This window comes from Arachis stenosperma, chromosome 7 (assembly GCF_014773155.1).
Source record: "Arachis stenosperma cultivar V10309 chromosome 7, arast.V10309.gnm1.PFL2, whole genome shotgun sequence".
Taxonomy (NCBI): Eukaryota; Viridiplantae; Streptophyta; class Magnoliopsida; order Fabales; family Fabaceae; genus Arachis; species Arachis stenosperma.
In genome coordinates, this window is record NC_080383.1 from 37301886 (window position 1) to 37373974 (window position 72089).

Consider the following 72089-nt stretch of genomic DNA (forward strand, 5'->3'; position numbering starts at 1 on the left):
CGTCCAAGTAATAAACCTTACGTGAGTAAGGGTCGATCCCACAGAAATTGTTGGTATGAAGCAAGCTATGGTCACCTTGTAAATCTCAGTTAGGCAGATTAAATTGGTTTATAGATTTTTGAATATTAATAATAAAAAGAAAATAAAAGGGATAGAAATACTTATGTAAATTAATAGTGGGAATTTCAGATAAGTGTATGGAGATGCTGTGCTCCTCTTGAATCTCTACTTTCTCATTGCTTTCATCCAATCCTTCTTACTCCTTTCCATGGCAAGTTGTATGTAGGGCATCACCGTTGTCAATGGCTACATCCCATCCTCTCAGTGAAAAAGGTCCTATGCTCTATCACGGCACGGCTAATCATCTGTCGGTTCTCAATCAGGTTGGAATAGAATCCCTTGATTCTTTTGCGTTTGTCATCACGCCCAGCCTTCAGGAGTTTGAAGCTCGTCACAGTCACTCAATCCCAGAATCCTACTCGGAATACCATAGACAAGGTTTAGACTTTCCGGATCCTCATGAATGCCGCCATCTATCTAACTTATACCACGAAGATTCTGTTGGGGAATCTAAGAGATATGCGCCCGGCCTAAAGTAGAACGGAAGTGGTTGTCAATCACGCGCGTTCATAAGTGAGAATGATGATGAGTGTCACGGATCATCACATTCATCAAAGTTAAGTGTAACGTATATCTTGGAATAAGAATAAAAGAGAATTGAATAGAAAGTAATAGTAATTGTATTAAAACTTGAGGTACAGCAGAGCTCCACACCCTTAATCTATGGTGTGCAGAAACTCCACCGTTGAAAATACATAAGTAAAAGGTTCAGGCATGGCCGAATGGCCAGCCCCCATGTGGTCACAAGACCGAATGATCAATGACCTCTAATACAATAGTTAAATGTTCTATTTATAATAAACTAGCTCCTAGGGTTTACATGAGTAAGTAATTGTTGCATAAATCCACTTCCGGGGCCCACTTGGTGTATGCTTGGGCTGAGCTTGATCAATCCACGAGCTGAGGCTTCTCTTGGAGTTGAACTCCGAGTTATGACGTGTTTTGGGCGTTCAACTCCGGATCATGACATTTTTCTGGCCTTTTACTCCAGACAGCAGCATGAACTTGGCGTTCAACGCCAAGTTACGTCGTCAATTTCCGAATAAAATATGGACTATTATATATTGCTGGAAAGCCCTGGATGTCTACTTTCCAACGCCGTTGAGAGCGCGCCAATTGGAGTTCTGGAGCTCCAGAAAATCCATTTCGAGTGCAGGGAGGTCAGATTCCAACAGCATCAGCAGTCCTTTTGTCAGCCTTTTTTTCAGAGTTTTGCTCAAATCCCTCAATTTCAGTCAGAATTTACCTGAAATCACAGAAAAACACACAAACTCATAGTAAAGTCCAGAAATGTGAATTTAACATAAAAACTAATGAAAACATCCCTAAAAGTAGCTTAAACTTACTAAAAACTACCTAAAAACAATGCCAAAAAGCGTATAATTTATCCGCTCATCAATGACGCTATCCCGAGGAGGACACCTAAAAAGGAGCCGTAATGGCCTCATCTTCGGCAGGGTCCTCCGATATTTTTTTTAACGTTGTGCTGACCGTTTTATTTTTGTTTTTTACGCTGTGCTGACCTTTGTTCTTTAAATGACGCTATCATGAGAAGGACACTTAAAGGGGAGCCGTAATGGCCTCATCTTCGGCAAGCTACTCCGATTTTTTTTACATTGTGCTATTCGTTTTTTTTACGTTGTGCTGACCGGTTTTTTTTTAACGTTGTGCTTACCTTTGTTCTTTAAATGATGCTATCCTGAGGAGGACACCTAAACATGAGCCGTAATGGCCTCGTCTTCGACAGGATCCTCCGATTTTTTTAACGTTATGCTGACCGGTTTTTTTTTTACGTTATACTGACCTTTGTTCTTTAAATAACGCTATCTCGAGGAGGACACCTAAAGGCGAGCCGTAATGGCCTCATCTTTGGCAGGCTCCTCCGAACTTTTTTTTCTGTTTTTTTTTTCGTTGTGCTGACCATTTTTTTAACGTTGTGCTGACGCTTGTTCTTTAAATGACGCCATCCCGAGGAGGACAGCTAAGGCGGAGCCGTAATGACTTCATCTTCGGCAGGCTCCTCCGATTTTTTCTCGTTTTTTTTTACGTTGTGCTGACAGGTTTTTTTTATTTTTTTTTACGTTGTGCTGACGGGTTTTTTTCTTTTTTTTTTAACGTTGCGCTGACACTTGTTCTTTAAATGACGCTATCCCGAGGAGGTCACCTAAAAGGGAGCCGTAATGGCCTCATCTTCGGCAGGCTCCTCCGGTTTTTTTTTTTTATGTTGTGCTGACCCTTATTCTTTAAATGACACTATCCCGAGGAGGACACCTAAAGGGGAGCCGTAATGGCCTCATCTTCGGCAGGCTCCTCCGATTTTTTTTTTTTTACGTTGTGCTGACGGGTTTTTTTTTTTTTTACGTTGTCCTTACCGTTGTTCTTTAAATGACGCTATCCCGAGGAGGACATCTAAAGTGGAGCCGTAATGGCCTCATCTTCGGCAGGATCCTCCGATTTTTTTTTTTAACGTTGTGGTGACCAGTTTTTTTTTTTTATTTACGTTGTGCTTACCCTTGTTCTTTAAATGACGCTATCCCGAGGAGGACACCTAAAGGGGAGCCGTAATGGCCTCATCTACAGCAGGCTCCTCCGATTTTTTTCATTTTTTTAACGTTGTCCTGACCGATTTTTTTTAAACGTTGTGCTGACCCTTGTTCTTTAAATGACGCTATCCCGAGGAGGACACCTAAAGGGAAGCCGTAATGGCTTCATGTTCGGCAGGCTCCTCCGATTTTTTTTAACGTTGTGCTGACCTTTGTTCTTTAAATGATGCTATCCCGAGGAGGACACCTGAAGGGGAGCCGTAATGGCCTCATCTTTGGCAGGCTCCTTCGATTTTTTTTTCCAGTTTTTTTACGTAGTGCTGACACTTGTTCTTTAAATGACGGTATCCCGAGGAGGACACATAAAGGGGAGCCGTAATGGCCTCATCTTCGGCAGGCTCCTCCGATTTTTTTTTACATTGTGCTATTCATTTTTTTTTACGTTGTGCTGACCGATTTTTTTTTAACGTTGTGCTTACCGTTGTTCTTTAAATGATGCTATCCCGAGGAGGACACCTAAAAGGGAGCCGTAATGGCCTCGTCTTCGACAGGCTCCTCCGATTTTTTTTAACGTTGTGCTGACCGGTTTTTTTTTTTACGTTATACTGACCTTTGTTCTTTAAATGATGCTATCTCGAGGAGGACACCTAAAGGCGAGCCGTAATGGCCTCATCTTTGGCAGGCTCCTCCGAACTTTTTTTCTGTTTTTTTTTTCATTGTGCTGACCATTTTTTTAACGTTGTGCTGACGCTGGTTCTTTAAATGACGCCATCCCGAGGAGGACAGCTAAGGCGGAGCCGTAATGACTTCATCTTTGGCAGGCTCCTCCGATTTTTTCTCGTTTTTTTTACGTTGTGCTGATAGGTTTTTTTTATTTTTTTTTACGCTGTGCTGACCGGTTTTTTTCTTTTTTTTTTTAACGTTGCGCTGACACTTGTTCTTTAAATGACGCTATTCCGAGGAGGTCACCTAATAGGGAGCCGTAATGGCCTAATCTTCGACAGGCTCCTCCGATTTTTTTTTTTTAATGTTGTGCTGACCCTTGTTCTTTAAATGACACTATCTCGAGGAGGACACCTAAAGGGGAGCCGTAATGGCCTCATCTTCGGCAGGCTCCTCCGATTTTTTTTTACGTTGTGCTGAAGGGTTTTTTTTTTATGTTGTCCTTACCGTTGTTCTTTAAATGACGCTATCCCGAGGAGGACATCTAAAGGGGAGCCGTAATGGCCTCATCTTCGGCAGGATCCTCCGATTTTTTTTTTTACGTTGTGCTGACCAGTTTTTTTTTTTTTTTTTTTTTTTTTTTTTTTTTTTTACATTGTGCTGACTCTTGTTCTTTAAATGACGCTATCCCGAGGAGGACACCTAAAGGGGAGCCGTAATGGCCACATCTTCAGCAGGCTCCTCCGATTTTTTTCATTTTTTTAACGTTGTCCTGACCGATTTTTTTTAAACGTTGTGCTGACCCTTGTTCTTTAAATGACGCTATCCCGAGGAGGACACCTAAAGGGAAGCCGTAATGGCTTCATCTTCGGCAGGCTCCTCCGATTTTTTTTAATGTTGTGCTGACCTTTGTTCTTTAAATGATGCTATTTCGAGGAGGACACCTAAAGGGGAGCCGTAATGGCCTCATCTTTGGTAGGCTCCTCCGATTTTTTTCCAGTTTTTTTTACGTAGTACTGACACTTGTTCTTTAAATGACGGTATCCCGAGGAGGACACCTAAAGGGGAGCCGTAATGGCCTCATCTTCTGCAGGCTCCTCCGATTTTTTTTACGCTGTGCTGACCGTTTTTTTTTTAACGTTGTATTTTTTTTACGTTGTGCTGACCCTTCTTCTTTAAATGACGCTATCCCGAGGAGGACACCTAAAGGGGAGCCGTAATGGCCTCATCTTCGGCAGGCTCCTCCGATTTTTTTCAGTTTTTTTTTTACGTTGTGCTGACCGGCTCTTTTTTATTTGTGCTGACCGGTTTTTTTTCCTTTTTTTTGAACGTTGTGCTAACCCTTATTCTTTAAATGACGCTATCCCGAGGAGGACACCTAAAGGGGAGCCGTAATGGCCTCATCTACGGCAGGCTCCTCCGAATTTTTTTTCTGTTTTTTTTTAAGTTGTGCTGATTGTTTTTTTTTTTACGTTGTGCTGACCCTTGTTCTTTAAATGACGCTATCCCGAGGAGGACACCTAAAGGCGAGCCGTAATGGCCTCATCTTTGGCAGGCTCCTCCGAATTTTTTTCTATTTTTTTTATGTTGTGCTGAACGATTTTTTTTTACGTTGTGCTTACCGATTTTTTTTTAAACGTTGTGCTGACTGGTTATTTTTTTTTACGTTGTGCTGACCGGTTTTTTTATTTTTTAATGTTGTGCAGACCCTTGTTCTTTAAATGACGCTATCCCGAGGAGGACACCTTAAGGGAAGCCGTAATGGCCTCATCTTCGGCAGGCTCCTCTGATTTTTTTTTAACGTTGTGCTAACCCTTATTCTTTAAATGACGCTATCCCGACGAGGACACCTAAAGGGGAGCCGTAATGCCCTCATCTTCGGCAGGCTCCTCCGATTTTTTTTCCAGTTTTTTTTCCAGTTTTTTTTTTTACGTTGTGCTGACCCTTGTTCTTTAAATGACACTATCCCGAGGAGAACACCTAAAGGGGAGCCGTAATGGCCTCATCTTCGGCAGGCTCCTCCGTTTTTTTTTTTTACGTTGTGCGGACCGTTTTTTTTTTACGTTGTGCTGACCCTTGTTCTTTAAATGACACTATCCCGAGGAGGACACCTAAAGGGGAGCCGTAATGGCCTCATCTTTGGCAGACTCCTCCAATTTTTGTTACGTTGTGCTGACCGGTTTTTTTTTTACGTTGTGCTAACCCTTGTTCGTAAAATGACGCTATCCCGAGGAGGACACCTAAAGGGGAGCCGTAATGGCCTCATCTTCGGCAGGCTCTTCCAATTTTTTTTTACGTTGTGCTATTCTTTTTTTTTACGTTGTGCTGACCGGTTTTTTTTTTTAACGTTGTGCTTACCCTTATTCTTTAAATGACGCCATCCCGAGGAGGACACCTAAAATGGAGCCGTAATGGCCTCGTCTTCGACAGGCTCCTACAATTTTTTTTTAACGTTGTGCTGACCGGTTTTTTTTTTTTTTCTTTTTTTACGTTATGCTGACCTTTGCTCTTTAAATGACGCTATCCCGACGAGGACACCTAAAGGCGAGCCGTAATGGCCTCATCTTTGGCAGTCTCCTCTGAACTTTTTTTCTATTTTTTTTATGTTATGCTGACCATTTTTTTTAACGTTGTGCTGACCCTTGTTCTTTAAATGACGCTATCCCGAGGAGGACACCTAAGGCGGAGCAGTAATGGCCTCATCTTTGGCAGGCTCCTCTGTTTTTTTTTACGTTGTGCTGACCGTTTTTTTTTTTACGTTGTGCTGACCCTTGTTCTTTAAATGACACTATCCCGAGGAGAACACCTAAAGGGGAGCCGTAATGTCCTCATCTTCGGCAGGCTCCTCCGTTTTTTTTACGTTGTGCTGACCGTTTTTTTTTTACGTTGTGCTGACCCTTGTTCTTTAACTGACGCTATCCCTAGGAGGACACGTAAAGGGGAGCCGTAATGGCCTCATCTTCGGCAGGCTCCTCCGATTTTTTTTCCAATTTTTTTTCCAGTTTGTTTTTTTTTTTTACGTTGTGCTGACCCTTGTTCTTTAAATGACACTATCCCGAGGAGAACACCTAAAGGGGAGCCGTAATGGCCTCATCTTCGGCAGGCTCCTCCATTTTTTTTTTACGTTGTGCTGACCGTTTTTTTTTTTTTACGTTGTGCTCACCCTTGTTCTTTAAATGACGCTATCTCAAGGAGGACACCTAAAGGGGAGCCGTAATGGCCTCATCTTCGGCAGGCTCCTGCGATTTCTTTTTGTTTTTTTTGTTTTTTTAACGTTGTGCAGACTTTTTTTTTACGTTGTGCTAACCCTTGTTCTTTAAATGACGCTATCCCGAGGAGGACTCCTATAGACGAGCCGTAATGGCCCCATCTTCGGCAGGCTCCTCCGAATTTTTTTCTATTTTTTTACGTTGTGCTGACCGATTTTTTTTTAACGTTTTGCTGACCATTTTTTTTAACGTTGTGCTGACCCTTATTCTTTAAATGACGCTATCCTGAGGAAGACACCTAAAATGGAGCCGTAATGGCCTCGTCTTTGACAGGCTCCTCGGATTTTTTTTTAACGTTGTGCTGACTGGTTTTTTTTTTTTTTTTTACGTTATGCTGACCTTTGTTCTTTAAATGACGCTATCCCGAGGAGGACACCTAAAGGCGAGCCGTAATGGCCTCATCTTTGGCAGTCTCCTCCGAACTTTTTTTTCCGTTTTTTTTACGTTATACTGAGCATTTTTTTTAACGTTGTGCTGACCCTTGTTCTTTAAATGACGCTATCCCGAGGAGGACACCAAAGGCGGAGCAGTAATGGCCTTATCTTCGGCAGGCTCCTCCGTTTTTTTTTTTACGTTGTGCTGACCGTTTTTTTTTTTTACGTTGTGTTGACCCTTGTTCTTTAAATGACACTATCCCGAGGAGAACACCTAAAGGGGAGCCGTAATGTCCTCATCTTCGGCAGGCTCCTCCGTTTTTTTTTATGTTGTGCTGACCGATTTTTTTCTTAACGTTTTTCTGACTGTTTTTTTTTAACGATGTGCTGAACCTTGTTCTTTAAATGACGCTATCCCGAGGAGGACACCTAAAGGGGAGCCGTAATAGCATCATCTTCGGCATGCTCGTCTGATTTTTTTTTTCAGTTTTTTTATACGTTTGTGATGACCCTTGTTCTTTAAATGATGCTATCCCGAGGAGGACACCTAAAGCCGAGCCGTAATGGGCTCATCTTCGGCAGGCTCCTCCGAATTTTTTTTTCTATTTTTTTTAACTTTGTGCTGACCGTTTTTTTTTTAACGATGCGCTTACCTTTGTTCTTTAAATTACGCTATCCCGAGGTGGACACCTAGAGGGGAGCCGTAATGGCCTCATCTTCGGCAGGCTCCTCCGATATTTTTTCCAGTTTTTTTTCCAGTTTGTTTTTTTTTACATTGTGCTGACCCTTGTTCTTTAAATGACACTATCCCGAGGAGAACACCTAAAGGGGAGCCGTAATGGCCTCATCTTCGGCAGGCTCCTCCTTTTTTTTTTTTATGTTTTGCTGACCGTTTTTTTTACGTTGTGCTGACCCTTGTTCTTTAAATGACGCTATCTCAAGGGGGACACCTAAAGGGGAGCCGTAATGGCCTCATCTTCGGCAGGCTCCTGCGATTTCTTTTTGTTTTTTCTTGTTTTTTTAACGTTGTGCAGACCATTTTTTTTTACGTTGTGCTGACCCTTGTTCTTTAAATGACGCTATCCCGAGAAGGACACCTAAAGGGGAGCCGTAATGGCCTCATCTTCGGCAGGATCCTCCGATTTTTTTTCTATTTTTTTACGTTGTGCTGACCGATTTTTTTTAACGTTTTGCTGACCGTTTTTTTTTAACATTGTGCTGACCCTTGTTCTTTAAATGACGCTATCCCGAGGAGGACACCTAAAGGGGAGCCGTAATGGCATCATCTTCGGCAGGCTCCTCTGATTTTTTTTTCAGTTTTTTTTTTATACGTTGTGATGACCCTTGTTCTTTAAATGACGCTATCCCGAGGAGGACACCTAAAGGCGAGCCGTAATGGGCACATCTTCGGCAGGCTCCTTCGATTTTTTTTTTCTGTTTTTTTTAACTTTGTGCTGACCGTTTTTTTTTTTAACGATGTGCTTACCTTTGTTCTTTAAATTACGCTATATCGAGGAGGACACCTAAAGGGGAGCCGTAATGGCCTCATCTTCGGCAGGCTCCTCCGATTTTTTTTCATTTTTTTAACGTTTTGCTGACCGGTTTTTTTTAAACATTGTGCTAACCCTTGTTCTTTAAATGACGCTATCCCGAAGAGGACACCTAAAGGGAAGCCGTAATGGCTTCATCTTCGGCAGGCTCCTCCGATTTTTTTTTAACGTTGTGCTGACCCTTGTTCTTTAAATGACGCTATCCCGAGAAGGACACCTAAAGGGGAGCCGTAATGGCCTCATCTTCGGCAGGCTCCTCCGATTTTTTTTCCAGATTTTTTTACGTAGTGGTGACACTTGTTCTTTAAATGACGCTATCCCAAGGAGGACACCTAAAGAGGAGCTGTAATGGCCTCATCTTTGGCAGACTCCTCCAATTTTTTTTACGTTGTGCTGACTGATTTTTTTTTTTTACGTTGTGCTAACCCTTCTTCGTAAAATGACGCTAGCCCGAGGAGGACACCTAAAGGGGAGCCGTAATGGCCTCATCTTCGGCAGACTCCTCCGATTTTTTTTACGTTGTGCTATTCATTTTTTTTTACATTGTGCTGACCGGTTTTTTTTAACATTGTGCTTACCCTTATTCTTTAAATGACGCTATCCCGAGGAGGACACCTAAAATGGAGCCGTAATGGCCTCGTCTTCGACAGGCTCCTCCAATTTTTTTTTTTAACGTTGTGCTGACCGGTTTTTTTTTTACGTTGTGCTGACCCTTCTTCGTAAAATGACGCTAGCCCGAGGAGGACACCTAAAGGGGAGCCGTAATGGCCTCATCTTCGGCAGACTCCTCCGATTTTTTTTACGTTGTGCTATTCATTTTTTTTTACATTGTGCTGACCGGTTTTTTTTAACATTGTGCTGACCCTTGTTCTTTAAATGACACTATCTCGAGGAGGACACCTAAAGGGGAGCCGTAATGGCCTCATCTTCGGCAGGCTCCTCCGATTTTTTTTTACGTTGTGCTGAAGGGTTTTTTTTTTTATGTTGTCCTTACCGTTGTTCTTTAAATGACGCTATCCCGAGGAGGACATCTAAAGGGGAGCCGTAATGGCCTCATCTTCGGCAGGATCCTCCGATTTTTTTTTTACGTTGTGCTGACCAGTTTTTTTTTTTTTTTTTTTTTTTTTTACATTGTGCTTACCCTTGTTCTTTAAATGACGCTATCCCGAGGAGGACACCTAAAGGGGAGCCGTAATGGCCACATCTTCAGCAGGCTCCTCCGATTTTTTTTCATTTTTTTAACGTTGTCCTGATCGATTTTTTTTAAACGTTGTGCTGACCCTTGTTCTTTAAATGACGCTATCCCGAGGAGGACACCTAAAGGGAAGCCGTAATGGCTTCATCTTCGGCAGGCTCCTCCGATTTTTTTTAATGTTGTGCTGACCTTTGTTCTTTAAATGATGCTATTTCGAGGAGGACACCTAAAGGGGAGCCGTAATGGCCTCATCTTTGGTAGGCTCCTCCGATTTTTTTCCAGTTTTTTTTACGTAGTACTGACACTTGTTCTTTAAATGACGGTATCCCGAGGAGGACACCTAAAGGGGAGCCGTAATGGCCTCATCTTCTGCAGGCTCCTCCGATTTTTTTTACGCTGTGCTGACCGTTTTTTTTTAACGTTGTATTTTTTTTACGTTGTGCTGACCCTTCTTCTTTAAATGACGCTATCCCGAGGAGGACACCTAAAGGGGAGCCGTAATGGCCTCATCTTCGGCAGGCTCCTCCGATTTTTTTTCAGTTTTGTTTTTACGTTGTGCTGACCGGCTCTTTTTTATTTTGTGCTGACCGGTTTTTTTCCTTTTTTTTGAACGTTGTGCTAACCCTTATTCTTTAAATGACGCTATCCCGAGGAGGACACCTAAAGGGGAGCCGTAATGGCCTCATCTACGGCAGGCTCCTCCGAATTTTTTTTCTGTTTTTTTTAAGTTGTGCTGATTGTTTTTTTTTTTACGTTGTGCTGACCCTTGTTCTTTAAATGACGCTATCCCGAGGAGGACACCTAAAGGCGAGCCGTAATGGCCTCATCTTTGGCAGGCTCCTCCGAATTTTTTTCTATTTTTTTTATGTTGTGCTGAACGATTTTTTTTTACGTTGTGCTTACCGATTTTTTTTTAAACGTTGTGCTGACTGGTTATTTTTTTTTACGTTGTGCTGACCGGTTTTTTTATTTTTTAATGTTGTGCAGACCCTTGTTCTTTAAATGACGCTATCCCGAGGAGGACACCTTAAGGGAAGCCGTAATGGCCTCATCTTCGGCAGGCTCCTCTGATTTTTTTTTTAACGTTGTGCTAACCCTTATTCTTTAAATGACGCTATCCCGACGAGGACACCTAAAGGGGAGCCGTAATGCCCTCATCTTCGGCAGGCTCCTCCGATTTTTTTTCCAGTTTTTTTTCCAGTTTTTTTTTTTACGTTGTGCTGACCCTTGTTCTTTAAATGACACTATCCCGAGGAGAACACCTAAAGGGGAGCCGTAATGGCCTCATCTTCGGCAGGCTCCTCCGTTTTTTTTTTACGTTGTGCGGACCGTTTTTTTTTTACGTTGTGCTGACCCTTGTTCTTTAAATGACACTATCCCGAGGAGGACACCTAAAGGGGAGCCGTAATGGCCTCATCTTTGGCAGACTCCTCCAATTTTTGTTACGTTGTGCTGACCGGTTTTTTTTTTACGTTGTGCTAACCCTTGTTCGTAAAATGACGCTATCCCGAGGAAGACACCTAAAGGGGAGCCGTAATGGCCTCATCTTCGGCAGGCTCTTCCAATTTTTTTTTACGTTGTGCTATTCTTTTTTTTTACGTTGTGCTGACCGGTTTTTTTTTTTAACGTTGTGCTTACCCTTATTCTTTAAATGACGCCATCCCGAGGAGGACACCTAAAATGGAGCCGTAACGGCCTCGTCTTCGACAGGCTCCTACAATTTTTTTTTAACGTTGTGCTGACCGGTTTTTTTTTTTTTTTTTTTTACGTTATGCTGACCTTTGCTCTTTAAATGACGCTATCCCGACGAGGACACCTAAAGGCGAGCCGTAATGGCCTCATCTTTGGCAGTCTCCTCTGAACTTTTTTTCTATTTTTTTTATGTTATGCTGACCATTTTTTTTAACGTTGTGCTGACCCTTGTTCTTTAAATGACGCTATCCCGAGGAGGACACCTAAGGCGGAGCAGTAATGGCCTCATCTTTGGCAGGCTCCTCTGTTTTTTTTACGTTGTGCTGACCGTTTTTTTTTTTTTACGTTGTGCTGACCCTTGTTCTTTAAATGACACTATCCCGAGGAGAACACCTAAAGGGGAGCCGTAATGTCCTCATCTTCGGCAGGCTCCTCCGTTTTTTTTACGTTGTGCTGACCATTTTTTTTTTACGTTGTGCTGACCCTTGTTCTTTAACTGACGCTATCCCTAGGAGGACACGTAAAGGGGAGCCGTAATGGCCTCATCTTCGGCAGGCTCCTCCGATTTTTTTTCCAATTTTTTTTCCAGTTTGTTTTTTTTTTTTACGTTGTGCTGACCCTTGTTCTTTAAATGACACTATCCCGAGGAGAACACCTAAAGGGGAGCCGTAATGGCCTCATCTTCGGCAGGCTCCTCCATTTTTTTTTTACGTTTTGCTGACCGTTTTTTTTTTTTACGTTGTGCTCACCCTTGTTCTTTAAATGACGCTATCTCAAGGAGGACACCTAAAGGGGAGCCGTAATGGCCTCATCTTCGGCAGGCTCCTGCGATTTCTTTTTGTTTTTTCTTGTTTTTTTAACGTTGTGCAGACCATTTTTTTTTACGTTGTGCTGACCCTTGTTCTTTAAATGACGCTATCCCGAGAAGGACACCTAAAGGGGAGCCGTAATGGCCTCATCTTCGGCAGGATCCTCCGATTTTTTTTCTATTTTTTTACGTTGTGCTGACCGATTTTTTTTAACGTTTTGCTGACCGTTTTTTTTTTAACATTGTGCTGACCCTTGTTCTTTAAATGACGCTATCCCGAGGAGGACACCTAAAGGGGAGCCGTAATGGCATCATCTTCGGCAGGCTCCTCTGATTTTTTTTTCAGTTTTTTTTATACGTTGTGATGACCCTTGTTCTTTAAATGACGCTATCCCGAGGAGGACACCTAAAGGCGAGCCGTAATGGGCACATCTTCGGCAGGCTCCTTCGATTTTTTTTTTCTGTTTTTTTTAACTTTGTGCTGACCGTTTTTTTTTTAACGATGTGCTTACCTTTGTTCTTTAAATTACGCTATATCGAGGAGGACACCTAAAGGGGAGCCGTAATGGCCTCATCTTCGGCAGGCTCCTCCGATTTTTTTTCATTTTTTTAACGTTTTGCTGACCGGTTTTTTTTAAACATTGTGCTAACCCTTGTTCTTTAAATGACGCTATCCCGAAGAGGACACCTAAAGGGAAGCCGTAATGGCTTCATCTTCGGCAGGCTCCTCCGATTTTTTTTAACGTTGTGCTGACCCTTGTTCTTTAAATGACGCTATCCCGAGAAGGACACCTAAAGGGGAGCCGTAATGGCCTCATCTTCGGCAGGCTCCTCCGATTTTTTTTCCAGATTTTTTTACGTAGTGGTGACACTTGTTCTTTAAATGACGCTATCCCAAGGAGGACACCTAAAGAGGAGCTGTAATGGCCTCATCTTTGGCAGACTCCTCCAATTTTTTTTACGTTGTGCTGACTGATTTTTTTTTTTACGTTGTGCTAACCCTTCTTCGTAAAATAACGCTAGCCCGAGGAGGACACCTAAAGGGGAGCCGTAATGGCCTCATCTTCGGCAGACTCCTCCGATTTTTTTTACGTTGTGCTATTCATTTTTTTTTACATTGTGCTGACCGGTTTTTTTTAACATTGTGCTTACCCTTATTCTTTAAATGACGCTATCCCGAGGAGGACACCTAAAATGGAGCCGTAATGGCCTCGTCTTCGACAGGACCGGTTTTTTTTTTTTTTTTTTACGTTATGCTGACCTTTGTTCTTTAAATGACGCTATCCCGAGGAGGACATCTAAAGGCGAGCCGTAATGGCCTCATCTTTGGCAGTCTCCTCCGAACTTTTTTTTCTATTTTTTTACGTTATGCTGACTTTTTTTTAACGTTGTGCTGACCCTTGTTCTTTAAATGACACTATTCCAAGGAAGACACCTAAGGCGGAGCAGTAATGACCTCATTTTTGGCAGGCTCCTCCGTTTTTTTTTACGTTGTGCTGACCGTTTTTTTTTTACGTTGTGTTGACCCTTGTTCTTTAAATGACACTATCCCGAGGAGAACACCTAAAGGGGAGCCGTAATGTCCTCATCTTCGGCAGGCTCCTCCGTTTTTTTTACGTTGTGCTAACCATTTTTTTTTACGTTGTGCTGACCCTTGTTCTTTAACTGACGCTATCCCTAGGAGGACACCTAAAGGGTAGCCGTAATGGCGTCATCTTCGGCAGGCTCCTCCGATTTTTTTTCCAATTTTTTTTTCCAGTTTGTTTTTTTTTTACGTTGTGCTGACCCTTGTTCTTTAAATGACACTATCCCGAGGAGAACACCTAAAGGGGAGCCATAATGGCCTCATCTTCGGCAGGCTCCTCCATTTTTTTTACGTTGTGCTGACCGTTTTTTTTTTACATTGTGCTCACCCTTTTTCTTTAAATGACGCTATCTCAAGGAGGACACCTAAAGGGGAGCCGTAATGGCCTCATCTTCAGCAGGCTCCTGCGATTTCTTTTTGTTATTTTTTGTTTTTTTAACATTGTGCAGACTGTTTTTTTTTACGTTGTGCTAACCCTTGTTCTTAAATTACGCTATCCCGAGGAGGACTCCTAAAGACGAGCCGTAATGGCCTCATCTTCGGCAAGCTCCGCCGAATTTTTTTTCTATTTTTTTTACGTTGTGCTGACCGATTTTTTTTTAACGTTTTGCTGACCGTTTTTTTTTAACGCTGTGCTGACCCTTATTCTTTAAATGACGCTATCCCGAGGAGGACACCTAAAATGGAGCCGTAATGGCCTCGTCTTCGACAGGCTCCTCCGATTTTTTTTTAACGTTGTGCTGAACGGTTTTTTTTTTTATTTTTACGTTATGCTGACAGTTGTTCTTTAAATGACGCTATCCCGAGGATGACACCTAAAGGTGAGCCGTAATGGCCTCATCTTTGGCAGTCTCCTCCGAACTTTTTTTTTCTGTTTTTTTTTTTACGTTATACTGACCATTTTTTTTAACGTTGTGCTGACCCTTGTTCTTTAAATGACGCTATCCCGAGGAGGACACCTAAGGCGGAGCCAACGTTTTTGCTCTCCAGGGTGTGTTGTTCATGGCGCCAACGTTTGCCAAAAAGTTTGAGGCAAACGTTGGCGCAAACTTTTGCTCTTGGGGTGTTGATTTGTGATGCCAACGTTTGCCCAAAAGTTTGAGGCAAACGTTGGCTCAAGCTTTTCTCCCAAAAGTTTGCGCAAAAGTTTGAGGCAAACTTTTGGTCAAGCTTTTTGCTCCCTGGTTCATTGTCACTTATTCCAAAAGTTTGAGCTAAAGTTTGAGGCAAACTTTTGCTCAAACTTTTTGTCCTCTCTTCCTCCTAGCCATTCCTTCTTGCTTCAACCTTTCTCCAAGCTTTCTTCTCCTATCATTAATCAACCAAACACATCAAAGCTATGCTCAAAATCATGAGATATTCATTCTTTCATAATATGTGACAATTATAGCATAAAACCTCATGAAATTGCATTAATTCATCTATGGTTGATTAAATCAAAGGAAACATAAAAATCTACCCAATTGGCTTGCTCATGGCTCAAGAAAGTGCATAATTCAATTGAAAACAAAAGAAAAAGGCTAGTGAAACTGGGCTAAGATGACTTGTCATCAGAGGACACCTAAAGGGGAGCCGTAATAGCATCATCTTCGGCATGCTCCTTTGATTTTTTTTTTCAGTTTTTTTTATACGTTTGTGATGACCCTTGTTCTTTAAATGACACTATCCCGAGGAGGACACTGATGACATGTCATCATATACCCATTTTCTATGCTTTTTCATACAAGAAATTGATGATTTGTGCTTAAATATTGAATGCTTTTTGTACTTAAATGATATATTTTCTTGATATTTTAATTTTATAAATCTTGTAGGAAATAAGAAGAAAAAGAAGCAAAGAAGCACAAAAAAGGAGAAAAAAAGAGCTTTGGGGTACACTTTGAAGTTGGGGTACACTTTGGAGCCTTAGGCCACGCTTTTAAAAGCGTGGCCCATGACCAAATCAAGGAAGGAAGCAGCCAGCACGATACTGCCCTGCCCTTGCCAAGGGCAGGATCGTGATGCACATTAAGGATTGGAAGCAAAATTTTCGCTAAGTTAAAATCTGGGCGCTCACAGCATGACCATGCCTCCTTCAAATGGCTATAACTTGAGCTACAGACGTCCAATTGATGTGCTTCCAGTTGCGTTGGAAAGCTGACATTCAGAGCTTTCCAACGATATATAGCAATCCATATTTGGCGTACAATTGAGGCAGGAACGAGAGGCATCTTTAAGGGCCAAAAATAAGCAAAAATACACCAAAATGCTTCCATCAAGGCTCGAAGAGGGAGACACAAGGAAACAAAGTGGCGCTCAATTTTCTGCCCTGCCCTCTTGGAGAGCAGGGCAATGTCGTGTTTTCTTCAAGAAAATTCAAGGAAAAATTGCAACAACTTCCTCCACCAAGTTTCGAACACAAGACCTCTAGGAAGTAAAGGCTTAGGCTTGGCACACACAAGGAGAGCATCATGGCACGGTCAAGGAAGTGGTGCGCGCACAAGACACACCAAGGCAACATTGCCCTGCCCTCCACAAGGGCAGGGCAGCATCCTTGCGCACCAACAAGCATCATACGCACCAAGGAAAATTCTGCCGCGCCAAGCTCGCTCCTGGCCGCACCAAAAGCACGCACCATGCATCAATTTTCTGCCCTGCCCTCCACAAGGGCAGGGCAGCCTCCTGGGAGCATCATGGGCAAAAATCTCATTTAAATTCAATTCCTCTCCAAATTGAATCAAGGCCAAGCAAACCCATTTCTCCTCAAATCCAAAGCAAGCAAAGCCCACTCAACATGACTCAAAGGCACATGGATCAATTAGATTAGGATTTTTATTTTGTTTTAATTTCATTTTCAATTTTACTTTGTAAAGCCTATATAAAGGCATCATTTCCATCTTTGAAAGGAAGCCGGCTCCATTAGGAATAGATAGCTCTCTCCTTTAGTTTTCTTATCTGTTTTGAATCTTGAGTGAGATTGGAGGAATTCTGTTTCATTCTCATCTTAAGATCTCTTGTTTACTTTTTCTGCATAATTGAAATTCACATACTGCTTCATCTTCTCTTTTAATTCTGCAATTCATTTATCTTTTTTTCCTTCTGCAATTGTTCTTGGTTGGATCAAGGAAGGAATTGAGATCTAGACTTGTTCTCTAGTCTCTTTGATTTCCTGAGATCCTCACTTGTCTTTTTAGATTTCATATTTGAATTGAGCTTTCTTGCTGATTTACTTTTCTGCTGTTATTTCATCTGCATTTTTTCCTTTCTGTTCCTATTGCTTCCAATTTAATTTTAAGCAATTTAATCTCCCTGCAATTGTTCTACGCTTTGCTTTACTGCTCTCTTTAATTTCCAGCACCCAACCCCCCTTTACTTTTCATGCAATTTACTTTTCTTGCAATTTAAGATTAAGCTATTTTACTTTCTTGTTCTTTAAGTTTCCTGCCACTTTACTTTCTGCAATTTAAATTCCCTGCAAATTTACATTCGGTTGCTCAACTTCACACAACTCATTCAATGTTAGCTTGACTAAACTAATCACCCACTAAAATTGCTTGATCCATCAATCCCTGTGGGATCGACCTCACTCTTGTGAGTTATTACTACTTGATGCGACCCGGTACACTTGCCGGTTGGATATGTGTGTTGGAAATTCATTTTTCCACAAAAACACCATCAAGTTTTTGGCGCCGTTGCCGGGGATTGATTAGATCAACAATGATTAAGTGGGTGAGAAGTCTAGATCAAGCATTTTCTTTATTTTTGTTTTCTGTTTTAGTTTGAAACCAAGGTGTTTGAGTTATTGCCTCACTAAGAAATTCTTTCTATATGACATGAATTTCAAATTTCATTGATGTTTATAAAATACAAATGGAGTTCAACTCATTTTATTTTTACGTTATGCTGACAGTTGTTCTTTAAATGACGCTATCCCGAGGATGACACCTAAAGGTGAGCCGTAATGGCCTCATCTTTGGCAGTCTCCTCCGAACTTTTTTTTTCTGTTTTTTTTTACGTTATACTGACCATTTTTTTTAACGTTGTGCTGACCCTTGTTCTTTAAATGACGCTATCCCGAGGAGGACACCTAAGGCGGAGCCAACGTTTTTGCTCTCCAGGGTGTGTTGTTCATGGCGCCAACGTTTGCCAAAAAGTTTGAGGCAAACGTTGGCGCAAACTTTTGCTCTTGGGGTGTTGATTTGTGATGCCAACGTTTGCCCAAAAGTTTGAGGCAAACGTTGGCTCAAGCTTTTCTCCCAAAAGTTTGCGCAAAAGTTTGAGGCAAACTTTTGGTCAAGCTTTTTGCTCTCTGGTTCATTTTCACTTATTCCAAAAGTTTGAGCTAAAGTTTGAGGCAAACTTTTGCTCAAACTTTTTGTCCTCTCTTCCTCCTAGCCATTCCTTCTTGCTTCAACCTTTCTCCAAGCTTTCTTCTCCTATCATTAATCAACCAAACACATCAAAGCTATGCTCAAAATCATGAGATATTCATTCTTTCATAATATGTGACAATTATAGCATAAAACCTCATGAAATTGCATTAATTCATCTATGGTTGATTAAATTAAAGGAAACATAAAAATCTACCCAATTGGCTTGCTCATGGCTCAAGAAAGTGCATAATTCAATTGAAAACAAAAGAAAAAGGCTAGTGAAACTGGGCTAAGATGACTTGTCATCACAACACCAAACTTAAAACTTGCTTGTCCCCAAGCAAGAAATGCTCAAAGGTTCTTTCAATTAAGACGGATTGAAGAATAACTTGATAGGTCCTGTGAGTGAAGTGATTAAGTGACAGTGGGGTGAACTCTAAATCATATGCTCATGCAAGGGCTTCAGTGCTCACTAGTCCCTACATCTTGGGAGTCTTAGGTCTTAGGATTTCCATTCAAATGGTATCATGGAGATCTCTTTATATGTAATCACTTTGAAGCAGCTTATAGTTTCTTTGCTTTGGCCTTGACTCTCAGTGTCATGTCTCAAAGCGGCTCTTTAGATAAGCTTTCAATCAATACTCCTAAACCAGTTGGTTTTAAGGTATTAGGTGTTAAAGCACCCCTAAGGATTTACTTGCTCAAGCCTCTCTCCTTGACACAACTCAACCACAAGCATTTACTAGGCTAACAACTCTTTGAGTTTTGTTTCTTCTTTCCTTTTCTGCCTAGTAATTGATGCTCAGAGCCTTGGGCCATAAGGGAGTGCTTTTGCACTTGAGCCTAGCCTTGACTTCTAAGTGTTTTATTTTCAAGCATTTGGCTCGATACATAAACACCACAAGCACTTAGCAAATAAATTGCCATTGGTACTCAGAGCCTTCAGCTTTCTCATTCTTTCCCTTTTTATTTTATTCAAAATTATTATTATTATTATTTTTTGCTTCTTCTTGGATCAATAAATGTTTGAGAATCTCCACAATACTTCTTTGAACTCCATGTCCTGCCTATGAGCTCCCATGCAAGTTTTCATAAGCATGCAACCTCAATACATAATCACACCACTAGAACCACCACTTCTCCTAATCTTTTGCTTGCCTCAAAACTGTTTAATTCCTCAATCCTTCTTTACAAAGAACTATCATGTGATGCAATTTTTTTTTTGAATATTGAGTGCTGATGAGCGGATAATTTATACGCTTTTTGGCATTGTTTTTATATAGTTTTTAGTAAGTTCAAGCTACTTTTAGGGATGTTTTCATTAGTTTTTATGTTAAATTCACATTTCTGGACTTTACTATGAGTTTGTGTGTTTTTCTGTGATTTCAGGTAAATTCTGACTGAAATTGAGGGATTTGAGCAAAACTCTGAAAAAGGCTGACAAAAGGACTGCTGATGCTGTTGGATTCTGACCTCCCTGCACTCGAAATGGATTTTCTGGAGCTACAGACCTCCAAATGGCGCGCTCTCAACGGCGTTGGAAAGTAGACATCCAGGGCTTTCCAGCAATATATAATAGTCCATACTTTATTCGAAGAATGACGACGCAACTTGGCGTTGAACGCCAAGTACACGCTCCTTTCTGGAGTTAAACGCCAGAAAAACGTCATGATCCGGAGTTGAACGCCCAAAGCACATCATAACTCGAAATTCAACTCCAAGAGAAGCCTCAGCTCGTGGATAGATCAAGCTCAGCCCAAGCACACACCAAGTGGGCCCCGGAAGTGGATTTATGCATCAATTACTTACTCATGTAAACCCTAGTAGCTAGTCTAGTATATAGGACATTTATCTATTGTATTAGACATCTTTGGTCTCAGTTTTGTTTTATTCTTCATCTTAGGAGATCATTGATCACGTTTAGGGGGGCTGGCCATTCGGCCATGCCTGGACCTCTTTCACTTATGTGTTTTCAACGGTGGAGTTTCTGCACACCATAGATTAAGGGTGTGGAGCTCTGCTGTACCTCAAAGATTAATGAAGTTCTATTTTCTTTTATTCAATTCTCTATCTTATTCTTATTCCAAGATATTCATTCGTACTCAAGAACATGATGAATGATGGTGAGTTAGATAACCCTCATTGTTATTCTCACTCATGAACGCGCGTGATTGACAACCACTTACGTTCTACATGCACCACAAGCTTGAATGTGTATCTCTTAGATTCCCCAACAGAATCTTCGTGGTATAAGCTAGATAGATGGCGGCATTTGTCTGGATCCGGAAAGTCCAACCTTGTCTGTGGTGTTCCGAGTAGGATCCTGGGAATCCGGAAAGTCCAACCTTGTCTGTGGTGTTCCGAGTAGGATTCCGGTAATGAATGACTGTGACGTGCTTCAAACCTGTAACCTGCTGGGCGTCAGTGACAGACGCAAAAGAGGGATTCTATTCCAGTAGGGGAGGGAACCAACCGGTGATTGGCCGTACTGTGACAGAGTGCGTGAGCATTAGCTTTCACTGCGAGGATGGGATGTAGCTATCAACCATGGGTGATGCCTCCAGACTGGTTAGCTGTGCGAGTGACAGCCGCACAGGATATTTCCCCGTGAGGATGAAAGTAGCCACAGTTGATGGTGAACCCCTATACAAAGCTTGCCATGGAAAGGAGTAAGAAGGATTGAGTAGAAGCAGTAGGAAGGCAGGCGTCCGAGAGCTCTACAGCATCTCCATTCCGCTTATCTGAAATTCCCATCTATGAATCTACATAAGTATTTCTATCCCTTTTTAATTAACTTCTTTCTATTTTATTTAAACCCATAATCCAATTTTAATCTCCCTAACTGAGATCTGCAAGGTGACCATAGCTTGCTTCATACCAACAATCTCTGTGGATTCGACCCTTACTCACGTAAGGTTATTACTTGGACGACCCAGTACACTTGCTGGTTAGTTGAACGGAGTTGTGAAAATAAGCAGTGCCCTAAGAGTAAAAAGATACAAGACCAAAAAGTCAAATCAAATAATAGTGATCACAATTTCGTCCACCAAGTTTTTGGCGCCGTTGCCGGGGATTGTTCGAGTATGGACAACTGAAGGTTCATCTTGTTCCTCAGATTAGGTAATTTTCTTTTCAAAAATCTTTTTCAAAATTTTTCTTTTTATTTTTCGTTTTTCAAAACATTATTTTCGAAAAAAAATGTATAAAAATCCAAAAAAAATTAGAAAATCATAAAAATCAAAAATATTTTGTGTTTCTTGTTTGAGTCTTGAGTCAAATTTTAAATTTGGTGTCAATTGCATGCTTTAAAAATTTTTCTTGCATTTTTTCGAAAATCCCATGCATTCATAGTGTTCTTCATGATCTTCAAGTTGTTCTTGATAAGTCCTCTTGTTTGATCTTGATGATTTCTTGTTTTGTGTTGTTTCTTGTTTTTCATGTGCATTTTTGCATTCATATTTTCCAAGCATTAAAGATTTCTAAGTTTGGTGTCTTGCATGTTTTCTTTGCATCAAAGATTTTTCAAAATTATGTTCTTGATGTTCATCATGATATTCAAAGTGTTCTTGGTGTTCATCTTGACATTCATAGCATTCTTGCATGCATTCATGGTTTTGATCTAAAAAAAAATTTCATGCATTAAGTATTTTTGTTGTTTTTCTCTTTCATCTTTAAAAATCAAAAATAAAAAAAAAATATCTTTTCCTTATTTCCCTCCAAAATTTCGAAATTTTGGGTTGACTTGGTCAAAAATTTTTTAAAATTAGTTGTTTCTTACAAGTCAAGTCAAAATTTCAAAATTTTAAAAATCTTATCTTTTCAAAATCTTTTTCAAAATCATATCTTTTTCAAAATTTTTATTTATTTTCGAAAATTTCAAAAATATTTTTCAAATTATTTTCAAAATCTTTTTCTTATCTTTATAAGTAATTTTTGAAAACTCACTAATAATTAATGTGATTGGTTCAAAAATTTGAAGTTTGTTACTTTCTTGTTAAGAAAGGTTCAATCTTTAAGTTCTAGAATCTTATCTTGTAGTTTCTTGTTAGTGAAGAAATTAATTTCAAATTATTTTTAAATTAAATCTTTTTATCTTTTATTTGATCTTTTTCAAAAATTTTTATCTTTTTCAAAATTTGATTTCAAAATATCTTATCTAACTTACTATCTTCTTATCTTTTTCAAATTTAATTTCAAATCTTTTTCAATCAACTAACTAACTTCTTGTTTGTTTCTTACCTTTTTCAAAACTACCTAACTACTTCTCTCTCTTCTATTTTTCGAAAATATCTCTCTCTTTTTCAAAAATTCTTTTTAATTAATTGTTTCATGTTTTAATTTTAATTACATTTTATTTTCGAAAATCACTAACCCCTTTTCAAAAATTATTTTCGAATTTTCTTTTCTCTTTTCTTCTTCTTTTTAATTATTTAATTACTAACACTTCTCTTCACCTCTCTTCATCCATAAAACCGAATCCCTTCTTCATTCTTCTACCACCTTCCTTTTTCTACTAACATAAAGGAATCTCTATACTGTGACATAGAGGATTCCTTTTTCTTTTCTTGTTTTCTTCTCTTTCATATGAGCAGGAACAGGGATAAAGGCACTCTTGTTGAAATTGATCCAGAACCTAAAAGGACTCTGAAGAGAAAATTAAAAGAAGCTAAATTACAACAATCCAGAAACAACCTTTCAGAAACATTAGCACAAGAGGTGATGGCCGAAAATAATAATAATGCAAGGAGAATGCTTGGTGACTTCACTAAGCCAACGTCCAAATTTGATGGAAGAAGCATCTCCATTCCTGCCATTGGAGCCAATAACTTTGAGCTTAAGCCTCAACTAGTTGCTTTAATGCAACAAAACTGCAAGTTTTATGGACTTCCATCTGAAGATCCCTATCAGTTTTTAACTGAATTCTTGCAGATCTGTGAGACTGTAAAGACGAATGGAGTTGATCCTGAAATCTACAGACTCTTGCTTTTCCCTTTTGCTGTAAGAGACAGAGCTAGAGTATGGTTGGATTCACAACCCAAGGATAGCCTGGACTCATGGGATAAGCTTGTCACTGCATTTTTAGATAAGTTCTTTCCTCCTCAAAAGCTGAGCAAGTTGAGAGTGGATGTTCAAACCTTCAAACAAAAAGATGGTGAATCCCTCTATGAAGCTTGGGAAAGATACAAGCAGCTGACCAAAAGATGTCCATCTGACATGTTTTCAGAATGGACCATATTAGATATATTCTATTATGGTCTCTCTGAATTTTCAAAAATGTCATTGGATCATTCTGCAGGTGGATCTATTCACCTGAAGAAAACGCCTGAAGAGGCTCAAGAACTCATTGACATGGTTGCAAACAACCAGTTCATGTACACCTCTGAGAGGAATTCCGTGAATAATGGGGTCCCTCAGAAGAAAGGAGTTCTTGAAATTGATGCTCTGAATGCCATATTGGCTCAGAACAAAGTGTTGACTCAACAGGTCAACATGATCTCTCAAAATCTGAATGGATTGCAACATGCATCCAACAGTATTAGAGAGGCGGCTTCTGAAGAAGCTTATGATCCTGAAAACCCTGCCATGGCAGAGGTTAATTACTTAGGTGAACCTTATGGAAACACCTATAACTCATCATGGAGAAATCATCCAAATTTCTACTGGAAGGATCAACAAAAACCTCAACAAGGTTTTAACAATGGTGGACGCAATAGGCTGAACAATAGTAAGCCATATCCATCATCTTCTCAGCAACAGACAGAGAACTCTGAACAAAATAATTCTAATTTAGCCAATATAGTCTCTGATCTGTCAAAGGCCACTTTCAATTTCATGAATGAAACCAGATCCTCCATTAGAAATTTGGAGGCACAAGTGGGCCAGCTGAGCAAGAAAGTTATTGAAACTCCTCCCAGTATTCTCCCAAGCGATACAGAAGAAAATCCAAAAGGAGAGTGCAAGGCCATTGATTTAATCAAAGTGACCGAATGCACTAGGGAGGAGGAGGACGAAAATCCTAAGGAGGAAGACCTCCTGGGACGTCCTTCAAGCAAGAAGGAGTTTCCTATTAAGGATCCAGAGGAATCTGAGGCTCATCTAGAGACCATAGAGATCCCATTAAATCTCCTTTTGCCATTCATGAGCTCTGAAGAATATTCATCCTCTGAAGAGGATGAAGATGTGATTGGAGAGCAAGCTGCTCTATATTTAGGAGCTATCATGAAGCTGAATGCCAAACTGTTTGGTAATGAGACTTGGGAAAGTGAACCTCCCTTGCTCATTAGTGAACTAGATACCTGGATTCAGAAGACTCTACCTCAAAAGAAACAAGATCCTGGCAAGTTCTTAATACCCTGCACCATTGGCACCATGAGCTTTGAAAAAGCTCTATGTGATCTGGGGTCAGGGATAAATCTTATGCCACTCTCTGTAATGGAGAAGATGGGGATCATTGAGGTACAAACTGCCTTGTTCTCATTACAATTGGCAGATAAGTCCATAAGACAAGCTTATGGATTAGTAGAGGACGTGCTAGTAAAGGTTGAAGGCCTTTACATCCCTACTGATTTCATAATCCTAGACACTAGGAAGGAAGATGATGAATGCATCATCCTAGGAAGACCTTTCCTAGCCACAGCAGGAGCTGTAATAGATGTCAACAGAGGTGAGTTAGTCCTTCAATTGAATGGGGACTACCTTGTGTTTAAGGCACATGGCCATCCCTCTGTGACAAAAGAGAGTAAGCATGAAGAGCTTCTCTCAGTTCAAGGTCAAGAAGAGCCTCCACAGTCAAACTCTAAGTTTGGTGTTGTGAGGCCACAACCAAACTCTAAGTTTGGTGTTCAAACCCCATATCCAAACTCTAAGTTTGGTGTTGGGAATACCACACTTAAATTGACATGATCACCTTGTGGTTCCATGAGAACCACTGTCAAGCTATTGACATTAAAGAAGCGCTTGTTGGGAGGCAACCCAATTTTATTTATCTAATTTTATTTTATTTTGTTTCTTTGTTATTTTTGTGTTTTATTAGGTACATGATCATGAGGAGTCACGAAAAAATCAAAAAAATTAAAAATAGAGTCAAAAACAGAAGAAAAAAATTTTTCACCCTGGAGGACGCACGGGCTGGCGTTCAACGCCTAGAAGGTGCATCTGGCCGGCGTTCAACGCCAGAACAGAGCACCATTCTGGCGCTGAACGCCCAAAACAAGCAACAACCTGGCGTTTAACGCCAGGATGCGCACACAGAGGATAATCTGGCGCTGAACGCCAGAAACAAGCATGAAACTGGCGTTCAACGCCAGAAACATGCATAACATGGGCGTTTAACGCCCAGAACATGCACCAATGGGCGTTTGAACGCCAGAATGATGCATGAAGGCATGTTACATGCCTATTTAGTGCAGGGATGGAATTCCTTGCCACCTCAGGATCTGTGAACCCCACAGGATCACCTCAGGATCTGTGAACCTCACAGGATCCCCACCTACCTCGCCCTATCTCTCTATATTCATGGTCATCCCTTCTGTTTTTCATTCACCACCCACATTTATCCATTCTTCCCCCATACACCCCACCTACCTTTATAATTCAAACTTCTCCTTCCCACCCAATCCCACCCATATAGCCGAATCCATCTCCCCTCACTCACCTCCATTCTCTTCTTCTTCTTCTTCTCTTCTTTCTTTTCTTGCTCGAGGGCGAGCAATATTTTAAGTTTGGTGTGGTAAAAGCATAGCTTTTTTTGCTTTTCCATTACCATTAATGGCACCTAAAGCTAGAGAAACCTCAAAGGGAAGACAAAAAGCTTCCACCTCTGAGTCATGGGAGATGGAAAAATTAAAAATATAAGCCGTCATAGCTCAGTGGTAGAACATGTGGCTGCAAATCAAGAGATCCCTGAGATACCTCAGGGGATAAGTTATCCTCCACACAAATATTGGAAGCAACTAAGGGTGGAACATCATGAGCACTCCAGAAATAAGAGAAGAGCAAAAAAGCAACAAAGGCAAGGAAGAGACATAAAGGAGCTCAAAGAGCACCATTGGACCTTCAAAAAGGCGCCACCTTCACTCAGGTGGATTCATTCCTTGTTCTTATTTCTTTCTGTTTTTCGGTTTTTAATTATTGTGTTTATCTATGTTTTGTGTCTTTATTTCATGATCATTAGTATGTAACCATGCCTTAAAGCTATGAATAAAATCCATTAGTCCTTCACCTCTCTTAAAAGAAAAATGTTTTAATTCAAAAGAACAAGAAGTACATAATTTTCGAAATTATTATTGAATTTAGTTTAATTATACTGATGTGGTGACAATGCTTTTGTTTTCTGAATGAATGAATGAACAGTGCATATGTCTTTGGATATTGTTGTTTATGAGTGTTAAGATTGTTGGCTCTTGAAAGAATGATGAACAAAGAGAAATGTTATTGATGATCTGAAAAATCATGAAATTGATTCTTGAAGCAAGAAAAAGCAGTGAAAAAAAAAAAAGAGAAAAAAAAAAGTGGCGAAAAAAAAAAAAAAGAAGGAGCAGTAGAAAAAGCCAATAGCCCTTAAAACCAAAAGGCAAGGGTAAAAAGGATCCAAGGCTTTGAGCATCAATGGATAGGAGGGCCCAAGGAAATAAAATCCAGGCCTAAGCGGCTAAATCAAGCTGTCCCTAACCATGTGCTTGTGTCATGAAGGTCCAAGTGAAAAGCTTGAGACTGAGTGGTTAAAGTCGTGATCCAAAGCAAAAGAGTGTGCTTAAGAGCTCTGGACACCTCTAATTGGGGACTCTAGCAAAGCTGAGTCACAATCTGAAAAGGTTCACCCAGTTATGTGTCTGTGGCATTTATGTATCCGGTGGTAATACTGGAAAACAAAGTGCTTAGGGCCACAGCCAAGACTCATAAGTAGCTGTGTTCAAGAATCAACATGCTTAAACTAGGAAAGTCAATAACACTATCTAAAATTCTAAGTTCCTAAAGATGCCAATCACTCTGAACTTCAAAGGAAAAAGTGAGATGCCAAAACTGTTCAGAAGCAAAAAGCTACAAGTCCCGCTCATGTAATTAAATTAATATTCATTGATATTTTGGACTCTATAGTATATTCTCTTCTTTTTATCCTATTTGATTTTCAGTTGCTTGGGGACAAGCAACAATTTAAGTTTGGTGTTGTGATGAGCGGATAATTTATACGCTTTTTGGCATTGTTTTTATATAGTTTTTAGTAAGTTCAAGCTACTTTTAGGGATGTTTTCATTAGTTTTTATGTTAAATTCACATTTCTGGACTTTACTATGAGTTTGTGTGTTTTTCTGTGATTTCAGGTAAATTCTGACTGAAATTGAGGGATTTGAGCAAAACTCTGAAAAAGGCTGACAAAAGGACTGCTGATGCTGTTGGATTCTGACCTCCCTGCACTCGAAATGGATTTTCTGGAGCTACAGACCTCCAAATGGCGCGCTCTCAACGGCGTTGGAAAGTAGACATCCAGGGCTTTCCAGCAATATATAATAGTCCATACTTTATTCGAAGAATGACGACGCAACTTGGCGTTGAACGCCAAGTACACGCTCCTTTCTGGAGTTAAACGCCAGAAAAACGTCATGATCCGGAGTTGAACGCCCAAAGCACATCATAACTCGAAATTCAACTCCAAGAGAAGCCTCAGCTCGTGGATAGATCAAGCTCAGCCCAAGCACACACCAAGTGGGCCCCGGAAGTGGATTTATGCATCAATTACTTACTCATGTAAACCCTAGTAGCTAGTCTAGTATATATAGGACATTTATCTATTGTATTAGACATCTTTGGTCTCAGTTTTGTTTTATTCTTCATCTTAGGAGATCATTGATCACGTTTAGGGGGGCTGGCCATTCGGCCATGCCTGGACCTCTTTCACTTATGTGTTTTCAACGGTGGAGTTTCTGCACACCATAGATTAAGGGTGTGGAGCTCTGCTGTACCTCAAAGATTAATGAAGTTCTATTTTCTTTTATTCAATTCTCTATCTTATTCTTATTCCAAGATATTCATTCGTACTCAAGAACATGATGAATGATGGTGAGTTAGATAACCCTCATTGTTATTCTCACTCATGAACGCGCGTGATTGACAACCACTTACGTTCTACATGCACCACAAGCTTGAATGTGTATCTCTTAGATTCCCCAACAGAATCTTCGTGGTATAAGCTAGATAGATGGCGGCATTTGTCTGGATCCGGAAAGTCCAACCTTGTCTGTGGTGTTCCGAGTAGGATCCTGGGAATCCGGAAAGTCCAACCTTGTCTGTGGTGTTCCGAGTAGGATTCCGGTAATGAATGACTGTGACGTGCTTCAAACCTGTAACCTGCTGGGCGTCAGTGACAGACGCAAAAGAGGGATTCTATTCCAGTAGGGGAGGGAACCAACCGGTGATTGGCCGTACTGTGACAGAGTGTGTGAGCATTAGCTTTCACTGCGAGGATGGGATGTAGCTATCAACCATGGGTGATGCCTCCAGACTGGTTAGCTGTGCGAGTGACAGCCGCACAGGATATTTCCCCGTGAGGATGAAAGTAGCCACAGTTGATGGTGAACCCCTATACAAAGCTTGCCATGGAAAGGAGTAAGAAGGATTGAGTAGAAGCAGTAGGAAGGCAGGCGTCCGAGAGCTCTACAGCATCTCCATTTCGCTTATCTGAAATTCCCATCTATGAATCTACATAAGTATTTCTATCCCTTTTTAATTAACTTCTTTCTATTTTATTTAAACCCATAATCCAATTTTAATCTCCCTAACTGAGATCTGCAAGGTGACCATAGCTTGCTTCATACCAACAATCTCTGTGGATTCGACCCTTACTCACGTAAGGTTATTACTTGGACGACCCAGTACACTTGCTGGTTAGTTGAACGGAGTTGTGAAAATAAGCAGTGCCCTAAGAGTAAAAAGATACAAGACCAAAAAGTCAAATCAAATAATAGTGATCACAATTTCGTCCACCAAGTGCAAACAAGTTTTGAAGAGAAAAATGTTGTGAATGATCAAGCATCTTGCTTATTGAATTGCAGAAAAACTATACTAGACAAAAGGATAGATAAGGGTGTGGTATTACTTTCAATCATAGCAGTGTTTGATGTAAAACAATCACTTAACAATACAACCTTTTGGAATTCACTTGCTTTCCTTCTTCTCGTCATCATCATTGCTGGCCTTCCCATTCATCTTTCATCTCTTTGGTTGATGATGCTTAATCTCTCCAAAAGTTTATATGGTATTCTGCAATGATATTGAAAGATGCTTGTTCCCCAAGCACTTAGAAACAATGGTTAGTCTGCATGATTTATTTGTGGGCCTTTGAACTTACTTTGGTGTGGGAACACCAAACTTAGTACCTTGCCAATGGTTCTCATGCATCAAATTAACCATGTGTGAAACTCTTTTTCTTTTTTTTTTCAAAAGCAATAAAACTGAAAACTAGGAAACAGCAAAATAGTTAACTAGTTCATCCAATATGCTTGAAGCCAGCATTATGCAGAAAGTGGGAATGTGTTTTATGATGGGATTTTGGTGGAACACCAAACTTAGAATCCTTCATTGTCCTTTATATTGTTTTGGTGTGCAACACCAAACTTAGCTTCTTGCAATATAGATAAAACTAATTTACCTTTTTATTGAAATAGATATGAAAAGATGGTTACCTCCGGTTGGGTTGCCTCCCAACAAGCGCTCTTTTATTGTCACTAGCTTGACATCCTCTGTGCTTGCTCAGCTCAGATTCTGAGCTTCCTTCTCCTTGTCCCATTGTCCTCCTAAGTGAGGCTTTGCTTTGTGATATTCATCCTGGACGAGTGATTCTTTTCCTTTAGCCCTCTTCTCACTCATTTCTGTGAGGTTCTTAGCTAATTGTTCTATTTGCCTCTCAATTCTCCCGAGTGAGACCTCATGGTTCTTGCTTATCATCTCTTGATGTTTCATTATTCTCTCTACTAAGATTTCCAGATTAGTGATCCTCTGAGAGTCTTGTGAGATTGGTTGGTTGTTAGGTGTTGGGGGTTGGAAGGGTGGGTAATGTGGTGGTATGCAGTGATTGTTGTTTGTATGGAGGTTTTTTTTGTAGGTTTGGCAAATTGGGGTTGTTGTAATTGAAGTCCCATTGTTCCTGATGTTGAGATTCCCTCATTCTTAGATAAAAATGTGGCTTCCATGGTGGAAATTGTGCATTCACTGTAGTAGAATGGAGAAAATTAATTTGTCTAGCTATTGACTCCAAATGTTGCTGAGTTTGCTGGTGTAGCTGTTTGTTTTGATTCATGACTGCCTTCATTCCTTCAAGATTCATTACATCCTTTTCTGAAAGTGTATTCTGTGGTGTCTCAATTGAGTGTTGGTTATTGGCTCTCTTGTCATTGAACTCGGCAGCTCCTTGACTAGTTGTTGTTGCTTTGAGCAGGTCATCTGAGAAGTAATCCACCGCTCTTCTTGTTTCTGGGGTTAATCCTTCATAGAACGCTTGGAAACCCACTTTGTCAGTTGCTTTCTTGTATCTTTCCCATGCCATGAAGAGTGATTCTTCTTCTCTTTGTGTGCATGGATGTTCTCCCTCTTTCAACTTGATAGTCTGTTGGGATGAGAAGAATTTGGCCAGAAATTTGGTAACCAAATCGTCCCAACTAGTAATACTTCCCTGGGGAAAGGTTTCGAACCATTGTGCAGCTTCATCTCTTAGTGATAAGGGAAATAACAAGAGCTTACAGGTGTCATGATTTACACCATCGGGGTTGACAGCACCACAAGTCCTCAGAAAAATGGATATATGCTGTTCAGGATCTTCCAATGGGTTTTCGCCGTAGGAACAATTTTTCTTGATTAATGTGATGAGTTACGGTTTCATGTCGTGGTGTTCTTCTTTCTCAGAGACTCCTTCTTCAATGATAACCTTCCTTCTGGTTTTTCTTTTTTTCTGTGACATACAAATCAACACAAGGAACACACAATGATACTCTTGAAAAATTGAGTGTAGTCAGTTGAGACAAAACTTCAAACAGTTAGTGGGTTAGTCAAAAATTAAAGAAAAAGTGCTTGATCTAGATCTCCACTTCACTTAATCATTGTCAATCTAATCAATCCCCGGCAACGGCGCCAAAAACTTGATGTGCGGAAAACAATCCGACACAAAACTCACCGGCAAGTGCACCGGGTCACATCAAGTAATAATAACTCACGGGAGTGAGGTCGATCCCACAGGGATTGAAGGATTGAGCAATTTTAGTTTAGTGGTTGATTTAGTCAAGCGAATCAAGATTTGGTTGAGTGATTTGTGATTTGCAGAATTTAAATTGCATGGAAAGTAAAGGGAATGGGGAAATTGCATGAAATTAAAGAGAACTGAAATTTAAAGTGCTGAATCTTAAAGTGCAAGAAATTAAATGGCAGAAACTTAGAACGCAAGAAATATAAATTGCAGAATCTTAAATTGCAAGAAATGTAAATGGCTTGAATTATAAAGGGAACTGGGAATGGGATTTGCAGAAATTAAACAAGGAAAAGTAAATTGCAACAAACAGAGAAATAGAAGATGACTTGGATTGAATCGGATCTTAAAACAGAAATGTAAATGAAATTGAAAAGCATTAAACAGGGAATGTAAAATTTGAATTCAGATCTCAGGACCCGGGAGACTAGATAACCAAGTCTAGATCTCAATGTCTTCCTAGATCCAACAAAAACAATTGCAAAGGAAATGAGGAATTGTAAATTGCAAAGAAAGTAGAAGAAGAAGCAATTAACAGAAACGGAAATTCAATTATGCAGTAAAATGAAACAGAGAGATCTTAGGATGAGATTGAAACAGAATTCCTTCAATTCTCCAACCCAAGATCCAAGACAATGGTAATTGAAATTGAAAGCAAGGAAACTGAGAGGAAGGGAATTCAATTCTCCTTCCCCGAGACTTAGAAATTAAAATTCACTCCACACCGAAAGCTCTCCGAAAACTCTCAAAGAAAACTAAAGGGAAAGCTCTCCGAAAAACTTAAATCCTATGCTATTTATACACTTTCTTCAAATGGTCTTCAAGCCTTGAATTGGGCCTTTGCTCTTGATGGAATTGGGTTGAAAAAGGCCTTGGTTGATTGCTCTTGGAGTTGGAGAAAGAACCAATGTGAATCGGGTTGCAAATTATAAAAGCTTGAGTAAAAGTTTGAGTAAAAGTTTGAGGCAAACTTTTACTCAAACTTTTTATACCAGCTGCCCTCATTTGCTGCTACCAACATTTGGGCCAAAGTTTGGAGTCAAACTTTTGCTCAAACGTTGGCTCCCCCTTGCATGCTCATGGCGCCAACGTTTGCCAAAAAGTTTGAGGCAAACGTTGGCGCAAACTTTTGCTCTCCAGGGTGCGTTGTTCATGGCGCCAACGTTTGCCAAAAAGTTTGAGGCAAACGTTGGCGCAAACTTTTGCTCTTGGGGTGTTGATTTGTGATGCCAACGTTTGCCCAAAAGTTTGAGGCAAACGTTGGCTCAAGCTTTTCTCCCAAAAGTTTGCGCAAAAGTTTGAGGCAAACTTTTGGTCAAGCTTTTTGCTCCCTGGTTCATTTTCACTTATTCCAAAAGTTTGAGCTAAAGTTTGAGGCAAACTTTTGCTCAAACTTTTTGTCCTCTCTTCCTCCTAGCCATTCCTTCTTGCTTCAACCTTTCTCCAAGCTTTCTTCTCCTATCATTAATCAACCAAACACATCAAAGCTATGCTCAAAATCATGAGATATTCATTCTTTCATAATATGTGACAATTATAGCATAAAACCTCATGAAATTGCATTAATTCATCTATGGTTGATTAAATCAAAGGAAACATAAAAATCTACCCAATTGGCTTGCTCATGGCTCAAGAAAGTGCATAATTCAATTGAAAACAAAAGAAAAAGGCTAGTGAAACTGGGCTAAGATGACTTGTCATCAGAGGACACCTAAAGGGGAGCCGTAATAGCATCATCTTCGGCATGCTCCTTTGATTTTTTTTTTCAGTTTTTTTTATACGTTTGTGATGACCCTTGTTCTTTAAATGACACTATCCCGAGGAGGACACTGATGACATGTCATCATATACCCATTTTCTATGCTTTTTCATACAAGAAATTGATGATTTGTGCTTAAATATTGAATGCTTTTTGTACTTAAATGATATATTTTCTTGATATTTTAATTTTATAAATCTTGTAGGAAATAAGAAGAAAAAGAAGCAAAGAAGCACAAAAAAGGAGAAAAAAAGAGCTTTGGGGTACACTTTGAAGTTGGGGTACACTTTGGAGCCTTAGGCCACGCTTTTAAAAGCGTGGCCCATGACCAAATCAAGGAAGGAAGCAGCCAGCACGATACTGCCCTGCCCTTGCCAAGGGCAGGATCGTGATGCACATTAAGGATTGGAAGCAAAATTTTCGCTAAGTTAAAATCTGGGCGCTCACAGCATGACCATGCCTCCTTCAAATGGCTATAACTTGAGCTACAGACGTCCAATTGATGTGCTTCCAGTTGCGTTGGAAAGCTGACATTCAGAGCTTTCCAACGATATATAGCAATCCATATTTGGCGTACAATTGAGGCAGGAACGAGAGGCATCTTTAAGGGCCAAAAATAAGCAAAAATACACCAAAATGCTTCCATCAAGGCTCGAAGAGGGAGACACAAGGAAACAAAGTGGCGCTCAATTTTCTGCCCTGCCCTCTTGGAGAGCAGGGCAATGTCGTGTTTTCTTCAAGAAAATTCAAGGAAAAATTGCAACAACTTCCTCCACCAAGTTTCGAACACAAGACCTCTAGGAAGTAAAGGCTTAGGCTTGGCACACACAAGGAGAGCATCATGGCACGGTCAAGGAAGTGGTGCGCGCACAAGACACACCAAGGCAACATTGCCCTGTCCTCCACAAGGGCAGGGCAGCATCCTTGCGCACCAACAAGCATCATACGCACCAAGGAAAATTCTGCCGCGCCAAGCTCGCTCCTGGCCGCACCAAAAGCACGCACCATGCATCAATTTTCTGCCCTGCCCTCCACAAGGGCAGGGCAGCCTCCTGGGAGCATCATGGGCAAAAATCTCATTTAAATTCAATTCCTCTCCAAATTGAATCAAGGCCAAGCAAACCCATTTCTCCTCAAATCCAAAGCAAGCAAAGCCCACTCAACATGACTCAAAGGCACATGGATCAATTAGATTAGGATTTTTATTTTGTTTTAATTTCATTTTCAATTTTACTTTGTAAAGCCTATATAAAGGCATCATTTCCATCTTTGAAAGGAAGCCGGCTCCATTAGGAATAGATAGCTCTCTCCTTTAGTTTTCTTATCTGTTTTGAATCTTGAGTGAGATTGGAGGAATTCTGTTTCATTCTCATCTTAAGATCTCTTGTTTACTTTTTCTGCATAATTGAAATTCACATACTGCTTCATCTTCTCTTTTAATTCTGCAATTCATTTATCTTTTTTTCCTTCTGCAATTGTTCTTGGTTGGATCAAGGAAGGAATTGAGATCTAGACTTGTTCTCTAGTCTCTTTGATTTCCTGAGATCCTCACTTGTCTTTTTAGATTTCATATTTGAATTGAGCTTTCTTGCTGATTTACTTTTCTGCTGTTATTCATCTGCATTTTTCCTTTCTGTTCCTATTGCTTCCAATTTGATTTTAAGCAATTTAATCTCCCTGCAATTGTTCTACGCTTTGCTTTACTGCTCTCTTTAATTTCCAGCACCCAACCCCCCTTTACTTTTCACGCAATTTACTTTTCTTGCAATTTAAGATTAAGCTATTTTACTTTCTTGTTCTTTAAGTTTCCTGCCACTTTACTTTCTGCAATTTAAATTCCCTGCAAATTTACATTCGGTTGCTCAACTTCACACAACTCATTCAATGTTAGCTTGACTAAACTAATCACCCACTAAAATTGCTTGATCCATCAATCCCTGTGGGATCGACCTCACTCTTGTGAGTTATTACTACTTGATGCGACCCGGTACACTTGCCGGTTGGATATGTGTGTTGGAAATTCATTTTTCCACAAAAACACCATCAGACACCTAAAGGCGAGCCGTAATGGGCTCATCTTCGGCAGGCTCCTCCGAATTTTTTTTTCTGTTTTTTTTTTAACATTGTGCTGATCGGTTTTTTTTTAACGATGCGCTTACCTTTGTTCTTTAAATTACGTTATCCCGAGGAGGACACCTAAAGGGGAGCCGTAATGGCCTCATCTTCGGCAGGCTCCTCCGATTTTTTTTCATTTTTTTAACGTTTTACTGACCGTTTTTTTAAACATTGTGCTAACCCTTGTTCTCTAAAAGACGCTATCTCGAGGAGGACACCTAAAGGGAAGCCGTAATGGCTTCATCTTCGGCAGGCTCCTACAATTTTTTTTTTAACGTTGTGCTGACCCTTGTTCTTTAAATGACGCTATCCCAAGAAGGACACCTAAAGGGGAGCCGTAATGGCCTCATCTTCGGCAGGCTCCTCCGATTTTTTTTTCCAGTTTTTTTTTTACGTAGTGGTGACACTTGTTCTTTAATTGACGCTATCCCGAGGAGGACACCTAAAGGGGAGCCGTAATGGCCTCATCTTTGGCAGACTCCTACAATTTTTTTTACGTTGTGCTAACCGGTTTTTTTTTTTACATTGTGCTAACCCTTGTTCTTAAAATGACGCTATCCCGAGGAGGACACCTAAAGGGTAACCGTAATGGCCTCATTTTCGGCAGGCTCCTCCGATTTTTTTTTACGTTGTGCTTTTCGTTTTTTTTTTACGTTGTGCTGACCGGTTTTTTTTTTAACGTTGTGCTTACCCTTGTTCTTTAAATGACGCTATCCCGAGGAGGACAGCTAAGAGGGAGCCGTAATGGCTTCGTCTTCGATAGGCTCCTCCGATTTTTTTTTAACGTTGAGCTGAATGTTTTTTTTTTTTACGTTATGCTGACCTTTGTTCTTTAAATGACGCTATCCCGAGGAGGACACCTAAAGGCGAGCCGTAATGGCCTCATCTTTGGCAGGCTCCTCCGAACTTTTTTTTCTGTTTTTTTTACGTTTTGCTGACCATTTTTTTTTAACGTTCTGCTGACCCTTGTTCTTTATATGACGCTATCCCGAGGAGGACACCTAAGGCGGAGCCGTAATGGCCTCAGCTTCGGCAGGCTCCTCCGATTTTTTTTCCAGTTTTTTTTTACGTAGTGGTGACACTTGTTCTTTAAATGACGCTATCCCGAGGAGGACACCAAAAGGTGAGCCGTAATGGCCTCATCTTTGGCAGACTCCTCCAATTTTTTTACATTGTGAGGACCGGTTTTTTTTTTATGTTGTGCTAACCCTTGTTGGTAAAATGACGCTATCCCGAGGAGGACACCTAAAGGGGAGCCGTAATGGCCTCATCTTCGGCAGGCTCCTCCGTTTTTTTTTTTACGTTGTGCTATTCGTTTTTTTTACGTTGTGCTGACCGGTTTTTTTTTAACGTTGTGCTTACCCTTGTTCTTTAAATGACGCTATCCCGAGGAGGACACCTAAAATGGAGCCGTAATGGCCTCGTCTTCGACAGGCTCCTCCGAATTTTTTTTAACGTTGTGCTGACCCATTTTTTTTTTTTTACGTTATGCTGACCTTTGTTCTTTAAATGACGCTATCCCGAGGAGGACACCTGAAGGCGAGCCGTAATGGCCTCATCTTTGGCAGGCTCCTCCGAACTTTTTTTTCTGTTTTTTTTTCGTTATGCTGACCATTTTTTATAACGTTGTGCTGACCCTTGTTCTTTAAATGACGCTATCCCGAGGAGGACACCTAAGGCGGAGCAGTAATGGCCTCATATTCGGCAGGCTCCTCCGTTTTTTTTTTTCGTTGTGCTGACCGTTTTTTTTTTACGTTGTGCTGACCCTTGTTCTTTAAATGACACTATCCCGAGGAGAACACCTAAAGGGGAGCCGTAATGTCCTCATCTTCGGCAGGCTCTTCCGTTTTTTTTTACGTTGTGCTGACCGTTTTTTTTTTACGTTGTGCTAACCCTTGTTCTTTAACTGACGCTATCCCTAGGAGGACACCTAAAGGGGAGCCGTAATGGCCTCATCTTCGGCAGGCTCCTCCGATTTTTTTTCCAGTTTGTTTTTTTTTTTACGTTGTGCTGACCCTTGTTCTTTAAATGACACTATCCCGAGGAGAACACCTAAAGGGGAGCCGTAATGGCCTCATCTTCGGCAGGCTCCTCCGTTTTTTTTACGTTGTGCTGACCGTTTTTTTTTTACGTTGTGCTCACCCTTGTACTTTAAATGACGCTATCTCAAGGAGGAAACCTAAAGGGGAGCCGTAATGGCCTCATCTTCAGCAGGCTCCTGCAATTTCTTTTTGTTTTTTTAACGTTGTGCAGACTATTTTTTTTTACGTGGTGCTGACCCTTGTTCTTTAAATGACGCTATCCCGAAGAGGACTCCTAAAGACGAGCCGTAATGGCCTCATCTTCGGTAGGCTCCTCCGAATTTTTTTTCTATTTTTTTTACGTTGTGCTGACCGATTTTTTTTTAACGTCTTGCTGACCATTTTTTTTAACGTTGTGCTGACCCTTGTTCTTTAAATGACGCTATCCCGAGGAGGACACCTAAAGGGAAGCCGTAATAGCATCATCTTCGGCAGGCTCCTCTGATTTTTTTGTCAATTTTTTTATACGTTTGTGATGACCCTTGTTTTTTAAATGACGCTATCCCGAGGAGGACACCTAAAGGCGAGCCGTAATGGGCTCATCTTCGGTAGGCTCCTCCGAATTTTTTTTCTGTTTTTTTTTTTAACTTTGTGCTGACCGGTTTTTTTTTTAACGATGTGCTTACCTTTGTTCTTTAAATTACGCTATCCCGAGGAGGACACCTAAAGGGGAGCCGTAATGGCCTCATCTTCGGCAGGCTCCTCCGAATTTTTTTTCATTTTTTTAACGTTTTACTGACCGATTTTTTTTAAACATTGTGCTAACCCTTGTTCTTTAAATGACGCTATCTTGAGGAGGACACATAAAGGGAAGCCGTAATGGCTTCATCTTCGGCAGGCTCCTCCAATTTTTTTTTTAACGTTGTGCTGACCCTTGTTCTTTAAATGACGCTATCCCGAGAAGGACACCTAAAGGGGAGCCGTAAAGGCCTCATCTTTGCCAGGCTCCTCTGATTTTTTTCCAGTTTTTTTTATGTAGTGGTGACACTTGTTCTTTAATTGAGGCTATCCCGAGGAGGACACCTAAAGGGGAGCTGTAATGGCCTCATCTTTGGCAGACTCCTCCAATTTTTTTTACGTTGTGCTGACCGGTTTTTTTTTTTACGTTGTGCTAACCCTTGTTTTTAAAATGACGCTATCCCGAGGAGGACACCTAAAGGGTAGCCGTAATGGCCTCATCTTCGGCAGGCTCCTCCGATTTTTTTTACGTTGTGCTATTCCTTTTTTTTTACGTTGTGCTGACCGATTTTTTTTTAACGTTGTGCTTACCCTTGTTCTATAAATGACGCTATCCCGAGAAGGACACCTAAAGGGGAGCCGTAATGGCCTCGTCTTCGACAGGCTCCTCCGATTTTTTTTTTTGACGTTTAGCTGACCGGTTTTTTTTCTTTTTTTTTTACGTTATGCTGACCTTTATTCTTTAAATGACGCTATCCCGAGGAGGACACCTAAAGGCGAGCCGTAATGGCCTCATCTTTGGCAGGATCCTCCGAACTTTTTTTTCTGTTTTTTTTTACGTTGTGCTGATGAGCGGATAATTTGTACGCTTTTTGGCATTATTTTTAGTATGTTTTTAGTATCTTTTAGTTAGTTTTTATTATATTTTTATTAGTTTTTAGTTAAAATTCACTTTTCTGGACTTTACTATGAGTTTGTGTGTTTTTCTGTGATTTCAGATATTTTCTGGCTGAAATTGAGGGATCTGAGCAAAAATCTGATCCAGAGACTCAAAAGGACTGCAGATGCTGTTGGATTCTGACCTCCTTGCACTCGAAGTGGATTTTCTGGAGCTACAGAAGCTTAATTGGCGCGCTCTCAACGGCGTTGGAAAGTAGACATCCTGGGCTTTCCAGCAATATATGATAGTCCATACTTTGCCCAAGATTTGATGGCCCAAACCGGCGTTCAAAGTCACCCTCAGGAATTCCAGCGTTAAACGCCGGAACTGGCACCAAAATGGGAGTTAAACGCCCAAACTGGCATAAAAGCTGGCGTTTAACTCCAAGAGGAGTCTCTACACGAAAATGCTTCATTTGCTCAGCCCAAGCACACACCAAGTGGGCCCGGAAGTAGATTTTTATGTCATTTACTCATCTTTGTACACCTTAGGCTACTAGTTTTCTATAAGTAGGACCTTTTACTATTGTATTTGACATCTTGGTAGCTATCTTTGAGTTTTATGCTATCTTAGATCATTGGGAGGCTGGCCTCATGGCCATGCCTAGACCCTGTTCTTATGTATTTTCAACGGTGGAGTTTCTACACACCATAGATTAAGGTGTGGAGCTCTGCTGTACCTCGAGTATTAATGCAATTACTATTGTTCTTCTATTCAATTCCGCTTGTTCTTTGTCCAAGATATCACTTGTTCTTCAACTTGATGAATGTGATGATCCGTGACACTCATCATCATTCTCACTCATGAACAAGGTGACTGACAACCACCCTTGTTCTACAAGCATATGAGGCTTAGTGAATATCTCTTGGATTCCTGATAACACGATGCATGGTTGATCGCCTGACAACCGAGTGCTCGCCTGACAAACGAGCCAGCCATTCTGTGAGATCAGAGTCTTCGTGGTATAGGCGAGAACTGATGGCGGCATTCAAGAGAATCCGGAAGGTCTAACCTTGTCTGTGGTATTCTGAGTAGGATTCAATGATTGAATGACTGTGACGTGCTTCAAACTCCTAGCAGGCGGGGCGTTAGTGACAGACGCAAAAGGATCGATGGATTTTATTCCGGCCTGACCGAGAACCGACAGCTGATTAGCCATATGCTGTGACAGAGCATAGGAACATTTTCACTGAGAGGATGGGAGGTAGCCACTGACAACGGTGAAACCCTTGCATAAGCTTGCCATGGAAAGGAGTAAGAAGGATTGGATGAAGACAGTAGGAAAGCAGAGAGACGGAAGGGAAGGCACCTTCATTCGCTTATCTGAAGCTCTCATCAATGATATACATAAGTATCTCTATCTTTATCTTTATGCTTTATTCGTTTATCACTATACCCATTTGAGTCTGCCAGACTGAGATTTACAAGGTGACCATAGCTTGCTTCATACCAACAATCTCCGTGGGATCGACCCTTACTCACGTAAGGTATTACTTGGACGACCCAGTGCACTTGCTGGTTAGTTGTGCGAAGTTGTAGTGATCACGACTTCGTGCACCATGTGCTGACCTTTTTTTTAACGTTGTGCTGACCCTTGTTCTTTATATGACGCTATCCCGAGGAGGACACCTAAGACGGAGCCGTAATGGCCTCATCTTCGGCAGGTCCTCCGATTTTTTTCTAATTTTTTTTAACGTTGCGCTGACCCTTTTTCTTTAAATGACGCTATCCCGAGGAGGCCACCTAAAAGGGAGCCGTAATGGCCTCATCTTCGGCAGGCACCTCCGGTTTTTTTTTTTTTTTTTTTACGTTGCGCTGACCCTTGTTCTTTAAATGACACTATCCCGAGGAGGACACCTAAAGGGGAGCTGTAATGGCCTTATCTTCGGCAGGTTCCTCCGATTTTTTTTTTACGTTGTGCTGACCGATTTTTTTTTTACGTTGTCCTTACCCTTGTTCTTTAAATGACGCTATCCCGAGGAGGACACCTAAAGGGGAGCCGTAATGGCCTCATCTTCGGCAGGATCCTCCGATTTTTTTTTACGTTGTGCTGACCAGTTTTTTTTTTTTTTTTTTTTTTACATTGTGCTTACCCTTGTTCTTTAAATGACGCTATCCCGAGGAGGACACCTAATGGGGAGCCGTAATGGCCTCATCTTCAGCAAGCTCCTCCGATTTTTTTTTCATTTTTTAACGTTGTCTTGACCGGTTTTTTTTAAACGTTGTGCTGACTCTTTTTCTTTAAATGACGCTATCCCGAGGAGGACACCTAAAGGGAAGCCGTAATGGCTTCATCTTCGGCAGGATCCTCCGATTTTTTTTTAACGTTGTGCTGACCTTTGTTCTTTAAATGATGCTATCCCGAGGAGGACACCTAAAGGGGAGCCGTAATGGCCTCATCTTCGGCAGGCTCCTCAGGTTCTTTTTTCCAGTTTTTTTACGTAGTGCTGACACATGTTCTTTAAATGACGGTATCCCGGGGAGGACACCTAAAGGGGAGCTGTAATGGCCTCATCTTCGGCAGGCTCCTCCGATTTTTTTTTTACGCTGTGCTGACCGTTTTTTTTTAACGTTGTGTTTTTTTACGTTGTGCTGACCCTTGTTCTATAAATGACGCTATCCCGAGGAGGACACCTAAAGGGGAGCCGTAATGGCCTCATCTTCGGTAGGCTCCTCCGATATTTTTTCTAGTTTTTTTATTTTTTTTTATTTTTTTTAACGTTGTGCTGACTGGTTTTTATTTTTTACGTTGTGCTGACCCTTGTTCTTTAAATGACGCTATCCCGAGGAGGACACCTAAAATGGAGCCGTAATGGCGTCGTCTTCGACAGGCTCCTCCGATTTTTTTTAACGTTGTGTTGACCCGTTTTTTTTTTTTTTTTACGTTATGCTGACCTTTGTTCTTTAAATGACGCTATCCCGAGGAGGACACCTAAATGCGAGCCGTAATGGCCTCATCTTTGGCAGGCTCCTCCGAACTTTTTTTTCTGTTTTTTTTACGTTATGCTGACCATTTTTTTTAACGTTGTGCTGAGCCTTGTTCTTTAAATGACGCTATCCCGAGGAGGACACCTAAGGCGGAGCAGTAATGGCCTCATCTTCGGCAGGCTCCTCCGTTTTTTTTTTACGTTGTGCTGACCATTTTTTTTTTTACGTTGTGCTGACCCTTGTTCTTTAAATGCCACTATCCTGAGGAGAACACCTAAAGGGGAGCCGTAATGGCCTCATCTTCGGCAGGCTCCTCCGTTTTTTTTTTACGTTGTGCTGACCATTTTTTTTTACGTTGTGCTGACCGGTTTTTATTAAATGTTGTGCTGACCCTTGTTCTTTAAATGACGCTATCCCGAGGAGGACACCTAAAGGGAAGCCGTAATGGCTTCATCTTCGGCAGGCTCCTCCGATTTTTTTTTAATGTTGTGCTGACCTTTGTTCTTTAAATGATGCTATCCCGAGGAGGACACCTAAAGGGGAGCCGTAATGGCCTCATCTTCGGCAGGCTCCTCAGATTTTTTTTTCCAGTTTTTTTTACATAGTGCTGACACTTGTTCTTTAAATGACGGTATCCCGAGGAGGACACCTAAAGGGGAGCCGTAATGGCCTCATCTTCGGCAGGCTCCTCCGATTTTTTTTACGCTGTGCTGACCGTTTTTTTTAACGTTGTGTTTTTTTTACGTTGTGCTGACCCTTGTTCTATAAATGATGCTATCCCGAGGAGGACATCTAAACGGGAGCCGTAATGGCCTCATCTTCGGTAGGCTCCTCCGATATTTTTTCTAGTTTTTTTTATTTTTTTTTTTTTTTAACGTTGTGCTGACCGGTTTTTTTTTATTTTTTTTAACGTTGTGCTGACCGGTTTTTTTTTTTTTTTTTTTTTTACGTTGTGCTGACCCTTGTTCTTTAAATGACGCTATCCCGAGGAGGACACCTAAAGACGAGCCGTAATGGCCTCATCTTCGACAGGCTCCAAATTTTTTTCTATTTTTTTTACGTTGTGCTGACTGGTTTTTTTTAACGTTTTGCAGATCGATTTTTTTTAACGTTGTGCTGACCCTTGTTCTTTAAATGATGCTATCCCGAGGAGGACAGCTAAAAGGGAGCCGTAATGGCCTCATCTTCGGCAGGCTCCTCCGATTTTTTTTCCAGTTTTTTTACGTTCTGCTGACCCTTGTTCTTTAAATGATGCTATCCAGAGGAGGACACCTAAAGGCGAGCCGTAATGGCCTCATCTTCGGTAGGCTCCTCCGAATTATTTTTTCTATTTTTTTACGTTGTGCTGACCCTTGTTCTTTAAATGACGCTATCCCGAGGAGGACACCTAAAGGGGAGCCGTAATGGGCTTATCTTCGGCAGGCTCCTCCAATTTTCTCCATTTTTTTTACGTTGTGCTGATCGGTTTTTTTTTTACGTTGTGCTAACCTGTTTTTTTCCTTTTTGTTAACATTGTGCTGACCCTTGTTCTCTAAATGACGCTATCCCGAGGAGGACATCTAAGGGGGAGCCGTAATGGCCTAATCTTCGGTAGGCTCCTCCGATTTTTTTTCAATTTTTTTAACGTTTATGCTGACCATTTTTTTTTTTACGTTGTGCTGACCCTTGTTTAAAAAATGACGATATCACGAAGAGGACACCTAAAGGGGAGCCGTAATGGCCTCATCTTCAGAAGGCTCCTCCGATTTTTTTTTACGTTGTGCTGACCGGTTTTTATTTTTTTTAACGTTGTGCTGACCATTTTTTTTAACGTTGTGCTGACGCTTCTTCTTTAAATGATGCTATCCCAAAGAAGACACCTAAAGGGAAGCCGTAATGGCCTCATCTTCGGCAGGCTCCTCCGATTTTTTTTAACGTTGTGCTGACCCTTATTCTTTAAATGATGCTATCCCGAGGAGGACAGCTAAAGGGGAGCCGTAATAGCCTCATCTTCGGCAAGCTCCTCCGATTTTTTTTCCAGTTTTTTTTTTTACGTTGCGCTGACCCTTGTTCTTTAAATGACGCGATTCCGAGGAGGACACCTAAAGGGGAGCCGTAATGGCCTCATCTTTGGCAGGCTCCTCTGATTTTATTTTACGTTGTGCTGACCGGTTTTTTTAACATTGTGCTAACCGGATTTTTTTTTACGTTATGCTGACCCTTGTTCTTTAAATGACGCTATCCCGAGGAGGACACCTAAAGGCAAGCCGTAATGGCCTCATCTTCGGCAAGCTCCTCCGAATTTTTTTTTATTTTTTTTTACGTTGTGCCTACCGGTTTTTTTTATGTTGTTCAGACAGGTTTTTTTCCTTTTTTACATTGTGCTGACCGTTTTTTTTAACGTTGTGCTAACCGATTTTTTTTCCTTTTTTTACGTTGTGCTGACCGATTTTTTTACGTTGTGCTGAACGGTTTTTTTCCTTTTTTTACGTTTTTTTTACGTTGTGCTGACCGGTTTATGTTCCTTTTTTTAAGTTGTGCTGACCGGTTTTTTTTACTTTGTGCTGACCAGTTTTTTTCGTTGTGCTGACCGGTTTTTTTCCCTTTTTTTTACGTTGTGCTTACCGTTTTTTTTACATTGTGCTGACCGGTTTTTTTTTACGTTGTGCTGACCGGTTCACCCCACCCTTTTTTTTATGTTGTGCAGTTGTGCTGACCTGTTTTTGTTCCCTTTTTTAACGTTGTACTGACCATTTTTTTTCTGTTGTATTGACCGGTTTTTTTCCCTTTTTTTTACGTTGTGCTGACCGGTTTTTGTTCCCTTTTTTTACGTTGTGCTAACCTTTTTTTACGTTGTGCTGACCGGTTTTTGTTCCTTTTTTTACATTGTGGTGACCATTTTTTTTAACGTTGTGCTAACTTGTTTTTTCCCCCTTTTTTTACGTTGTGCTGACTATTTTTTTTCGTTGTGCTGACCAGTGTTTTTCCCTTTTTTTTACGTTGTGCTGACCGGTTTTTTTTTCTGTTGTGCTGACCGGTTTTTTTTCTGTTGTGCTGACCGGTTTTTTCCCTTTTTTTACGTTGTGCTGACCGGTTTTTGTTCCTTTTTTATCGTTGTGCTCACCGGTTTTTTTTTTACGTTGTGCTGTCCGGTTCCCCCCACCCTTTTTTTTACGTTGTGCAGTTGTGCTGACCTTTTTTTTCCTTTTTTAACGTTGTGCTGACCGTTTTTTTTCGTTGTGCTGACCGATTTTTTTCCCTTTTTTTACGTTGTGCTGCCATTTTTTTCCCTTTTTCTTATGTTGTGCTGACCTTTTTTTTACGTTGTGCATACCGGTTTTTGTTCCTTTTTTTACGTTGTGCTGACCTTTTTTTTAACGTTGTGCTGACCTGTTTTTTCCCCCTTTTTTACGTTGTGCTGACCGTTTTTTTTTTCGTTCTGATGACCGTTTTTTTTTTTTTTTTTTTTTTTTTTGTTTTTTTAACGTTGTGCTGACCTCTTTTTTCCCTTTTTTTTCCGTTGTGCTAACCATTTTTTTTACGTTGTGCTGACCGGTTCCGCACACCCTTTTTTTACGTTGTTCTGACATGTTTTTTTCCCTTTTTTAACGTTGTGTTGAACTTTTTTTTCGTTGTGCTGATCGGCTTTTTCCCTTTTTTTACGTTGTGCTTACCGGTTTTTTTTGTTTTTTTGTTTTTTTTTACGTTGTGCTGACCGCTTCCCCCACCCTTTTTTTTACGTTGTGCTGACCGCTTCCCCCACCCTTTTTTTACGTTGTGCAGTTTTGCTGACTTGTTTTTTCCCTTTTTTTAAGTTGTGTTGACCATTTTTTTTTGCTGACCATTTTTTTTTCGTTGTGCTGACCAATTTTTTTCCCTTTTTTTACGTTGTGCTGACCGTTTTTTTACGTTGTGCTAACCTGTTTTTTTCCCTTTTCTTACGTTGTGCTGACTGTTTTTTTTTACGTTGTGCTGACCGGTTCCTCCCACCCCTTTTTTTTACGTTGTGCAGTTGTGCTGACATATTTTTTTCCCTTTTTTTTATGTTATGCTGACCGTTTTTTTTTTCTTTTTTTCTTTTTTTTACATTGTTTTGACCGGTTTTTTCCCTTTTTTTACGTTGTGCTGACCATTTTTTTTAACGTTGTGCTGACACTTGTTCTTTAAATGACGCTATCCCGAGGAGGACACCTAAAGGGACGCCGTATTGGCCTCATCTTCGGCAGGCTCTGATGATTAGATTTTTGATGGTATAGAATTTCACAAATGAAATCTCGTTGAAGTATAGTCTCTAAACCAACAATAATCCTCTCATGCAAAAATTTGTTTGTCACAAGTACAAACCCCTAAAATCTGTAAACCGAAGTATTTAAACCTCAGGTCGTTCTCCCTAGGATTTACAATAAAGTGTCTCGTTATTGGTTGTGAGTTATTTTTGGGTTTTTGAAATTATAGACAAGAATTATAAATGGCAAAGGAAATAAACTAACAACTAACAAAGCTCTTAGCAAGATATGAGAACTAGAAGTCCTATCCTAGTTATCCTTCTCAATTGTGATGAGAATTGTGTATTGCTCCAACTTAGTTAACCTCTTACCATGGAGGAAAGTCAAGTGGATGAATCAATTTGATTCCTCAAGTCCTAATCAACTCCTAAAGGAAAGACTAGCTTTAGAGGCATTCAAATCAATTAGCAACTTCTAATTATCAACAAACAAAAGAATTGGATAACTCAAGAGTCACTAATTACTCTACCTAGGCCAAGAGGAACAAAACCTACACTAAAATCCAACCAAGCATTTCATCAAACACTTGGAAGGCACAAAAGAAAAGCAAAGCAAATTGACAACATGAATAGAATCTAACAACATTCAAATGTAAAGAATTAACAACAACAATTAAAAGAAACACATTTATTATGAATTACCTTTATTGAATTGAAAGAGAGTAGAAGGAACAATACTAGATCTATAACAAAATACAAGAACGACATAAAAGAGATTACAACAAAAGAATGGAAGAAGAATGAATGTAACTACAAGGAATTGAGATGTAGAAGTAGAAAAAAGCAAAGATTAAAATCTAGATCTAAGAACTAAACCTAATCCTAATCCTAATTCTAGAGAGAAGAGAGAGCTTCTCTCTCTAGAAACTAACTCTAACTACTAAACTAAACTAATGGTTAAAAAGTTAGTTGATTCCTCTTCAATCCTTGGCTTAAATAGCATCAGAAATGAGTTGGATTGGGCCTACAAGGCTTCTAAAATCGCTGGCCACGTTTTGCTTTAAGTGGACCAGGTGGCAGCAACGGCGCGTGCACGTACTATGCGCGTGCGCGCCACCATACGTGTAGCAACTATGGCAAATCTTATATCATTTCGAAGCCCCGGATGTTGGCTTTCTAACCCAACTAGAACCGCATCATTTGGACCTCTGTAGCTCAAGTTATGGTCGATTAAGTGCGAAGAGGTCGGCTTGACAGCTTTCCGGTTCTTTCATTTCTCCATGAGTTCTCCATTTCTACATGCTTTTCCTTCATTCCCTTGGTCCAATCTTTGCCTCCTAAACCTTAAGTCACTTAACAAACATATCAAGGCATCTAATAGAATCAAGGAGAATTAGATTTAGCTATTTTAAGTCCTAAAAAGCATGTTTTCACTCTTAAGCACAATTAAAGGAGAAGTTATAAAACCATGCTATTTCAATGGATAAATGTGGGTAAAAGGTCATAAAATCCCTTAAATCAAGCACAAGATAAACCTTACAAATGGGGTTTATCAGGCTCCTCCGATTTTTTTTAACATTGTGCTGACCCTTGTTCTTTAAATGATGCTATCCCGAGGAGGACACCTAAAGGGGAGCTGTAATGGCCTCATCTTCAGCAGGCTCCTCCAATTTTTTTCCCACTTTTTTTCCAGTATTTTTTTTTACCTTGTGCTGACTCATGTTCTTTAAATCATGCAATCCCGAGGAGGACACCTAAAGGCAAGCCGTAATGGCCTCATCTTCGACAGGCTCCTCCGAATTTTTTTTGTATTTTTTTACGTTGTGCTGACCGATTTTTTTTTAACGTTGTGCTGACCGGTTTTTTTTACGTTGTTCTGACCGGTTTTTTTCCTTTTTTTACGTTGTGCTGATCATTTTTTTTAACGTTGTGCTGACTGATTTTTTTCCCTTTTTTTACGTTGTGCTGACCGTTTTTTTTTAACGTTGTGCTGAACGGTTTTTTTCCTTTTTTACGTTTTTTTTACGTTCTGCTGACTGGTTTTTGTTCCTTTTTTTACGTTGTGCTGACCGGTTTTTTTTTTTACTTTGTGCTGACTGGTTTTTTTTCGTTGTGCTGACCGGTTTTTCCCCTTTTTTTGACGTTGTGCTGACCGTTTTTTTTACGTTGTGCTGACCAGTTTTTTTTTTACGTTGTGCTGACCGGTTCCCCTACCCTTTTTTTTACGTTGAGCAGTTGTGCTGACCTATTTTTTTCCCTTTTTTAATGTTGTACTGAACATTTTTTTCCGTTGTGCTGACCGGTTTTTTTTCCCTTTTTTTATGTTGGGCTGACCAGTTTTTTCCCTTTTTTTTACGTTGTGCTAACCTTTTTTTTTACATTGTGCTTACCGGTTTTTGTTCCTTTTTTTACATTGTGGTGACCGTTTTTTTTTAACGTTGGGCTGACCTATTTTTTCCCCCATTTTTTACGTTGTGCTGACTGTTTTTTTTCGTTGTGCTGACCAGTGTTTTTCCCTTTTTTTTACGTTGTGCTAACCGGTTTTTTTTCCATTGTGCTGACCAGATTTTTCCCTTTTTTTACGTTGTGCTGACCGGTTTTTTTTACGTTGTACTGACCGGTTCCCCCACCCTTTTTTTTACGTTGTGCAGTTTTGCTGACCTGCTTTTTCCCTTTTTTTACGTTGTGCTAACCGTTTTTTTTCCTTGTGTTAACCGGTTTTTTATCTTTTTTTTACGTTGTGTTGACGTTTTTTTTACGTTGTGCTGACCAATTTTTTTCCCCTTTTTTTACGTTGTGCTGACTGTTTTTTTTACGTTGTACTGACCGGTTCCCGCACCCCTTTTTTTACGTTGTGCAGTTGTGCTGACCTATTTTTTTCCTTTTTTTACGTTGTGCTGACCATTTTTTCTTTTTTTTCTTTTTTTTATGTTGTTTTGATCGGTTTTTTTTCCCTTTTTTTACGTTGTGCTGACCGTTTTTTTTTTAACGTTGTGCTGACACTTGTTCTTTACATGACGCTATCCCGAGGAGGACACATAAAGGGAAGCCGTAATGGCCTCATCTTCGGCAGGCTCCTCCGATTTTTTTTCCAAATTTTTTTCCAGTAATTTTTTTACGTTGTGCTGACCCTTGTTCTTTAAATGACGCTATCCAGAGGAGGACACCTAAAGGGGAGCCGTAATGGCCTCATCTTCGGCAGGCTCCTCTGATTTTTTTACGTTGTGTTGATCATTTTTTTCTTAACGTTGTGCTGACTGTTTTTTTTTTAACGTTGTGCTGACCCTTGTTCTTTAAATGACGCTATCCTGAGGAGGACACCTAAAGGGAAGTCGTAATGGCCTCATCTTCGGCAGGCTCCTCCAATTTTTTTTAACGTTGTGCTGACCCTTGTTCTTTAAATGACGCTATCCCGAGGAGGATACCTAAAGAGGAGCCGTAATGGACACATCTTCGGCAGGCTCCTCCAATTTTTTTTTCCAATTTTTTTCCAGTTTTTTATTTTTTTATTTTTTATTTTTTTTTTACGTTGTGCTGACCCTTATTCTTTAAATGACGTTATCCCGAAGAGGACAGCTAAAGGGGAGCCGTAATGGCCTCATCTTCGGCAGGCTCCTCCGATTTTTTTTTACATTGTGCTGACCGGTTTTTTTTTTTAACGTTGTGCTGACCGGATTTTTTTTTACGTTATGCTGACCATTGTTCTTTAAATGACGCTATCCCGAGGAGGACACCTATAGGTGAGCCGTAATGGCCTCATCTTCGGCAGGCTCCTCCGAATTTTTTTCTGTTTTTTTTTCGTTGTGCTGACCGGTTTTTTTTAACGTTTTGCTGACCGTTTTTTTTTACATTGTTCTGACCGGTTTTTTTCCCTTTTTTACGTTGTGCTGACCGTTTTATTTAACGTTGTGCTGACCGGTTTTTCCTCTTTTTTTACGTTCTACTGACCAGTTTTTTTTACGTTGTGCTGACCGGTTTTTTTTCTTTTTTTACGTTTTTTTTACGTTGTGGTGACCGGTTTTTGTTCCTTTTTTTACGTTGTGCTGACTGATGGTGTTTTTGTGGAAAAAAAGATTTCCAAACACATAGATCTAACCGGCAAGTGTACCGAGTCGCATCAAGTAGTAATAACTCACTTAGAGTGAGGTCGATCCCACAAGGATTGATGGATCAAGCAACTTTAGTGGGTGATTAGTTTAGTCAAGCTAACATTGAGTGAATTATATGAAAAGTGACCAATAGAATGTAAATTGCATGGAATTTAGAATTGCAGAATGTAAATGGGCAGAAGACTTAAAGAGCAAGAAAGTAAAATAGCTGAAACTTAAATTGCAAGAAAAGTAAATTGCATGAAAAGTAAAGGGGCTGGGTGCTGGAAATTAAAGAAAACAATAATTCAAGCAACTAGAAATCTAAATTGCAGGAAGAATAAAAGGATTTTGGGAGTTGGGATTCAAGAAATCAAACAAGGAAGTGTAAATAGCAATCAAACAAAGAAGAAAATGATGCAACAGACTCAAACAGATTTGGAAACTCACTTGAAAAATCAAAACAGAGAGCAGCTTGGCTCAATTGCAAAATATAAATGAGAGGTTGAAGATCTCAGGAGCTCAATGAGACTAGAAAACAAGTCTAGATCTCAATCCCTTCTGATGAGCGGATAATTTATACGCTTTTTGGCATTGTTTTTAGTATGTTTTTAGTATGATTTAGTTAGTTTTTAGTATATTTCTATTAGTTTTTAGTTAAAATTCACTTTTCTGGAATTTACTATGAGTTTGTGTGTTTTTCTGTGATTTCAGGTATTTTCTGGCTGAAATTGAGGGATCTGAGCAAAAATCTGATTTAGAGGCTGAAAAGGACTGCAGATGCTGTTGGATTCTGACCTCCCTGCACTCGAAGTGGATTTTCTGGAGCTACAGAAGCCCAATTGCCGCGCTCTCAACAGCGTTGGAAAGTAGACATCCTGGGCTTTCCAGCAATGTATAATAGTCTATACTTTGCCCGAGATTTGATGGCCCAAACCGGCGTTGCAAATCAGCCTCAGATTTTCCAGCGTTTAACGCTGGAACTGGCATAAAAATTGGAGTTAAACGCCCAAACTGGCATGAAAGCTGGCGTTTAACTCCAGAAAAGGTCTCTACACATGAAAGCTTCAATGCTCAGCCCAAGCACACACTAAGTGGACCCAGAAGTGGATTTTTACGTCATTTACTCATTTCTGTATACCCTAGGTTACTAGTTCACTATTAATAGGATCTTTTGACATTGTATCTGTACCTCATGACACTTTACACGTTTCTTTGTGTACCTTCCACGGCATGAGTCTCTAAACCCCATGGTTGGGGGTGAGGAGCTCTGCTGTGTCTTGATGGATTAATGCAATTACTACTGTTTGTTATTCAATCATGCTTGCTTCCATTCTAAGATATCACTTGTTCTTTACCCGGATGAATGTGATGATCCGTGACACTCATCATATTCTCAACTATGAACGCGTGCCTGACAACCACCTCCGTTCTACCTTAGATTGAGTAGATATCTCTTGGATTCCTTAATCAGAATCTTCGTGGTATAAGCTAGAATTGATGGCGGCATTCAAGAGAATCCGGAAGGTCTAAACCTTGTCTGTGGTATTCTGAGTAGGATTCAATGATTGAATGACTGTGACGAGCTTCAAACTCGCGATTGTGGGGCGTTAGTGACAGACGCAAAAGAATCACTGGATTCTATTCCGACATGATCGAGAACCGACAGCTGGATAGCCGTGCCGTGACAGGGTGCGTTGAACATGTCCACTGAGAGGATGGGAGGTAGCCATTGACAAGGGTGAAACCCTACATACAGCTTGCCATGGAAGGAGCCTTGCGTGTTTGAAGAAGAAGACAGTAGGAAAGCAGAGGTTCAGAAGACTGAGCATCTCCAAAACCTCAACCTATTCTCCATTACTGCATAACAAGTACTTATTTCATGTTCTTTTGTTTTTCACAATCAATCCTGATAATTTCTGATATCCTGACTAAGATTTACAAGATAACCATAGCTTGCTTCAAGCCGACAATCTCCGTGGGATCGACCCTTACTCACGTAAGGTATTACTTGGACGACCCAGTGCACTTGCTGGTTAGTTGTGCGAGGTTGCAAAAGTGTGATTGCAATTTCGTGCACCAAGTTTTTGGCGCCGTTGCCGGGGATTGTTCGAGTTTGGACAACTGACGGCTTATCTTGTTGCTTAGATTAGGACTGTTTTATTTTTGTTGGTTTAGAGTCTTTTAGTTGAGTCTAGTTTCATATTTTATGTTTGGTGTCAATTGCATGCTTTTGTTTTTCTTTTAATTTTCGATTTTGCATGTCTTCAGTCCCCTTTTGATCCGTAAAAATTCTAAGTTTAGTGCCCTCTTTGTGTTTTTCCCTTAAAATTTTCGAAAATTAGTGTTTGATTTCCTAAAAATTTTAAGTTTGGTGTCATTTTGTTGTTTTTCTCTTTCCTCTTTTCAAAAATCAAATCTTCTTCATAAAAATTTTTCAATCATATCTTTCTAATTGCTAACCTCAAAATCTTTTTAACTAACTAATTGATTCAGTTCTCAATTTGCTTTGATCTTATTTTCTTTTAATTTTCGAATTTTTATTTTATTTTACTTTTATTTTATTTTACTTTTATTTTTTTCGGTTAATTCAAAAAAAAAACAAATAAAATTTATCTATTTGCAATCTATATCATTTCCCTTTATCCATTATGGACCTAAGTGGGATTGATCAGTCTAGAAGGACTATGGGGTCATATGCTAACCCCATTACAGCTGCATATGGGAGTAGCATCTGTACACCTCCCATCAAAGCAAGCAGCTTTGAGCTAAACCCTCAACTCATTATCATAGTGCAGCAAAATTGCCAGTATTCCGGTCTTCCTCAGGAAGAGCCTACTGAGTTTCTGGCACAATTCCTACAAATTGCTGACACAGTACGTGATAAAGAGGTGGATCAGGATGTCTATAGACTATTACTGTTTCCATTTGCTGTAAAAGATCAAGCTAAGAGGTGGTTGAATAACCAACCTACAGCAAGCATAAAGACATGGAAACAGTTATCAGACAAATTCCTGAATCACTTTTACCCTCCAAAAAGGATGACACAGCTAAGGCTGGACATCCAAGGCTTTAAACAAGAGGATAATGAATCCCTTTATAATGCCTGGGAGAGGTATAGAGGTATGCTAAGAAAATGCCCCTCTGAAATATTTTCAGAGTGGGTACAGTTAGACATCTTCTACTATGGGCTTACAGAAAAAGCTCAGATGTCTCTAGACCACTCAGCTGGTGGATCTATACACATGAGGAAGACAATTGAAGAGGCTCAAGAGCTTATAGACACTGTTGCTAGAAACCAATATTTATACTCTAGCAATGAGTTCTCTCCAAAAGAGGAAGTCATGGCAGTAGTCACTGATCCTAATCCTCAAGAACAGATGATTGAGCTTAATCAACAATTGCTCCTGATGACAGAACAGTTAGCAGAATTTAAAGAGATGCTCCATGAAACTAAAATTGCTAACAAGAACATAGAATCACAGTTGAATCAGACAAAACAGCAGCTATCTAAACAAATAACAGAAGAATGCCAAGCAGTTCAATTGAGGAGTGGGAAGACATTGAATAACACTGCTCAAAGTAGCAAAAAGTCAATGAAGGAACAATGGATAGAGGATAGCCAAACCACTATCCAAAATCCCTCTGAGGACAGTAAGAGCCCAGAGAGGAATACTATTGGCGTTCAAACGCCAGAAAAGGGGGGAAAGCTGGCGTTAAACGCCCATTCCCTACCCAGTTCTGGCGTTCAAACGCCAGAAAAGGGGGAAAAGTTGGCGTTAAACGCCCAATGGGTAGCCAAGTCTGGCGTTCAAACGCCACAAAGGGGTCAGACACTTGTAAGTGCTGATAACAACCCCCTTAAGCAGGCTTCTCCAACCACTTCTGTAGGAAATAAACCTGCAGCAACTAAGGTTGAAGAATATAAGCAATTTGCCCGCTTTGCAGACTATCTAAGGACTCTTGAAATAAAGATTCCGTTTGCAGAGGCACTTGAGCAAATACCTTCTTATGCTAAGTTCATGAAAGAGATCTTAAGTCATAAGAAGGATTGGAGAGAACCTGAAAAAGTGTTTCTCACTGAAGAATGCAGTGCAGTCATTCTGAAAAGCTTACCAGAAAAGCTTCAAGATCCAGGAAGCTTCATGATACCATGCACATTAGAGGGTACTTGTACCAAGAAAGCTCTATGTGATCTTGGGGCAAGTATCAACCTAATACCTGCATCCACTATCAGAAAGCTCGGCTTGACTGAAGAGGTCAAACCAACCCGGATATGTCTTCAACTTGCTGATGGCTCCATTAAATACCCATCAGGCATAATTGAGGACATGATTGTCAAGGTTGGGCCATTTGCCTTTCCCACTGACTTTGTAGTGCTGGAAATGGAGGAGCACAAGAGTGCAACTCTCATTCTAGGAAGACCTTTCCTAGCAACTGGACGAACCCTCATTGACGTCCAAAAAGGGGAATTAACCCTGAGAGTCAATGAGGATGAGTTCAAGTTGAATGTTGTCAAAGCTATGCAACATCCAGACACATCAAATGACTGCATGAGCGCTGATATTATTGACTCTTTGGTGGAGGAGGTCAATATGACTGAAAGTCTTGAATCAGAGCTAGATGACATCTTTAAAGATGTTCAGCCTGATCTAGAGGAACTAAAAGAAATAAAAGAAATTCTGAAAATTCCTCAGGGAGAAGATAAGCCTCTTAAACCAGAGCTCAAGCCACTACCACCATCCCTGAAGTATGCATTTCTGGGAGAAGGTGACACTTTTCCAATGATTATAAGCTCTGCTTTAAATCCACAGGAAGAGGAAGCACTAATTCAAGTGCTAAGGACACACAAGACAGCTCTTGGGTGGTCCATAAGTGATCTTAAGGGCATTAGCCCAGCAAGATGCATGCACAAGATCCTATTGGAGGATGATGCTAAGCCAGTGGTTCAACCACAAAGGCGGCTAAATCCAGCCATGAAGGAGGTGGTGCAGAAAGAGGTCACTAAGTTACTAGAGGCTGGGATTATTTATCCTATTTCTGATAGCCCCTGGGTGAGCCCTGTCCATGTTGTCCCTAAGAAGGGAGGCATGACAGTGGTTCATAATGAAAAGAATGAACTGGTTCCTACAAGAACAGTTACAGGGTGGCGCATGTGTATTGATTACAGAAGGCTCAATACAGTCACCAGAAAGGATCATTTTCCTTTACCATTCATAGACCAGATGCTAGAGAGACTAGCAGGTCATGAATACTATTGCTTTTTGGACGGCTACTCAGGTTACAACCAAATTGCAGTAGATCCTCAGGACCAAGAGAAAACAACATTTACATGCCCTTCTGGAGTATTTGCCTACAGAAGGATGCCTTTTGGTCTGTGCAATGCACCTGCAACCTTTCAGAGGTGCATGCTCTCTATCTTCTTAGATATGGTAGAGAAATTTCTGGAAGTCTTCATGGATGACTTTTCAGTGTTTGGAGACTCATTCAGCTCCTGCCTTAACCATCTAGCACTTGTTCTGAAAAGATGCCAAGAGACCAACCTAGTTTTAAACTGGGAAAAATGTCACTTTATGGTGACTGAAGGAATTGTCCTTGGGCATAAAATTTCAAACAAGGGAATAGAGGTGGATCAAGCTAAAGTTGAAGTAATTGAAAAATTACCACCACCCACCAATGTTAAGGCAATCAGAAGCTTTCTGGGGCATGCAGGATTCTACAGAAGGTTTATAAAGGATTTTTCAAAAATTGCCAAACCTCTGAGTAATCTGCTAGCTGCTGACACTCTATTTATTTTTGATAATGAGTGTCTGCAGGCGTTTGAAACTCTGAAAGCTAAGCTGGTCACAGCACTAGTCATCTCTGCACCAGACTGGACATTACTATTTGAACTAATGTGTGATGCTAGTGACCATGCCATTGGTGCAGTACTGGGACAAAGGCATGGTAAGCTTCTGCACGTCATTTATTATTGCAGCCATATTCTAAATGATGCACAGAAGAACTACACAACCACAGAAAAGGAATTACTTGCAGTGGTTTATGCCATTGACAAGTTCAGATCTTATTTAGTAGGATCAAAAGTGATTGTGTACACTGACCATGCTGCTCTTAAATATCTACTCACAAAGCAGGATTCAAAACACAGGCTCATAAGATGGGTGTTGCTTCTGCAAGAGTTTGATATAGAAATAAGAGACAGAAAAGGCACAGAGAATCAAGTGGCTGATCACCTGTCCCGGATAGAACCAGTAGAAGGAGCATCTCTCCCTCCTACTGAGATCTCTGAAGCCTTTCCGGATGAGCAATTGTTTGCTATTCAGGAAGCTCCGTGGCTTGCAGACAGTGCAAACTATAAGACTCAAGGTTCTCCTTCTGTAACCATGGAGAGGAAGCATGAAGAGCTTCTCTCAAAACAGAGTCAAACAGAGCCCCCACAGTCAAACTCTAAGTTTGGTGTTGGGAGGCCACCACCAACTTCTAAGTTTGGTGTTGAACCCCCACATTCAAACTCTAAGTTTGGTGTTGGGAGGTTCCAACATTGCTCTGAACGTCTGTGAGGCTCCATGAGAGCCCACTGTCAAGCTACTGACATTAAAGAAGCGCTTGTTGGGAGGCAACCCAATGTTATATTTATTATTCTCCTTTGTTATTTTATGTTTTCTATAGGTTGATGATCATGGGAAGTCACAAATTCAATTGAAAAAGCAGAAACAGAATGAAAAACAGCTCACCCTGGAGGAAAACCTTGCTGGCGTTTAAACGCCAGTAAGGGAAGCAAATGGGCGTTTAACGCCCAGTCTGGCACCATTCTGGGCGTTTAACGCCAGAAAGGGGCACCAGACTGGCGTTAAACGCCAGTAATGGGCACCAAGCTGGCGTTAAACGCCAGAAATGGGCACCAGCCCGGCGTTTAACGCCAGGATGGTAGTAGGAGCATTCTTGCTCGCCACTTGGTGCAGGGATGAATTATCCTTGACACCTCAGGATCTGTGGACCCCACAGGATCCCCACCTACCCCACCACTCTCTCTCTTCTTTCTTCTTTTGCTCGAGGACGAGCAAACCTTCTAAGTTTGGTGTGGTAAAAGCGTTGCTTTTTGTTTCTCCATAACCATTTTTGGCACCTAAGGCCGGAGAAACCTCTAGAAAGAGGAAAGGGAAGGCAAAAGCTTCCACCTCAGAGCCATGGGAGATGGAGAGATTCATCTCAAGGGATGCACTTTCCTCCACAAAACTATTGGGAGCAAATCAACACCTCCCTAGGAGAATTGAGTTCCAACATGGGACAACTAAGGGTGGAGCACCAAGAACATTTCATCCTCCTCCATGAAATTAAAGAAGATCATAGAATCATGAGAGAGGAGCAACAAAGGCAAGGAAGAGACATTGAGGAGCTCAAGCACTCCATAAGATCTTCAAGAGGAAGAACAAGCCGCCATCACTAAGGTGGACCCGTTCTTTAATCTCCTTGTTCTTTATTTTCTATTTTTCGAATTTCTATGCTTATGTTTATCTATGTTTGTGTCTTATGATCATTAGTGTCTATGCCTTAAAGCTATGAATGTCCTATGAATCCATCACCTCTCTTAAATGAAAAATGCTTTAATCACAAAAGAACAAGAAGTACAGGATTTCGAATTCATCTCTGAAACTAGTTGAATTAGTTTGATGTGGTGACAATACTTTTTGTTTTCTGAATGAATGCTTGAACAGTGCATATGTCTTTTGAATTTGTTGTTTTAAGAATGTTAAAATTGTTGGCTCTTGAAAGAATGATGGAAAAGGAGAACTGTTATTGAGGATCTGAAAAATCATAAAAATGACTCTTTAAGCAAGAAAAAGCAGTGCATTCAAAAAAAAAATTTTCGAAAAAAAAAGAGAAAGAAATAAAGTTGTGAACCAAGGCAAAAAGAGTGTGCTTAAGAACCCTGGACACCTCTAATTGGGGACTCTAGCAAAGCTGGGTCACAATCTGAAAAGGTTCACCCAATTATGTGTCTGTGGCATGTATGTATCCGGTGGTAATACTGGAAGACAGAGTGCTTTGGGCCACAGCCAAGACTCATACACTAGCTATGTTCAAGAATCATTATACTTAACTAGGAGAATCAATAACACTATCTGAGTTCTGAGTTCCTAAAGATGCCAATCATTCTAAACTTCAAAGGATAAAGTGAGATGCCAAAACTGTTCGGAAGCAAAAAGCTACTGGTCCCGCTCATCTAATTGGAACTATGTTTCTTTGATATTTTGGAGTCTATAGTATATTCTCTTCTTTTTATTCTATTTTGATTTTCAGTTGCTTGGGGACAAGCAACAATTTAAGTTTGGTGTTGTGATGAGCGGATAATTTATACGCTTTTTGGCATTGTTTTTAGTATGTTTTTAGTATGATTTAGTTAGTTTTTAGTATATTTCTATTAGTTTTTAGTTAAAATTCACTTTTCTGGACTTTACTATGAGTTTGTGTGTTTTTCTGTGATTTCAGGTATTTTCTGGCTGAAATTGAGGGATCTGAGCAAAAATCTGATTTAGAGGCTGAAAAGGACTGCAGATGCTGTTGGATTCTGACCTCCCTGCACTCGAAGTGGATTTCCTGGAGCTACGGAAGCCCAATTGGCGCGCTCTTAACGGCGTTGGAAAGTAGACATCCTGGGCTTTCCAGCAATGTATAATAGTCTATACTTTGCCCGAGATTTGATGGCCCAAACCGGCGTTGCAAATCAGCCTCAGATTTTCCAGCGTTTAACGCTGGAACTGGCATAAAAATTGGAGTTAAACGCCCAAACTGGCGTGAAAGCTGGCGTTTAACTCCAGAAAAGGTCTCTACACATGAAAGCTTCAATGCTCAGCCCAAGCACACACTAAGTGGACCCAGAAGTGGATTTTTACGTCATTTACTCATTTCTGTATATCCTAGGTTACTAGTTCACTATTAATAGGATCTTTTGACATTGTATCTGTACCTCATGACACTTTACACGTTTCTTTGTGTACCTTCCACGGCATGAGTCTCTAAACCCCATGGTTGGGGGTGAGGAGCTCTGCTGTGTCTTGATGGATTAATGCAATTACTACTGTTTCTTATTCAATCATGCTTGCTTCCATTCTAAGATATCACTTGTTCTTAACCCGGATGAATGTGATGATCCGTGACACTCATCATATTCTCAACTATGAACGCGTGCCTGACAACCACCTCCGTTCTACCTTAGATTGAGTAGATATCTCTTGGATTCCTTAATCAGAATCTTCGTGGTATAAGCTAGAATTGATGGCGGCATTCAAGAGAATCCGGAAGGTCTAAACCTTGTCTGTGGTATTCTGAGTAGGATTCAATGATTGAATGACTGTGACGAGCTTCAAACTCGCGATTGTGGGGCGTTAGTGACAGACGCAAAAGAATCACTGGATTCTATTCCGACATGATCGAGAACCGACAACTGGATAGCCGTGCCGTGACAGGGTGCGTTGAACATGTCCACTGAGAGGATGGGAGGTAGCCATTGACAACGGTGAAACCCTACATACAGCTTGCCATGGAAGGAGCCTTGCGTGTTTGAAGAAGAAGACAGTAGGAAAGCAGAGGTTCAGAAGACTGAGCATCTCCAAAACCTCAACCTATTCTCCATTACTGCATAACAAGTACTTATTTCATGTTCTTTTGTTTTTCACAATCAATCCTGATAATTTCTGATATCCTGACTAAGATTTACAAGATAACCATAGCTTGCTTCCAGCCACAATCTCCGTGGGATCGACCCTTACTCACGTAAGGTATTACTTGGACGACCCAGTGCACTTGCTGGTTAGTTGTGCGAGGTTGCAAAAGTGTGATTGCAATTTCGTGCACCACCTTCCTTGATCCAACAGCAAATAGATTGAAGAAGAAATAAAGATGAAAGCAGTAAAGGGAGCTTTGATTCAAATCACAATTCGCTGAAATTTTGTAGACAAGCAAACAGAGAGAATTCTCAAGGTGAGATTGAAACAGAATTTCTTCAATTCTCAACCCAAGATTCGAAACAAAAATGAAAACTAAAAGAGAGAGCTTTCTAATCTAATGCTCCCTAGTGGAGCTCGCCTCCTAATGCTCTCTATTAGAGCCCACCTCCTTTGCTAAATGAAAATGATGCCTTATATAGGCTTTTTACAAGAAATGAAAATGAAATTGAAAACAAATTACATTTCAAAATGAAAAATCCTAATCTAATTGATCTTTGTGCCTATGAGTGTTGTCAATTGGGCTTTGCTTGCTTTGGAGTGGAATTGGGTTGAAGATGGATCTGGATGGCCTTGGTCTTGAGAAGAAATCCGCTTACAATTTGGACCTTGGGCCTTTAAGTTTGAGTTAAAGTTTGAGGCAAACTTTAACTCAAACGTTGGCATGATGGAAATTATGCAGAACGGTGCTCTTTCTGTCACTCACGTTTGAGTTCAAGTTTGGGGTCAAACTTGAACTCAAATGTGCTCCTTCCAAGAACACTTTGGTGCCAACGTTTGCGCTTAAGTTTGTGGCAAACTTGGGCGCAAACGTTGGCCTCCCCTAGTGTATATGTTGCACCAACGTTTGCCTCCAAGTTTGAGGCAAACTTGGACGCAAACTTGGCCTCCCCTGGTGTAGTAATTGTGCTAACGTTTGCCTCCAAGTTTGAGACAAACTTGGACGCAAACTTGGCCTCCCCTGGTGTATATGTATCACCAACGTTTGCCTCCAAGTTTGAGGCAAACTTGGGCGCAAACGTTGGCTTCCTCCAGGGTTAGTTTTTGATGCACCAATTGCATGCTTTAATAATGCCAATACATTCATTCATTCTTTTACTTGGCCTTGGCATTAATTAAATAATTCATGCATGCAAGCTTTATTAATTAATAATGCCGTGTTCAATCATAATTGGCATTTGATTAATTAACATTTCATGCATCATTTCATGCATGCCTTCATTGCTTAATTAATTACTAATGCCAATGCTTTCATTTAATGAATATGGCATAATACTAACGTGAATAAGCCAAAAGTAGTATGCATTCATTTTCATTGGCATTAGTAAGTAAGTTTCATGCATGTATAAGCATTAATAATCATATGCATGCATGCTTTAGCTATTGATTTATGATAATGCATGCATAAACATTAATGCATGATAATAAGGCCCAGGCTTCATGGTCATGGGCCACGCTTTTAAAAGCGTGGCCTACGGTTCCAAAGCGTGCTCAAACTTCAAACTGTGCCCAAAATTCCTCTTTTCTTCTATTTAGCTTATTTTGTGCTCTTTTGCTTCTTTTTCTTCTTATTTCCTATAAAATTTATAAAATCAAAAGATCAAGAAAATATATAATTTAAGCATAAAAGAATGCAATATTTAAGCACTAATTATCAATTACTTGTATGAAAAAGCATAGGAAAACATGACATGGTGACATGTCATCACAACACCAAACTTAAACATTGCTTGTCCCCAAGCAAGAAAAGAATCATGCAATAAAGATTGACAATCCAAGGTATGAAGAATAGCAACTCAATGTTCATGGTTAGCTAGTTTTCTATGCATGCTACAATCACAAAAGAAATGTAGATGATTGATGCTTCTATCTAGCTCAATTTATGAAATCTTTTTCTTATAATTCTTCCTTGAAACAAGCTTTTGATGATTTTTTTTAGCTTCTCCTTTTGGGTGCTTTGCCCGATGAGTTGATAACAAAGCTATGATTCTAAATGCTTTGTTTTCAAGTATTACCACTTGATACATAAGCACCACAAGCATTTGAATTAGAGGACTTCATTAAGCTCATTTTTTTCTTTTCTTGACTCTCTAATTATTGATGCTCAGAACCTTGAGCTTTGAGGGAGTGCTTTTGCACTTGAGCCTAGCCTTGATTTCTAAGTGTTTTGTTTTCAAGCATTTGGCCTGATACATAAACACCACAAGTACTTAACAATGGAATTGTCATTGGTACTCAGAGCCTTCAGCTTTCTCATTCTTTCCCTTTTTCTTTTCTTGCCCTTTTTTGCTTTTTTCAAGGTTTTCATGATTTCAAAAGATTTCACAAAATGTACTAGATGAAAACTTCAATTAAATAAAATCTAATACAATTGAGCAACAATTAACCAGATTAGCCTTCCAATACTTGTATGCACATGCTAAATTCTTCTTTAATGACACTGTTTGTTTATGATCATGATACTTTTTTGCTTTTGAATTTACAAAACTCAAGTTGGTAGTCATAATGTCACAGCAACATGTTGCAAATCAAAAATTAGGCTATGCTTATTCATACCACACATGCATACAGAGAATATAAAGACAATCATGCAATTTGAAGTGCTGGAAATAAATGAGAGGAAAAGGAACTTTACAACCTTGTAGTCAATCTTCTCTATTGTTATTTTCCTCACATTCTTCTCCTTTTCCTTTGCCAGACTCAGAATACTTGCTCATCCTCAAGCAACAATTAGAACAATGGCTATGGGGCTAAGATGGATCATGAATGTCTTACACAATGAAATGTTAGTAGTACATGTGTTTTAAGCAAGTAAAATTAAGGATATGAAGGCACAGAGAAACAGATACATTATGGTTGCAAAAATAAGAGGGTGTGCATGATACCTTGCATAGAAGATAAGTGGCACACCAAACTTAATGTGACACTTTCACTTGGAATTGATGCAAGTATCTTGTAAGGATTATAACCAAATTTTTCTGTTGCATAGCAACACCAAACTTAGAATGCAACCATATGTCAATTTATTTAAATTAAAACTAAGCAAATGAAACTGTTATTTGTTAAGTACAATCACCATGCCAAGAATCTGTCATGAATAAGGATCTCTTGGTGATGTACTAACAAAGACGGTTAATAAGCAAACTAGAGGAAAGCATTAAAAAAAACAGAAAAATAACTAAAGCAAGTAGAATGAAAAAGTGTTAAATCAAAAGAGAAGAAAAAAATGCAGAGGCATTGTGATTATGCAAACAAGTGGTGCTGCTGGATGACTTGCATAGAAAATTAAGTGGCACACCAAACTTAGATTCTTAGTGTGACACTTCCATGTAAAATTGATGCAATCATCCATGAAGATGGAAAACAGCTTGTTGCAGGGCAACACCAAACTTAGAATGTAACCATATGCCAATTTATTAAATTTAAACAAAGCACAGAAAGAAAACAAAGCAGAGAAGAAATGTTACCTACGGTTGGGTTACCTCCCAACAAGTGCTCTTTTAGTGTCATTAGCTTGACATGTTGTTCCTCACTTTCTTCCTCTTCTTCCAATTGGTTAAGAGGAATGACCTCAAAGGGGGAGAAGTTTCAGCTGTTGTCCCCTTTCTTGGTCTCCTCTCAGCAAGCTTCCTTTTGTACATGGCTTGATTAAGCTTGCTTGCTAGTGATCCAGGGGTTGGATTGTGATGTTATGGAAAATGATCCAACACAAAACTCACCGGCAAGTGTACCAGGTCGCATCAAGTAATAATAACTCACGGGAGTGAGGTCGATCCCACAGGGATTGAAGGATTGAGCAATTTTAGTTTAGTGGTTGATTTAGTCAAGCGAACAAGTGTTGATTTGAGTGAATTGTGATTGACAGAATCTAAATTGCATGAATTGAAAATAGAGAGGGATGAATTATAGTAAATTAAAGAGAACGGAAAGTAAAAGTGCTAAATCTTAAAGAACAAGTAAAGTAAATGACAGAATCTTAAAGTGCAAGAAATGTAAATTACAGAAGCTTAGAGTGCAAGAAATGTAAATTGCTTGAATGTAAAATAGGTCAGGAAACTGGGATTGCAGAAATTAAACAAGGAAAAGTAAATTACAACCAACAAAAGAGTAAAAGAGGAATTGAATTGGAACAGATCTCAAACAAGAAATTAAGATTGCTTGAAAAAAAAGCATTCAGCAAAAGAACAGAATGAGATTGCAGATCTCAGGGGTTAAGAGACTAGAAAACCAAGTCTAGATCTCATTGCCTTCCTTGATCCAAATTCAGAAAACAATTATAGAGAATTTAAAATCAAACAGCAGAAGAACTAAATTCAAATCTCAATTTTTCAAATAGTGCAGTAAATCAAAACAGAGAGAGATCTCAAGGTGAGATTGAGACAGAATTTCCTCAATTCTCAACACCCAAGACTCAAGCTAAGTGTGCAGAAAAGAAAACAAGAAACTCCAGAGGAAGAGAATTCAATTCTCCTTCCCAACTCTCCCGAAAACTCCAAGTCTCAAGAACAACAATGAAAAAATAAAATTGAGCTCTCCACTGAAATCTAGTAAAACAAATCTCTAAAAAGAAAGCTCCCTAAAAACTTAAATCCTAAGCTATTTATACACTTTCTTCAAATGATCACCAAGCCTTGAATTGGGCTTTTGGCCTTGATGGAATTGGGTTGAAGATAGCCTCTGTTAATTTCTCTTGGTGTTGAGAAGAAATCCGTTTGCAACTTGGACCTTGGGTTATTTACGTTTGAGTCAACGTTTGAGGCAAACGTTGACTCAAACATCCTCGTGGTAACCTTCTGCAGAATGACCGTTTTGCTGTCATCCACGTTTGAGTTCACGTTTGAGGTCAAACGTGAGCTTAAATGTGGCTCCTCCTAGGTAAGTTTTTAGCCAACGTTGACCTCACGTTTGAGGTAAACGTTGGCTCAAATGTTGAACCTCCAATGCAGCAAACAGGGGTGCTCTTCCAAGGTCTTTAGGCGCCAACGTTTGACCTCACGTTTGAGGCAAATGTTGGCGCAAACGTTGCCTTCCCTTGAGTGGTGTTCAGGCGCCAGCGTTTGACCTCACGTTTGAGGCAAACGTTGGCGCAAACATTGGCCCTTAATAATCATGCATGCATTTCTTAATCAATGCCAATGCATTGCGTTTATTATCACTTATCATAATTGATTAAATGCTTGCATACTTTCATTGGCCGTGGCATTTATTTAATGAATAAGCCAATGATATTAGTTAAGCCAACGTAGCATGCATTCATTTAATTCATTCTTAGTTAAATGCATGCCTTCATAATAATGCATGGCATAAATTTTCAATGCATGCATAAGCATTAATTAGTAATGCCATTAGCGTTCAATGGTCATGGGCCACGCTTTTTACGTCCTTAGGCCACGCTTTCCTTGTTTCTTTCTTTTCTTCACCTACAAGTAATAAAAACAACCAATCAAAGTATGACAAAATTCACAAAGCTTAAAATTCATTTAAAAACCAATTAATTTTAGCTTAAACCTCATGATTTTGTGTCAATTAAAGGGTGGTTGATTGATTCAAAGAAACCATGCATTTCTACCCAAATGGCTTACTTGTAACTCAAGAAAGTGCATAAAACCAAATGAAAACAAAGAAAAAGAATAGTAAAACTAGGCTAAGATGTCATGGCATCACAACACCAAACTTAAATCTTGCTTGTCCCCAAGCAAGTGCTAAATTATTAAGAAGATAGAGTGAAATAGAAGGGGATGTTCATGTCAGCAAGGTATTATTGGTAGCTCATGAGGCTTTATGAAGTTATGCAACAACTCCCTTCTTATTGACCTTTAGGCATGGAAAGTCTCTTTCAAGCATTAACTAACACATTGCTATGACCTCTCATTATTTACTTGTCCTTGGTAGTTACTTTTCTTCATTTTCTTTTCTGTAAGCTTTAGTTTAGTGTCATGTGTCCAGCAAATTCTTTTTCTTTTGCTTTATTTATGCTTGACACATTATTCACTATAGACACTTGACTTACATTTCTCTTAGAACATTGATGCCCAGCACCTCTTTGGGTCACTAAATGTCCTGTAACTAGGTTGGTTTTGATAGTGGACTTTCAGTTGATAATCCCGGGTTAGTTAACCCAAGTTACCAAGTGTTAAAGCACTCCATAGAACTTAATCATCCAAGAAGATCCTAGTACAAAGACACCACAGGCAAGTGTTCTAAGGTTCAAGCTATTGGTGTCTAGCTTTATTCCTTCCTTCTTTTGTTCTTGCTGCCACTTTTGGCTTTTCTTTTCTCTTTTTATTTTTCTTTTTAACCAAGGACTTTTATTTGCTTGAGATTCATAGACAGTGGGCTACTTTCTACTTAGAAAGAGAACAATCTATCATTATAAGTGAGCTACTACACAATCAAACACACATACCACCACTTACTATTATTGTACTTCCAGCTAACAAAGAACTATCTCACTTCATGTTTCAAACATTTCTTTTATTGAATTGAAAAGGCACAGGGGACAAAGCATGCATTCAGTTAAGTGAAAGTAAATACACACAAGCACACTTAGGCTAGCCTACTTATTGCAACAACTAATTCCGCTTGCAAATAAATGAACACTTTAGCAAGACATACAAGAATTCCCAATTTAAAGTACTTCCTCAATCAATAAGGGTTAAGTGCAGACACAACCTTTTGGGTTGCAGCTTTTCATTCTGCCTCCTGCTGTATCCCTTTTGAGTCATAATGCAAATCGTCTTCAAATGTTGGCTAATTTCCTGCATAATTCTCAAAAGTTGCTTGCTTCTCAAGCCCTTAAGTGAATGGTTAGTATGCATGAATTGAGTGTGTCTTTTGGATTTATTTTGGTATGGGAATACCAAACTTAATTCCATGCCACTGCCTATGATGCAACAAGTTAACCAATTATGAATTCCTTTTATCTTTGCTAAAGGCAATAAAAACTAGAGAAACTAAAAAGTAAACAATTGGTTAATTGGTTTATCTGATTGCTCAGAGCTAGCAGCTATGTATGTAGAAGGTGAGAATGTACTTTTAAATGAGATTTAAGTGGAACACCAAACTTAGAATCCTTCATTCTCCCTTAATTTATTTTGGTGTGCAACACCAAACTTAGCTCTTTGCAATATAGATAAGTCTAATTAACCTTTTTATTAAAATAGCTATGAAAAGAAAACTACCTCATGTTGGGTTGCCTCCCAACAAGCGCTCTTTTAATGTCACTAGCTTGACATCCTTCATTCTTTGATCATGGAGGTTGAAAATCATAGTGCCTCAGCTTTTCTCCTCTTACTGTGAACTTCCTTCCGGTCTCCTCTTTGATAATCTCTAGGTGTTCAAGTGAAAGGACCTGGTTCACAGTATAGTATTCAGACACTTGTGGAGACACCTTCATTGGTTGGGTGTTTAACACTACTTTATCCCCTGGTGAAAAGCCTTCGGTAGGGATTTTCTTGTTTCTCCACCCTCTTGGCCTCTTCTTCTTTTCTTTCTCAAGAGATACTCCCTGCCTTGGTGGTTCTTTATCTGGGATGTTGAATCTCTCATCTAGGGGTTTTGGATTTAGTTCCTCCTTGATTTCTTTAGTTTGTTGCACCATCTCTACTGCTTTCAAGCATGGATGTAGAAGTCTTGGAGTTAACTCATTGACTACCTCCTTCAAACTTTGATTTTTGGCCTCATCCTTCATAAAATCTTCTTCTTGAATGGGCTCATGAAAGGTTTTAAAAACATGGAATGCTAGATGCTCATCATGCACTCTCAGCAACAATTCCCCTTTTTCAACATCTATCAATGCTATGCCCGTAGCTAGGAAAGGCCTCCCCAGGATGATGGGAGTGTTAGGGTCCTCTTCTATATATGAGATAACAAAGTCAGTAGGGAGAAAGAATTTTCCCACTTTTACCAACACATTCTCCACAACTCCTAGTGCTTGCTTAGTGGATTTGTCAGCTATTTGGAGAACTATTCGTGTGGACTTCAGCTCAGAAATTTGAAGTTTCCTCATTAGAGACAAAGGCATCAAGTTTATGCTTGCATCCAGGTCACAGAATGACTTCTCAATTGTTATGTTTCCTATGGTGCAAAGTATGTAAAAATGCCCAGGATCATCTTTCTTCTATGGCAACTCTCTTTGGAGGATAGAACTACATTCCTTTGTCATCTCAACAATCTGTCCTTCCTTCAGGGATCTTTTCTTTGTTAGCACTTCTTTCATAAATTTGGCATATAATGGCATCTGTTCAAGTGCTTCTAAGATCGGAATATTGATGCTGAGTGTCTTGAATATGTCCAGGAATTTTGAGTATTGCTTATCCTCATTCTCTTTTTTGAACCTCTGAGGGTATGGAAGGTTGGGGACATATGGCCTTATCCCTTCCTTCTTCTCTTGTAGTTGTGATTCAAGGATGTTCTTGTCTCCCTTTGAGATTTTTGCATTCTTGGTCTTTCTATCCTCTTCACTTTTCTCTTCTGTCTCTTCTTGTGGAACTTCTCTGTTGTGTTCTTCTTGATTGATGGCTTCCTTCTCCCTAGTCTCGTCACTTTCCACTATGATTGCTTTGCACTCCTCCCACTTTGTAACTTTTCCTTTGTCCCTTGGGTGTTCTTCAGTGACATTGGGGAAGGTATTTGCTCTCTTCTCACCCATTTCTGAAATTTGCTTAGCCATTTGCCCCATGTGTCTCTTAAGATTTCTGATTGAGGCCTCTTGGTTTTTGCTTGCCATCTCTTGATCTTTTCTTGCTGCTTCTTGATTTTTCATGAGCTTCTCCATCATCATTTCCAGACTAGAGATTCTTTGAGAGTATGGATTTGGTTGTGGTTGTGTAAAGTGAGATGGTTGTTGCTGGAAATTGTTTGAACTATTTGCGAGGGTATTTTGTGGGTAGAATGTGGATGTGGTCAAGTTATTCTGGTGGTTTTATGAGTTGTTATGGGGTTGGTGATATGTGTTTTGTGAACTTTTGAATTGGTTAGTATTATTGGATGAATGGTTGTGGTTGTTTATGTTGCTGAGGCTACCAGAGTTGAAGTCCCTTTGTCCTTGATTCTGATGTCACCCCACCTTGAATTAGAATGAGTCTTCCAGGGTGTCTTGTGTGCATCACCATGAAAATTATGTTGAAATGAACTTGAAGTGTTATTCATACATTGCACCTGCTCAGGGCTTTGTTGCTCATATTTGAATGTCCCAAAACTTTCTTCAGATTGATTCCACTCATGTGAGGTTTGAGATTGGCGTTGTGTGTTTACTGCAGTACCTTGCAGTCCATCAATTTTCTTGGCCATCATTTCCATTTGTTGCCGAAGCTGTTGATGCATCTGTTTGTTTTGTGCCAAGAGAAAGTCAACACATTCAAGCTCCAGCACACCCCTTCTCTGGGCTGGTTGGCGTTGTCTTTGATGAGCAAAGAAATATTGATTATTTGCCACCATCTCTATGAGGTTTTGGGCTTCCTTTGCTGTCTTCATTAGCTGCAGAGAGCCTCCAGCTGAATGATCTAATGCTTCTTGAACTTTCTGGGTCAACCCTTCATAGAAGTTTTGGAGTCTATCCCACTCACTAAACATTTATGGGGGACATTTCCTGATTAAGGCCTTGTATCTCTCCCAGGCATTATATAGTGACTCTCCATCCACTTAAATGAATGTTTGCACCTCTGTTTTCAGCTTGATGACCCTCTGAGGTGGGCAGAACTTGGCTAGGAATTTGCTCACCAATTCATCCCAATTGTTTATGCTTTCTTTGGGAAAGGTTTCCAGCCATTGAGTAGCATTTCCCCTCAAAGAAAATGGGAATAGAAGTAATTTGTAAATGTCAGGATGAACCCCATTTGTCTTGACTGTTTCACAAATCCTTAAGAAAATAGACAAATGTTGGTTGGGGTCTTCAAGAGGGCCACCTCCATAAGCACAATTGTTCTGCACCAAGGTGATTAGTTGAGGCTTCAACTCAAAGTCATTTGCCTGAACATTTGGGGTGAGGATGCTGCTCCCATAATGTCTGGGATTGGGAATAGTGTAAGAGGCCAACACCCTTCTTGCAGGCTAGGTATTGTTGCTCACTCCCTCTTCACGCACCTCAGCCTCCTTGACTTGCAAAAATCACAAACAAACCAAATGAAACATGAACATTCTAGTGCTAAAATGTGGTTAGAGGGTTAGGTGACACAATGTGTCAAACAGTTAATGTGCTTAGTAAAAATAAAGAAAAACAAAGAAAAAGTGCTTAATCTAGACGACCACCTTACTTAATCATTGTCAATCTATTTCAATCCCCGACAACGGCGCCAAAAACTTGATGTTATGGAAAACGATCCAACACAAAATTCACCGGCAAGTATACTGGGTTACATCAAGTAATAATAACTCACGGGAGTGAGGTCGATCCCATAGGGATTGAAGGATTAAGCAAATTTAATTTAGTGGTTGATTTAGTCAAGCGAACAAGTGTTGATTTGAGTGAATTGAGATTGACAAAATCTAAATTGCATGAATTGAAAAGGGAGAGGGATGAATTACAGTAAATTAAAGAGAACGGAAAGTAAAAGTGCTAAATCTTAAAGAACAAGTAAAGTAAATGACAGAAACTTAAAGTGCAAGAAATGTAAATTACAGAAGCTTAGAGTGCAAGAAATGTAAATTGCTTGAATCTAAAATGGGTCAGGGAACTGCGATTGCAGAAATTAAACAAGGAAAAGTAAATTGCAACCAACAAAAGAGTAAAAGAGGAATTGAATTGGAACAGATCTCAAACAAGAAATTAAGATTGCTTGAAAAAAAAGCATTCAGCAAAAGAACAGAATGAGATTGCAGATCTCAGGGGTCAAGAGACTAGAAAACCAAGTCTAGATCTCACTGCCTTTCTTGATCCAAATTCAGAAAACAATTATAGAGAATTTAAAATCAAACAGTAGAAGAACTAAATTCAAATCTCAATTTCTCAAATAGTGTAGTAAATCAAAACAGAGAGAGATCTCAAGGTGAGATTGAGACAGAATTTCCTCAATTCTCAACACCCAAGACTCAAGCTAAGTGTGCAGAAAAGAAAATAAGAAACTCCAGAGGAAGAGAATTTAGTTCTACTTCCCAACTCTCCCGAAATCTCCAAGTCTCAAGAACAACAATGAAAAAATAAAATTGAGCTCTCCACTGAAATCCAGTAAAAAAAATCTCTAAAAAGAAAGCTTCCAAAAAACTTAAATCCTAAGCTATTTATACACTTTCTTCAAATGATCACCAAGCCTTGAATTGGGCCTTTGGCCTTGATGGAATTGGGTTGAAGATAGCCTCTGTTAATTGCTCTTGGTGTTGAGAAGAAATCCGTTTGCAACTTGGACCTTGGGTTATTTATGTTTGAGTCAACGTTTGAGGCAAACGTTGACTCAAACGTCCTCCTGGTAACCTTCTACAGAATGACCATTTTGCTATCATCCACGTTTGAGTTCACATTTGACCAAACGTGGCTCCTCCCAGGTAAGTTTTTGGCCAACGTTTGACCTCACGTTTGAGGCAAACGTTGGCTCAAACGTTGAACCTCCAATGCAGTAAACAGGGGTGCTCTTCCAAGGTCTTTAGGCGCCAACATTTGACCTCACATTTGAGGCAAACATTGGCGCAAACGTTGCCTTCCCTTGAGCGGTGTTCAGGCACCAGCGTATGACCTCACATTTGAGGCAAACATTGGCGCAAACGTTGGCCCTTAATAATCATGCATGCATTTCTTAATTAATGCCAATGCATTGCGTTTATTATCACTTAGCATAATTGATTAAATGCTTGCATACTTTCATTGGCCGTGGCATTTATTTAATGAATAAGCCAATGATATTAGTTAAGCCAACATAGCATGCATTCATTTAATTCATTCTTAGTTAAATGCATGCCTTCATGATAATGCATGGCATAAATTTTCAATGCATGCATAAGCATTAATTAGTAATGCCATTAGCGTTCAATGGTCATGGGCCACGCTTTTTACGTCCTTAGGCCACGCTTTCCTTGTTTCTTTCTTTTCTTCACCTACAAGTAATGAAAACAACCAATCAAAGTATGACAAAATTCACAAAGCTTAAAATTCATTTAAAAACCAATTAATTTTAGCTTAAACCTCATGATTTTGTGTCAATTAAAGGGTGGTTGATTGATTCAAAGAAACCATGCATTTCTACCCAAATGGCTTACTTG

The 72089-nt window shown here is 40.0% G+C and overlaps 1 non-coding gene across 1 annotated transcript; it reads right to left on the reverse strand.

Moving 5' to 3' along the window:
- Nucleotides 1-23263: 23263 nt before the first annotated feature.
- LOC130942600 (small nucleolar RNA R71) lies at nucleotides 23264-23367 on the reverse strand. The gene has a single exon (XR_009071167.1). It is a non-coding gene; the product is annotated as a small nucleolar RNA R71 (small nucleolar RNA).
- Nucleotides 23368-72089: the final 48722 nt, after the last annotated feature.